Below are 72089 nucleotides of genomic sequence, written 5' to 3'. Positions count from 1 at the left end.
ACTCTTGACTTGACCACCAGCCTCTCTCTCTTAAGGCATTAACTGGGTTAATTAATCTAAATGTTATATTGTAACTGTCTAGTTATTGATTGATTGAAAACTTTATTAACAGATTGCAGAATGGGTACAGTACACAGTACAAGTTCAAGTTCAAGTTCAAGTTCTTTAATAGTTGTCATACAGAAGTACAGAATACTTTCATACAAAATGCTTCTTACTGTTACGCTCCAGAGACTGTGCTAGACAAGATAGTATCAAATAACATAATAACATAATATAGCATGAATTTAGAAGAAGAAAATGAGGTCACAGTGTTCGGTATAGACATATGTACAATGTTCTGAGTTACCATATAATATACAATACACAATACTATGCAGTGTACTAATGTACAGTACTATCTATGGGGGGGGGGGGGGGGGGGGGGGGGGGGAGGAAATGAATGAATGTCTATACTTTCCGTAGCCGCATTTCTGGCAGACGTTCTCTGATTGGCCGACGTCAGTTTCTACACTGGTTAGGCTTAGGCACTCTTCGAAGTTGGTTAAGGTTAGAGTTTGTCTTAGAGCATGGCGATAGAACGCCAGGTAGTTTGCAGGCTGTTCGACTCGGAAATGGGCAAAGACACAGCTCGTCACGCTATTGGGCAAACATGTCAGTGGCCAATCAGTGAGCGTCAGTCCTTTAGATTAGCCCCACCGTTCATTGTAAACAATGATGCATGTAGTCACTGTGTGTTGTTGTAGCCACCGGGTAAATCGCGATTTTTTTATTAGTTTGTCATGACAAACCAATTACATAATCCAACATATGTGTAAAGGCACAACATATTCCAGTTAACGGTATATTTTTTTAATGATACGTTACGGCGCAATCAATACTTCCATGCGTATAAATTGCGTTCGGGACCTCCATGTTTTGGGGGTATTCATCAGAAAAATCGGATCCGGGATTCGGCTCCCATCAGTCGGGCAAGAACTGCAGGTTTTCAGCCTCTCTCCTGGAGTTTAAGGGGGAGCTTAGTATTCCTGCCTCTGGCGAGCGCGTCGCGGCTCATGCGCATGCGCGCGCTCGGCCAATCAGAGCAATTCAGAGCAACGCGGAAGGGCATGTTGGTTGCCGAAAGTGTTCATGCGGGCGGGTGTGCGTGGCGTCAGCGCTATTTCTAAACCTAGCTGCATTTCTGGCAAGACGCTCTCTGATTGGCCGACGCCTGTTTCTACACTGGTTAAGCTTAGGCACTCTTTCGAAGTTGGTTAAGGTTAGAGTTTGTTTAAGAGCATGGCGATAGAACGGCAGGTAGTTTGCAGTCTGTTTGACGTGGAAATGGGCAAAGACACAGCTCGTCACGCAATTGGGCAAACGCGTCAGTGGCCAATCAGAGAGCGTCAGTCAGTGCCAATCAGAGAGCGTCTGCCAGAAATGCGGCTAGGTTTAGAAATAACGCGTGGGGTCACAATCCGTGGGCAATCTGCGCATGTGCATAGGGAATAGGTGCTTTAAAATGGGCTTTTTCTCTGCCGATTTAGTTCTGATCTATTAGGAATGGGTCGCGCCGTGTTAAGGAGATTCAGGCGCATACAAGTCTATTGGATCATGTCTCTAGCGCCCCCACAGCCGTAGCTGCAACCACTTACATCACGGCTCTCATCCACATTCATTCATATGCTCCCCTGCTCTCTCCTGCGTTATTTCTAAACCTAGCCGCATTTCTGGCAGACGCTCTCTGATTGGCACTGACTGACGCTCTCTGATTGGCCACTGACTGATTGATTGATTGATTGAAAAGTTTATTAACAGATTGCAGAATGGGTACAGTACAGTACAGCTCAATACATACAATTGTTAAGGGGATGCAGACCAGAGAAAGACTTTCATCTTGTTTACATCAGGGTCCCCCATTTTCAATTCATCATAACATATATGACACACACAACATACAGATAGACAGTACTGCTACATCTATACATTTATGACATACCAGATTTGCAAATACAGTACTGTTTGTGATACAAAAAGTGTCCAAAAAAAGAGTGTATATACATTTGACGTAGAAACTGTACATTGGAGGAGGTTGGGGGGGGGGGGGGTGTACATTGGAGGTGGGGGGGGGGGACACTGTACATTGGAATACTGACAAAGCCATACTTGGTCATTTACTGTACAACTGGGTTAGGACATTTGTAGGGGCCAGTTTCGAATTGCAGTCTCCCGTAGGTGTTCTTTGAGAGTGTTTTTGAAAGTGGGTAGTGATTCACATTCCTTTACAGCTTTGGGTAGGGCGTTCCACATTGATGTGGCATAATTGCGAAACGTGTTTAGTCCCTTGTTTAATCTGGGTTTAACAAGATTTGTGGAGCTCCCTCTGGTATTGTGATCGTGGTATTCACTGACCTTTGGGAAGTATTTTGACATGTACATGGGTACCTTGGTCGTGTAGTGTATCTTGTAGACCAGGCCCATTGCAAGTTGCTGTACTCTGTCATCTACTCTAAGCCATCCTAGGTTGTCAAAGTGGGCAGGGGTGAGGTGGGTTCTCAGAGTCAGGTCAAGCAGTAGTCTGACTAGTTTGTTTTGAGACGTTTGTAATTCGTTTTTTAGTGCCTTGGTACCATGAGGTGCAAGCATAGTCGTAGTACCCTTGAATGAGTGCTCCTGCCAGAGTCTTCAGGGTATTCTTGTTTACCAGAGAGGAGATCCGGTACAAGAATTGAGTTCGTTGGTTGACTTTTTTTTATTACATTGGATGCCATTTTGTCACAGGAAAGATTAGCCTCTAGGATGGAACCCAGGTAGGTAATTTCATCTTTCCTTGTGACAATATTGTTACCCACTTTAACTGAGAAGCCGTCTGTCTTGCTGAGTTTGTTATTTGAACCGAAGAGAATGGACTCTGTTTTGCCCATGTGTAATGATAGTTTGTTGTCGGCGAGCCATATGCAGATTTTGCCTAGTTCCGAGCTGAGGGTTTTTTCAACCTGTAACTTGTTCTTGTCAGAGACCAGCAGGGCTGAGTCATCCGCAAACAGGAACAAGTTGCAGTCACAAGCTTACGACATGTCATTTGCATAAATTAGGAACAGTAGCGGTCCTAGTATGCTTCCTTGTGGAACACCACAGCTCACTGGGAGGGGGGGGGGGATAGGGTACCGTTTACCTCCACCATCTGTTCTCTCCCCTCCAGGTAGGATTGTATCCAGCTCACTGATAGACTATCAAAACCAATTGCTTTTAGCTTGTCAATCAGAATGGTGTGATTGACAGTGTCGAAGGCCTTTTGTAGGTCCAGCATGACCATGCCGCAGTATTTGCCCACGTCCACCTCTTGTTTGATGTGGTCGTTCAAATAGAAAAGGCATGTGTCAGTGGAGTGGGATGTTCTGAAGCCAGATTGGAATTCGTAGATTCGATTTTCTTCCGCGAGGTACTTTTCGACCTGTTCGTATATAATTTTTTCCATGACTTTCGAGATGGATGTAAGGATAGAAACAGGGCGGTAGTTGCCTGGGTCTAATTTGCTGCCCTTTTTGTGTAGGGGTGTTACTCTCGCAATTTTGAAGTCCTTGGGGACGTGTCCCTGTTCTATGGAGAGGTTTGCCCAATCGCGTGACGAGCTGTGTCTTTGCCCATTTCCACGTCAAACAGCCTGCAAACTACCTGGCGTTCTATCGCCATGCTCTAAGACAAACTCTAACCGTAACCAACTTCGAAAGAGTGCCTAAGCTTAACCGTCGAAAGAACTTGCCGTCACGCTCTAAGACAAACTCTAACCTTAACCAACTTCGAAAGGGTGCCTAAGCTTAACCAGTGTAGAAACAGGCGTCGGCCAATCAGAGAGCGTCTTGCCAGAAATGCGGCTAGGTTTAGAAATAACGCCTCTCTCCTCCGCGATTTCAGAATCCCGGAAGTGTTGCGGTGAATGGCGGAAGGCATGGCTTTGTCCCTTAATTAATACATAAAAAAAATGTACACAATTCATACCCTTCTAATGTAATGGTGGCTACATTTACTGACTTGGATGAAACATTTACATTTTGTAATAGTGAACTTGAAACGATTACACATTTATTTGATAGTTCATATTATATTCAATTTTGGATAGATTTGGAAATATATATTTGAAGAAATACTGGTCACTCTATTAACCTCTTAACTCATCTTATCTTTCTTCCCGTAATACTCTTGAACTCATCTTATCTTTCTTCCTGTAATAGATTGTAGCTTCTTCCTGTAATAAATGGCTGCTTTGGTAAATGGCTGCTTTTTTATATAGCGATTTTATCCAAAGCGCTTTACAATTTGTTACTCACATTTTACCCATTCACTCACACATTCACACACAGACAGCGGAGGCGACCATACAAGGTGCCAACCTGCTCATCGGGAGCAATTAGGGGAAGTGTCTTGCTCAAGGACACATCGACACGCTGCCCGGGAGGAGCGGGAATCGAACCGGGAACCTCCGGATTGCCAGACGACTGCTGTATACCTCCCGAGTCACTGTAATACTTTTTAACTCATCTTATCTTTCTTCCTGTAATACTTTTAAACTTATTTTTCTTCCTGTAATACTTTTTAACTTATCTTATCTTTATTCCTGTAATACTGTGTGCCTGGGGTCCCCTCTTGTTCCAGTTGAAACTAACTAACTCCATCTTGAGAATAGTATAGAGGCAAGTGTATAATTAGCCTAATTCACACAATAGTAACCAAACCCACTGATGATGACCTGGAGTCAGACATAAGCAGTCAGGGAGTTCAAGTTGTGCACCTTCATCTTGTCACCACTAGGGGCCAGCAGCACTCCATTCTCTGCTCTGTCTATACATCTATACATACATAATACATACATAATACATACATACAATACATACATACATACAATACATACATACATACATACATACATACATACATACATACATACATACATACATAATAAATACATACATACATACATACATACATACATACATACATACATACACATACATACATACATACATACATACATACATACATACATACATACATACATACATACATACATACATACATACATACATACATACATACATACTTGCATACATACATACATACATACATACATACATACATACATAATAAATACATACATACATACATACATACATACATACATACATACATACATACATACATACATACATACATACATACATACATACATACATACATACATACATACATACATACATGCATACATATATACTGTACATCCATCCATCCTTACATCCATCCATACATCCATCCATCCATCCTTCCATACATCCATCCTTCCATCCATACATCCATCTATCTCTCCATCCACCAATCCATCCATCCATATATCTCTCCATCCATCAATCCATCCATCCATTCATCCATCCATCTCTCCATCCTTCCATCCATCTCTCCATCCATCCATCCTTCCATCCATCCATCCTTCCTTCCATACATCCATCTATCTCTCCATCCTTCCATCCATCCATCCTTCCATCCATCCATCTATCTCTCCATCCATCCATCCTTCCATCCATACATCCATATATCTCTCCATCCATCAATCCATTCAACCATTCATCCACCCATCTCTCCATGCTTCCATCCATACATCCATCTATCTCTCCATCCATCCATCATTCCATCCATCCATCCATCTCTCCATCCATCCATTCAACCATTCATCCATCCATCTCTCCATCCATCCATCCATCCATCCTTCAGAACACAGAGAGCAGACTGGTCTGTAGTTTATCACCAGAACACAGAGTGGACTCTGGTCTGTAGTTTATCACCAGAACACAGAGAGTGGACTCTGGTCTGTAGTTTATCACCAGAACACAGAGAGTGGACTCTGGTCTGTAGTTTATCACCAGAACACAGAGAGCAGACTGGTCTGTAGTTTATCACCAGAACACAGAGAGTGGACTCTGGTCTGTAGTTTATCACCAGAACACAGAGAGTGGACTCTGGTCTGTAGTTTATCACCAGAACACAGAGAGTGGACTCTGGTCTGTAGTTTATCACCAAAACACAGAGAGTGGACTCTGGTCTGTAGTTTATCACCAGAACACAGAGAGCAGACTGGTCTGTAGTTTATCACCAGAACACAGAGAGTGGACTCTGTCTGTAGTTTATCACCAGAACACAGAGAGTGGACTCTGGTCTGTAGTTTATCACCAGAACACTCTAGAGTGGACTCTGGTCTGTAGTTTATTACCAGAACACAGAGAGTGGACTCTGGTCTGTAGTTTATCACCAGAACACAGAGAGTGGACTCTGGTCTGTAGTTTATCACCAGAACACTCTAGAGTGGACTCTGGTCTGTAGTTTATCACCAGAACACTCTAGAGTGGACTCTGGTATACGACCACTGCTGTCCTTGTTGTGTGTTCTAAGGTTTCTCTCCTCCACATTGCCTGTGGTGTTTTTTCCTATTGCTAGGTTTTTAGTGAGTTTTTCCTTACCTTCGCGTGGGATGTCTGGGAGTGTTGCATTCATTTATTAATTAATTTATTTTACATTTTATTTTGGATTTCATGGTGTTTTTTGTTTTGTTCTTGATTTAGTGTGATGTTTCTTCTTGACTTGTCCGGCCCATGGGGACATTAACGTGTGTTGTCGGGCCTTACAAATACATTTGATTTGATTTGATTCTATTCACTTCCATTCATGTTGGGGACCTGGTCTAAATATTGTATTTCTGAAGTATAAAGAGAGACAGTCTATATCATAGGTGTCAAACTCACGGCCCGCGGGCCAAATCCGGCCCGCCACGTCATTTGATGTGGCCCCCCAAGAGCTCAGGTAAAAAATAAAATAAAATTTACATTAATATTGGGTTAAAAAATAGCAGTGTTAAAATAATTGTGGGTTAATGCGTTAATAAAGCTTTAACTTTGACAGCCTTAGTTATTACACATTCTTACACATACATGTATGTTGAACATCTGAGGTAACAAAGGAAAAAAGCCAAAAGCACTTACTCCTCAGACATTCTTTGACAATTTTACAGCCCAAAATACAAAAAAGATCCAGGCGGAATAGGTAACAAAGGGTTGAAGAAATATTGTCTGAACTGTCAGATGCAAACTGGCTGTGTGACATAACCGAGCATCTCGCTCAATTGAATAAGAAGCTGTAGGGACGCAAACAAGTCCCACCCAAAACTTGACCAATATAGTTGTGAACTGAGACAACCCTTATTTTGTTATTTTTGAGTACAGTTACAGTTGTGTGTTCATGCAGACACATAATAGCAATTTCATTACGAATTGAAAATGGGGGACCCTGATGTAAACAAGTCGAAAGTCTTTCTCTGGTCTGCATCCCCTTAACAATTGTGTGTATTGAGCTGTACTGTACTGTACCCATTCTGCAATCTGTTAATTAAAGTTAATTAAACTATCTTCCATTAGTTGGATGTATGGCCTCTGCAAGGTTGTGTGCAGCCATTTGTTTTTGTAACATCTGCTACATCTGTCCCACGTGTTCTTTGCAGCTCACAGTTGTTAGTTCTGCCCCTCTTGACTGTGACAAAAAGGTTTTGAACAAACTTAATGTCATAGCTTGTATTTGATGATATTCTTCTTTGTTATTTACTTGAATGGTTTGATCATTGATTGGTGGAGTAATATGGGGTTCTGATAAACTAAAATGATTTGTTAAAATAACATAAGCTAACATATATTTTTACATTTATGCAAATGAATATGCAATATGTATAACTTGAATAAGTAATAAATACAGAAACACCATGTTTAACAATATGTAAATGTGTAGCTACATTTATTTTACATTACATTAACATTTATACGGTCTTTGGCCCTTTGAGGGCAACCATAATGCTGATGTGGCCCTCTGTGAAAATTAGTTTGACACCCCTGCAGGTCTATATGAAGAGGAGATGGAGCATTGTGGTGAGTTTTGAATGGTGAAGTCCACAACAACTAAACACAAAAAGTTACAAAACTACTTACTACAAAATAAACATATTCAGAAAAAAATTATTAAAGGTCCCATTATTGTAGTCCTTTTCAACAAGTTAAATAAATGTCTTTGAGGTCAACATATTATAATTATTTTCACCACTCAGATTGTGCATTCTAGCAGCCTCTATACCTCTCTGTTTCAGTCGTTCTCAAATGGCTGTTCTGTATCATTAGGGGATCCGCTCGGCATCACTCATGCACTGTCCTCGCACACGTGCACGCGCACTGAATAAAGACCACAATGTACCTTTAATCTCAATATTTGTCTGACCACACCCTTATCAGCTCACCTACATAAGCAGGTGTGTGGTCACCTGCTCTCCTCCTTTCTCGCTTTCACCACAAGGAAGTGCCTCGGTAGATCCCCACTTGACGTGATGTAATGGTAGAGAAGAGTTGGAAAACAAGCGATACTGTACGTTGACATCATATCTTTATTTTCTCTCTCACTATATTCGAGAAAATACGGCAATATTGTCTTCGTACTGGAGTGTCTGGAAGATGATGATCATTCTAAAAATCCTCCACCGGTTTTCGTATTGGGAGTTCGCGCCGCTACATGCTTTCCAACTGCAGTCCTTGCTGTGTGCTGGTTGCGGTAAAGGCACAGCTGGACTGTAGGACGCGCCGCTGTTGTGAGAAGCGGTGGGTTCCAGGTTTGGTGAGTTATGTTTTTGCTGGCGAGCTCCACTTGTCTGTTAGTGCTATGGGGGCTAGTTGACAATGTTTATGAAAACCGGCCCCAGACTAGGGTCTTTTGTTCAGCCTCTTAGGCGACGGCGGAAGACCTTGGTCTGAAGCCCATTATAATTAACTAGTGGGCCACGACCAATAACACTGGTGATCCCTGTGTTTTCTGGACGAGTGGTTGTTTCTCTGTCACCGTGAGGCCCCTTCTTTCATAATACAAATGAGAGTATTCCCTCACGAGGAAATATGGGCATGGATGTTCGTTAGCGGAAGATCTGTGTTCAAGTCAGCTACAGGCCAGTTGGGTATTGTGCTGGCTCCGTCGGGTGTTGGTAAAATCACCGTTGTAAAACTGTGTTAACATCTTGTTTCTCTTCTCTCTTAAACAGTGAGGAGGGTTTCAGAACGGCGGCCTGTCTGAGTGATTGTTATATCATTGTGTACAAGTTCAGGTGATAGCTGCTTAGCTTACGTGCTAGTGGTGGCCTACTGTTAGCCAGTCAGCTGCTAGCCTGTTGTGATCACTAGGCTAGGAAACGTTAGCTTGCGTGCTAGTTATGGCCTACCTAGGCTAGGCTAGGAAACGTTAGCTTGCTGCTATCGGCCGAGTGCGGCCGTTAGCTTAATGCTACACTGTTGAACGTGCTTTGATTATAACATGTTTTAAACACTCTTGACTACGACGTCATCTTTGACAGAGGATGTTCGTCGAACCTGCCCTGAGCCAGGACGGCAAGGACTGCGTCAACAAGGGGGACCGTAGCGACGGGATGGAGCGGCGACGCTGCCCAGGTCGACAACACAGAACGGCTGTGTTTACTACGGTGCCTTGTTAGAGGCTGCAGTTTCGCTTGATCTGCGCTCAAGGTAGGCAAGGTCTGACCAGACCTTGAGCACTTCGTCTTGCTTTCCCTTCTAAATGTTTTGTAAATAACGATGTTTTCCAAAACGAGTGTTGCTGCACTACATTTAGGATATGATGCGAGTTATGTGTGAATTGTCTTGTCACTGGTATTTAGCTTCTCCATGCAAATCGGGTTGTTTGTTACAGATGTGAAAATGATCTGGTTCGTCCGTACTGTGTACTCACAACTAAGGGGGTTAAACTAACCTATAAAGCTATGCTTAGTGACATATGAGTAAAGAATGATTCTTTTCTCAGCCTGTAATGACAATGAACAGTGTGTTCACATATTAACAGGTTTACCTGTTCAACTGGCCGTATTAAGGGTAAAGTAGGAGGGTTGTGTTTTCACCCCGGTTCCCTGGGGACTTCTTCATCCTCCTCTCAGACATGTTGTTACACTACATTGTGTCACTGTGTGGTAGGGATACGATGTAACCCTTAGCTTGATTGCTGAGGTTGTGCTAAAACTGCTTGAGAAACTTTATTTTCCTAAAAGAAAAGATTGTTTGGTCGCTTTTCGTGTGTGCTTAGCAAGGCCTGTGGCCGATACTAATCGAGAATTATGTATTCTCTCATTATGAAAAACGGCGTTCCTCTGTAGAGTGTTTTTGCCATTTTTTGTAGGTGATGATGGGTTGTGTGTGTCATGTGACCTACAACTGGGTTGGGCTGGCCACAGAAGCACATGTGTAAGTTTGGTACCGGGGCTCTTGGAGAGCCCTCTCTATTCTGTGTTTTTTCCTTAGTAAAAATCAGATAGCAGGTTAGCACATGCGCTGTGTGAAGCTGTTAGACGCTTCATGGAGCTGACTATGACTGTGTCATACTCTCTTTTTGTCATTACATCGTATCATGGGTGTGGGGTCGTAAAGGGGTGAACTGGTAACCTTTCCTCCCCCTTTTTTCTGTTGGTCAGGGGTAAATCCACCTGGCCTTCAAGGTTCCTGTCACGTTGCGTTTCGGCACGTTACAGGGTAAGGGGGGGGGGGGGGGGGAGGGAGTTTCCTGGTCCCACGCCCTGGAATATTGGGCGTGTGCACTGCAGAAATTCCCCCGCCATAGAGTACGTCACCGTGCGCGTCTCTGTTGGTAGGACTTCCGTGTGCTGTTCAGGTCCATATGATGGATCTGTTTAAAACGGGGGGTGGTCAGGGCTCCTCCTCACCAAGCTCCTATTCGGGCCTTCTGTGAGTTGGGACTCTCCTTCCATGTGAGGGAGCCTCCTCAGAGTACAGAGCCTCCTCCTCAGATTGATAAGGTGAGTGGAACCTCAAGAAGGAGTCCTACTCTATTGTGTGTGTATTCGATTCAATTCGATTATTGAGTGTGTATGGGTTCAGTGCCTCCTCCCCGGAGAGCCCTAAAACCAAACTTTTACATGGCTCAAGGTGCAATATATTCTTTTCAATCTGTACAGCTCGCGTGGGAAGTCTCTCTGGGGATTTCCGTCTCCTCTCTATGGGAGGGTGGTGGAATGTAAAAATGTAAAAAAATGTACCCCCGGCCGTGTAGACTGGGATACATACTGTTGGTGCTTCCTTCTTTTCTTTTAAAAAGAGTTGGAGTTGGGAAGTATCACACCCCTCTTGTCGTTCCCCTGGGCGCCTTGGGGATTCAATGACGGGTCTAAATAGCCTGTTCATTGATGTGGTTGTGTCCCGACGCACGCATAGTGCTAGCTCGGGGTGTTCTGTAATCAGGCGACTGACTGGCACACCTTGGTTGCTTGGGGTTAAAACGGCGTTTTTATAACGCAACTGGGATGGAGGTTTTTCCTCTTCCGACGACCTGTTTTGGTTGTCGACGGATTCTCGTTCATATCTGGGGGATGATGACGGAATGGATCTGAACATATGTAGAGGGGTCTCACGCCCTGGGGGTCGGCCACCGGGCGCGGTTCGCCCCGAACGTCTGGGTGGCGCCTTTTTTTCATGTTTAAGATCAACACTCATATCTGCCCCTTCTCCTGGAGTAGGCATGTCGGCGTGGTTAGGGCACGGGACTGGTTCTGGTCACGCTGGTCCGGATCAGTTGAACCCGTTGTCCGCCGGGGATGCAGATCTGCTGTTCTGGTAACCTGAGGGACTTGGGCTTTTTTCAGGGGAAAAATGCCAGGTCGGTCCGGGTGTCACAGGGTTAAGCGCTATGGAGACCCTGGTTGGGTACATTTTTTACTCAGCACTGTCGTAATGGCTTACGGCCATGCCAACGTGTACACGCTCGATCTCGTCAGATCTCGGCCGCTACACAGGTTGGTCCTGGTTAGTACTTGGTTGGGAGACCGCCTGGGTACGGTGTGCTTGGGGCTGGTTCTCCATTCTTTTTCGCTCCTCTCTCACGCATGACGAAGAGGGGCCTGTTGGGGTGGTCTTTGACCTCCTCTGGTGACCCTGTACTTCCCGTATCGCCGGGCCCGGTCCGAAGTAATGTTTCGTCGACCCGTAGGCCTGGGTTAACCCTTTTTTGAAAACTGAAACACTTGTACTGCGGTATAGCCGGTGTATACCTGCAGGTGTGTTTTGGAGTTTTTTCTTGAGGGGTTATAGGAACAACCACCGCATTGGGTAACACCAAGGTGGTTGATTCCCTGGTGTGTTGGAGCAGTGTCAACTCCCGGGTTCACCGGTTGAGGGTGCCCCTGCACGTTCATGACGTCTGCCAATCGTGTCAGCCTTCTCTGCCTCAACCCCTCTGGGTGGGTTTTTTTTTTAAATGGAGGCTTGGTCATGCAACAACGCCAGCATACGCCCCTTCCGCCGGGGCGGCTGTGTTCAGCTGTCCCCTCTGGCGCCTGTCTCGTCCGCAGTCTCCAGGCTAGGGTTAACAGCCTGTTGCCTGGTTTTTTCCCGGTGCGCTGCCTGCTTCCGTTGGTTAACCTTTTTTGTGTGCTTACGGCCATGCTGACTGCCTGTTCTGCAGGGTCAGTGTGCCAGGCGGTGTACTATTGGGGGGACAGGGCCCGCTCGGCTGAGGGGCCTTTGTCCGAATACGCTGGCGATGTGGGGGGCGGGGTCATTAAGTGCCCACCTGGTGGAGTCTTGATGCTGGCATCATGGACTTCTCCGGGCCCCCATTCCAGGGGGTCCAGTCCTTTTGGTGGGTCTGGGCCTTCCTTCGCGCTCCGCTGCTACGGCCTTGCCACGGGGTTGGGTTTGCCCTTGACCCCGTGTTTCTGGGGGCAGTAACGAGGTTGTTCCCTCCGTTCGTTCCCGGGTGGCATGCGGGTTGTGCGTGTGTGTAGTCGTGGGGTCAGGCCACGGCTGCTCACCCTGTGCGTTGAGTTGCTTGAGTGCCTCTTCGCACGGTCGGGTCCGTCGCCCTTCCGGGAAACCTCTAATAGGGGGGGTGCCCTCCATTAGGGGGGGTCGGGGGGGCTCGGCCCTCCCTGTTCTGATGGTCGTGGGGGGCTTTCAGCGGGGTGTATTTGTCGGCCGGTGGCTCCGCTCGGCCTCCCTATGTGCATGAGTGATGCCGAGCGGATCCCCTAATGATACAGAACGTTAGGTTATGACTATAACCAAGTTCTGTTAATTAGGGGTGACGCTCGGCATCCGACGCCACTGCAGCCCTTGACCTCACCTTGTGGTGAAAGCTTGGGAAGGAGGAGAGCAGGTGACCACACACCTGCTTATGTAGGTGAGCTGATAGGGGTGTGGGCAGACAAATATTGGGATTAAAGGTACATTGTGGTCTTTATTCAGTGCGCGTGCACGTGTGCGAGGACAGTGCATGAGTGATGCCGAGCGTCACCCCTAATTAACAGAACTTGGTTATAGTCATAACCTAACGTTTCTGTGCCTGAACCAACGAGCGAGCTGCCTTGATCGTACAAATATGATAATTATCATACATCTAGCAATGCTGCATGAGCCTGAAATTCAGATCAAACTGTCAAACTAGGCATTGCAGATACAAATGTGTATCACTAACGTTTGTTCCACATGCACACATGAGTCAAGGAGATGCATTGCAATGAGCCTTTTCGTGTGACATCACCTAAAGATGGAAGTCCTTGTCCCTGTTTAAGGCACCGTTTCTGAATAATGGTGTAAAATCTGACTTGGCTTGTTTTCACAGTTTGAGTGTTAGTAAGCCCATCAGAGACACAACACAAGCACTGAAAAAGCTAGCTTTTCCACAATATGGGACATTTAAATATAATTTTCTGTTGAGTAAAATTATAATCGACTACATTTTTAGGGGAAATGTGTTTTTTTAAAGATATAAATTAATAATAATGTTGGGAATTGCTCATTGAGTGGTTACCATGGTAACTAAGGGCTCCGTAGCAGAAGCCACTGGATGGCGCATGCTTAGCAGCTGGTCTAAGTAGACAAAATAAATTTTTATATCACGCCCTTTTTTATTTTATTTATTAGCCAACCTGTATTGTCAATCATTTACCAATGACTTCAAATATGAAAGAAAAAGTGGTCAGGTCTTGTTTGTCCTGGTTAACAAGATGGCGGCAGAAGGAACCGACTTCTGTTCAGACAGACTTTGGTATAAACAAACTACTGCTGTGCAGATTTCGAGAGAGACAGGGATGAACAGGCTATAGGCTACTTTGCCCATCCTGAGCCTGCTATGATGCAGATGTTTTTACATCACCACCCAAAACAAGATTCAGCCAAGAGCGAGTGAGTACACTGGTCCACTTGTCCATGGCACTTACTACCCAGCTTTGTAGTGGGTTGGGGGAATAGTACAGTAGGTACGCATATTTAAGGGGACCGCAAGGATGGTGTACTGGTGGGTGGTGTCCGACCGATAATGGTGGGCCGGTCTAGGCCAAAAAAATAAATGGACCTCCCTAATTTCTAAACCCTGGCTACGGCCCTGCCCCTATCCAGCGACTACCCGGCGGTCTCCCACGGGTCTGCATCAGCCTCTGGGGTAGGAACTCCAGAGGACATCGTCTCCGTCCTCGTCTCTCTCCACCTGGCTATTCACAAAAAGGTATGTATCTGCTTGTCCAACTCCAGGGTAGATGGCAAATAAGCTCATTTCCCAAAATGTTGGAGTGTTCCTTTAAACATTAAATGTAATAATTACTCAACTTGGTACCCTGTCCCCTCCCAGTTAATAGCGTGTCCGCCATCTTGTGTGTATTTAGTATTGATTAAGTAATCGTTTAGCATTTGTCGGTCTTATTATTTAATACAGTCAGGGTCGTGTAGCCCCCTAGCTACAGCCTGCATGGGATGTTTTAGGGAGTGGTTACCATGGTTACCTGCTGCCTTGCTCGAAGGAAGATTCTAACCATTCTGTGAGAAGTTGACAGTTGGTCAAATTACACCTCAAGTGGGAAATAGTTCCTTTAGTGATCATTTGAAAAAGGCAACATTAGCTCAAACAAAACAAAAGTACCTTTGACACAGAAAAATATATTGCTCAGAATATTATTGCTGTATAGTTTGTTTACACTTCCACGGGGAGCCTGACAGGAGGTGCTGGGGCTGTGGCTCAGGAGGTATAGAGCGGTCGTCTGGTAATTGGAAGGTTCCCAGTTCGATTCCGACTCCTCCCGGGCGGTGTGTAGAAGTGTCCTTGAGCAAAGAGACTAACTGCTCCCGATGAGCAGGTTGGCACTGTGCCTCCACAGTCAGTGTGTGAATGTGTGAGTGAATGAGTGAATGTTACGTTGTAAAGCACTTTGGATAAAATAATAAATCATATAAATGCAGTCCAATGGTGGTGTTGACAGCAGACAGCAGGGGCAGCAGTGGCCACTAGCTTACTAGTAGATGACGTAGAAACACTGAGAACAGGTCTAACCTGGGGCAGGATCCTAGCCCATAGCCCAGGCCTAGAGCTGCACCCTGAGAGAGGGAACTGCGCCCTGAGAGGGAGGTTTGCCCTGAGTGGGAGGTTCGAAGGGTCAAAGTGGGTATCAAACAGGAGGGAAGACTGTCAAGTTTTAAACTGTGGATACCAAACAGAAAAGGTAAAGACGACTTTAAACTGACAGTAATCCAGAACTATTTTATTGCACTGTTAAAAGACAGATTTTTATATGTCTGCACTTTATGTGCTCATTTTATGTCTATTCTATTCTACTATTTTATTGCATTGCACTATTTTACTCTGTCTATTTTATCTTACTCTTTTTATTATTTTCTATTTAAAACTGAATCAAACCATAAACAAGGTGGCCTGTTGGGATGCTAGATCCTAATGTGAACAACTGTGATTGTATAATGTCTGCACTTTATGTGCTCATTTTATGTCTTTTTCTGTTGTGAAGCACTTTGAGCTGCAGTTTCTGTATGAAAGGTGCTATACAAATAAAGTTTATTATTATTATTATTATTATTATTATTATTATTATTATTATTATTATTATTATTATTATTATTATTATTATTATTATTATTATTATTATTATTATTATTATTATAGCCACTGCCTCTGGTAATACTGAACATTACTGAAGCTGAAACTGTCAGTCAAGAGGTTTTCTTTGACTGTTTTTACTGCTCTCCCCACGTGATGGTCACGCGGTCTGCTTCAGGATGACTGTCTCTTCTCCCTGTAGAGGAAGGTATTCATGTTCACAGCTCAGACAGATGCCCACTAGTACAGTACCTACAACTACAAGACATATACAGTACATATATACAACAACTCTGGCCCAAAGCTCTGAAACAGTCTCTCTGAACGACTCTTTGGGCAAACAGCACAAAGTGTTGACACAGTCTGTTTTTGTCAGAACACCACTAGGTAGCGCTCTTCTACGCCATCAGGAATTTGACAGACTCTCTCTCCTCTCTCTCCACCCTCTCTCTCCATCCTCTCTCTACCCGCTCTCCACCCTCTCTCTCCATCCTCTCTCTATCTTCTCTCCATCCTCTCTCTCTCCATCATCTCTACCTTCTCTCCACCCTCTCTCCATCCTCTCTCAATCCTCTATCTATCCTCTCTCTACCCCTCTCTCAATCCTCTATCTATCCTCTCTCAAGCCTCTCTCTCCATCCTTTCTCTCTATCCTCTCTCTACCCTCTCTCCACCTCTCTCTCTGCCCTCTCTCTCCATCCTTTCTCTCTACCCTCTCTCTCCATCCTCTCTCCACCTCTCTCTCTGCCCTCTCTCCATCCTCTCTCTCTCTATCCTCTCTCTATCTTCTCTCTCCATCTCTTACACTCCTTTATTTGCCCACATTGAGTAAATAATATTATATTAATTGTTCCCTGTGACCTTTAGAGATATGAAGATTATTTGAAAGAGATGAATCTCTCAGCAGCATCAGTTTAGTCACACGTCTCCATGGAAACCATGATGAACGCAGCCCAGAAGGATTGCCTTCCGCAGAAAGATCTTCTGATGACTACTGCATATCACCGCATAAGACATCAGTATTCAAACAAGCTTAATATCTGGTTATTTGTGCTACTATGTATGCATGCAATTCAAAATGATTGCCTCATTGTCTTTCAATCTAATTTGGTGGCAGAGGTCAGTAATAAATGTGTTCATATGAGTCTCTTAGGGCAGGGGTTCAGTAGACTACACCAGGGGTTCCCAATGTTTTCAGGCCGCAACCCCCGAAATAACGGTGTCAGAGAGCCGCGACCCCCACTATTATAGGAGGTAAAAAAAACAAAAATGTAATAAATGGAAATCTATGGTTGAAACATGCAAACGTTCAAACGCACACACACTAATAAGCATTGGAGGCTTTTAACCAGGGCCGGACTGGGGAAATCATTCAGGAAATATAGCCCCAGTCAGGCCACTTTTTAAGCGGGGGGTCTGGGGGTCCCCCACCAGGAAATGTTTTGTTACAAAGACTTAATTTCCTGCATTCTGGTGCAGGAATGTTTTTATTTGTACCCTTTAAATGCCAGTGTTTGTGATGGCATCACAAATTATTGTTAAAAAACAGGCTAGCATAATGTATGATAAGCAACAACACTGATTTTGATGGATTTCCAGTTTTTTTGTAATGTCAGATTGAAAAAAATACAACCTTTTATTCAACTTCAGCCCTGATCATAACACCACATATTAATTTTATAATAATTCTAACCCTTAAAATGCCAGTGTGTGTGATGGCATATATTTACAATATATCAAATGCAAAGTAGATTTTTCTGGGGGGGGGGGGGGGGGGTATTACAGGCTAGCATGTGTCAATGATTAGCAACAACACTGTTTTTGATGGATTTTTTGTTTTTTGTAAGGGTCCCGCGTCCACCAATCACATGCGGCTCCCTTTGTGTGTGTGTGAGCAAGAGAGAGAGAGAGAGAGAGAGAGAGGTATCTGTAAAGCATTCCCGGTAACTGGAGAAAGGTATTCCCGTAACCTATAGGTAACCGAGAATACCTTTAGGTACCAGGAATACCATGCCTAGGTATTCTTGGTTACCTAAATAGGTATTCCCGTAACCTGATAGGTATTCACGGTAACTTTAGATATTGATATGTATTCCGGTGACTTGTGAAAAGGAGAGGTTACCAGGAATACTATTACCATATAGGTATTCACGGTAACTTATATGTATTCCGGTAATTAATTAATTGAAGCTAACACATCATGGAGGCCCAGGCCGTTAGCTACAAGCTACAAGCTAACAACACATCATGGAGGCCCAGGCCGTTAGCTACAAGCTAACAACACAACATGGAGGCCCAGGCCGTTAGCTACAAGCTAACACATTAATTAAATGTATTAATATTATCAGGGGTAGGCTAGCATATATAATAGAATGGTGGCATGGTGGTGTAGACTGACTAGGGGCATGGTGGTGGTGTAGACTGACTAGGAGCATGGTGGTGGTGTAGACTGACTAGGGGCATGGTGGTGGTGTAGACTGACTAGGGGCATGGTGGTGGTGTAGACTGACTAGGGGCATGGTGGTGTAGACTGACTAGGGGCATGGTGGTGGTGTAGACTGACTAGGGGCATGGTGGTGGTGTAGACTGACTAGGGGCAGGTTGGTGTAGACTGACTAGGGGCATGGTGGTGTATACTGACTAGGGGCATGGTGGTGTAGACTGACTAGGGGCATGGTGGTGGTGTAGACTGACTAGGGCCATGGTGGTGTAGACTGACTAGGGGCATGGTGGTGTAGACTGACTAGGGGCAATTAAAAAAAAAAAAAAAAATATCTAACCCTAACTAACCATACTGTCATGCACTTGTCCTAATAAACTAACCTACACTGTAGCACTCAACACTTTGACAAACATTGTTACTCAGCTGATAGAGTTGTGCCCTTCCTGATGGCTTGTCGTACAGAACTTGTAAGTCGCTTTGGATAAAAGCGTCAGCTAAATGACTAAATGTAAATGTAAATGTAGGGGCAGGTTGGTGGTGTAGACTGACTAGGGGCATGGTGGTGTAGACTGACTAGGGGCATGGTGGTGTAGACTGACTAGGGGCATGGTGGTGTATACTGACTAGGGGCATGGTGGTGGTGTAGACTGACTAGGGGCATGGTGGTGGTGTAGACTGACTAGGCGCAGGTTGGTGTAGACTGACTAGGGGCATGGTGGTGTATACTGACTAGGGGCATGGTGGTGGTGTAGACTGACTAGGGGCATGGTGGTGGTGTAGACTGACTAGGCGCAGGTTGGTGTAGACTGACTAGGGGCATGGTGGTGGTGTAGACTGACTAGGGGCATGGTGGTGGTGTAGACTGACTAGGGGCATGGTGGTGTAGACTGACTAGGGGCATGGTGACCAGGAATACCTGTTTTTTCCAAAATTCAGTTCAAATGCCATCTTGGAATAACAAAACAACGATTGTGTGCAGACAATTGAAAATGTTAGGTTCCTTTCCACTTTCTTGAATATAGAAAAAATTAAAATACTTGTTCTAGAACTGTATTTTTTGCACTTGTTTGTTAAGTTACTGGGAATACCCTTTCCTTGTTTTTGCTCATTTAACAGACAAAACACAACACATTCTAGTAATTCTGGTTTACACCTAACCCTTATTATTGCTGTTATGATTTCCAAAAATAAAATCTCACCAATCTTTAGTAAAATAGGAGATTTAAGTGTTTATCTGGAATTGTGAGGATAGGTATTCGCGGTAACCTGGGATCAATATGTGAAACGTAATTATCTCCTAAAATAATTGGCCACAAAAGACTAAACTCAGTTTGGTTGTTCATTGGGGTGCCAAGATCATGCCCAAAACATATCATGCATCTGCCATGAAAATTAAGCCTTTTTTGTTTGTCATCAATTGAAGGCCATGAACTATGTTGACTCATATCCCTCTACCCGTATTTTTCCTTCAGATTCAGCTACATTTGAATTCTCTTGAGATAACTCGGAGAGAACTATGGTATTATGTTACATGATGATGATATCCCTACAAAACAACAAAAACATTTTAATTCTCTCATAAATTGGAGGAGATAGTGAATTGGTATTCCCGGTAACTTAGGTCAACTTTAGAGGTCCGCCATCCCTCATTACATGATTTTTTTATTTTTATTTTTTTGGCATCTATAACAATCATTCTTGACATGAGAAAAGATTTTAATGTTGTTCGTATAACGTCCTGGGTTATATGGCTTAGAAATGGGGCAGGTTACCGGGAATACATGCGTTACCCATATAGAGAGAGAGAGAGAGAGAGAGAGAGAGAGAGAGAGAGAGAGAGAGAGAGAGAGAGAGAGAGAGAGAGAGAGAGAGAGAGAGAGAGAGAGAGAGAGAGAGAGAGAGAGAGAGAGAGAGAGAGAGAGATAGTTCTCCAACTTGTGTGAGTTGCAGTGATCTCCTGGTTGTTCCCCACCTAGGTTATCTAACTATTGCGCCGCTGCAACTAGAAACACTGGCCTGGCCTGCTTCTAAGTTCAGTGGCCTGACTGCATAAAAAAAATCATCTGGCGACCCCCCCGCGGCGGCTCGCGACCCCCCTAGGGAACCACTGTCTTAGGGCAGGGATGTATGAGTCCATTACTCAGGAGATTGTATGTTTGTTTGCTTATTGTTTTGCTTATGTTTATAGTGCAGTTTTAACATTACAGACCCTGCATCCATTAGCCAACGTGTGTGAAGAAGGAGAGAGGGAGGGAGGGAGGGAGAGAGGAAGGGAGGGAGAGGAAGTGAGAAGGAGGGAGAGGGAGGTATAGAGAGAGGGAAAGAGAGGGAGAAAGGGAGAGGGAGGGAGAAGGAGAGAGAGGGAGAGAAATCACCAACGACCTCCTCCTTGCAGCTGACTCTGGCCACATTAGCATCCTCATCCTCCTGGACCTTTCTGCAGCCTTCGACACAGTCTCCCATTCTATCCTCCTCAGCCGCCTATCCGACAACCTCTGCATCACTGGCTCAGCACTCTCCTGGTTTCAATCCTACCTCACCACTCGGACACAGTTTATCACCATCAGCGATTCCAGTTCCACCCCGGCCCCAGTCAACCAAGGTGTCCCCCAAGGCTCTGTACTTGGCCCAATTCTGTTCACCATCTACATGCTCCCCCTCGATCAGATCATCCGCCGCCATGGCCTCAGCTTCCACTCCTACGCCGACGACACACAATTCTACCTCTCCACCAAACCATCCACCCAGCTCCCCCCACGCTCCCTTGTCAACTGCCTTCATGAAATAAAAACCTGGATGTCATCTAATCTTCTCAAACTCAACAACAATAAAACTGAGCTCATGCTTGTGGCTCCCAAGGCCCTGCTCGGGAAGGTTGGGGATCTCACCCTCAACATAGACGGCTGCTCCATCTGCCCTTCCCCTAAGGTCCGCAACCTGGGCGTTATCCTGGACTCCACCAGTTCTGTCACCAAATCCGCCTTCTTCCATCTCAGAAATATCTCCAGACTCCGACCATCACTTTCTGACTCCACAGCTGGGACCCTCATCCATGCCTTTGTCACCTCCCGCCTGGACTACTGCAACGGGGTCCTGTCCGGGGTGCGTGTATATTTTCCCTAACGGAGTTGCACTTCCGCGTTCGGTTTGCGTGATCTGATTGGCCACTGACGTTTTTTTCAGCGCCAATCGCGTTACTCCTAACAAACTGGTTAAGCTTGGCGACTCTTTCGAAGTCGCTCTCTTTCGAAGTTGGTTAGGGTTAGTTGGTTAAGGTTAGTTGGTTAAGCTTAGGGTGAGTTGGTTATGGTTAGGGTAACAGCCTGCTGGCGTGATTGTTAGGAGTAACACAATTGGCGCTGAAAAAAACGTCAGTGGTCAATCAGATTGCACAAAAAAAACGAACGCGGAAGTGCAACTCCGTTAGGGAAAATATACACGCGTCCGGGGTCCCAAGCAAAACCCTGGACAGGCTCCAATATGTTCAAAATTCAGCTGCCAGGGTTCTAACCCGGACCAAACCCTGGCAGCACATCACTCCGACTAGGCCTGCCACGATAACACATTTTGCTGGGCGATTAATTGCCCCCGAAAATATCGCGATAAGCGATATTATTGCGACCGGTTAGAGAATTTTTTTTGAGAAATTTATTTCCCAAAACTTTTATTTTGAAGCCCACCGCTCCGTCTTTTCCGGTGTTTGACTTTTATTTTGAAGCCCACCGACCGGACCGGAAGTATTGTTGTGATTATCCTAAGCAGAAACTATGAGCCGACAACATGTCTCGTCCGGTTGTTTTTGAGCTAATGATAAAACAAATGGTTGGTGAACAACTAACTTTCGGTTAGTTTTAACGTTAGCTACTAACGTTAGATGCAGCTACTACAGGCAATCAACGATGAGGAGGAAGCGCCAAAGCAGTAATAGAATAGCTGTGGTGCGTAAGCACTGCAGCACGACTCGAAACTACCGGAGTGTTATAATAAATTAATTCATGTTTAACTTGTCCCCGTGTCCAGTCCTTTGACTAGCCCCACCCGTTCATTGTAAACAATGATGCATGTAATTGTATTAACGTTATTCTGTGTTGTACTTGTAGCTATGCTATACGTTGTATTTCGTTTGTTAGATATTTAGCTAATGTTGTTAGCATGGAATGAGAATCAAAGCTTTCATCTTTATTTAGCAGTCCAGTTTCTCCAGGCAGTAGCGAGTAACTACTTGGGTCTAAAAATAGCTAACGTTACACTACAAATAATGCTACTTGGTTAAAAGGAGCAACACTATTGAGAAATGTCTATGTGGCGTTGCCCCACGGAGCTCCCGTGCTGTACTCTAGTAAAGCCAGCGGCCCGCCTCCCAACACGGACAGTGACTGAAGGGGCACTGGTTCCGCCTCATTAAAACAAACGCGCAAATAGCAATTAATCGCGCCCGTCAAAATCATTGCATTCATTTTAATTATCGCAGCAATTAATCGATTTATTGCTTATCGCGGCAGGCCTAACTCCGACCCTCATCCACCTCCACAGGCTCCCCATCAAATCCTGCATCACCTACAAAACCCTCCTGCTCACATACAAATCCCTTCACGCCCTGGCACCTCAGTACCTCACTGACCTCCTCCACCCCTACACTCAGTCACGGTCCCTGCGATCCACGGACACTGGTCAGCTCTCCATCCCCCGAACCAGACTGCGGACCTTCAGGGACAGAGCTTTCAGTGTGGCAGCTCCCACCCTCTGGAACTCCCTCCCCGCAGAACTCCGCACCGCCCCAACTCTGGACTCATTCAAAAAACTGCTCAAAACCCACCTCTTCAACTTGGCCTTTAACCCCTAATTTCTCACTTTATATTTATATGTTGTGTCTGTCCACTATGTTTGTTACTTTGTTATTTTTTCCCCCTATGTAAATCGACCTTGGGTCTCTTGAAAGGCGCTATATAAAATGAAGCTATTATTATTATTAAAGGGAGGGAGGGTCAAGGAGGGAGGGAGGTGGCCGCTCAGCAGAAATAACGTTCTAATTCCATTTTCCTGAAGTCATTTTGAAATTTCAGAAACCGTGCCAGATAAAACGGGTACTTTTAGGAAAAGTCATTGAGTGACAGAGCTGGAGCTCGACCGAGTGACGAGGATACATTTATTGAAAATGCCTAGGGGTCATGTGACCCCTTGTCGGCTGTGCTAGTGTTAAAAAAAACTTTTTTTTAATTGTGACTGAAGCTGTGACGTGTTTGTGGGGAATCTCTTCTTTTCTAAGATATTAAGCCCCTCTCTGATGTACCTGCAAAATAAATATTGGATGTGTTCAAGTTCTTTCTGTGACAATTATGTGATCAGTGGGGAAACAGCACCCTCTATACCTTTGGGTGGCTAGACTGTGTGGTTTGGCCTTTTCACGTTTCACTTCCCTGCAACAAAGAGTTTTGTATTGTATTGAGGGCCGCTCAAGAATGAAACAGAACCTGCAACAATGACGTAATCTGTCTCACAAGTAGGCACCTAGCCAGTCCACAACGCGTGAGATGCCCCGTTGCCATGCAACCAGTAGCCTAGCAAGCTTTCAACAAGCTGTCATTCCTAGCTTGAGAGCTTGGCCCACAGGGGGCGCAGTTTCACCTTCTTAAATGCAAAGTACAGTATGATGCTGCAGGTTGGTTTAAAACTGTGCGTTTACACCTTAACCTCAGCGCGGGACAGAAACGTGTCACACTGGTTTAGGCCAATAGTAGAACAAGCTCTCCCTCCATCCTGCTAAACTGTAGTCTGTCTGTCCCTCCATCCTGCTAAACTGTAGTCAGTCTGTCTCTCCATCCTGCTAAACTGTAGTCTGTCTGTCTCTCCATCCTGCTAAACTGTAGTCAGTCTGTCTCTCCATCCTGCTAAACTGTAGTCTGTCTGTCTCTCCATCCTGCTAAACTGTAGTCTGTCTGTCTCTCCATCCTGCTAAACTGTAGTCTGTCTGTCTCTCCATCCTGCTAAACTGTAGTCAGTCTGTCTCTCCATCCTGCTAAACTGTAGTCTGTCTGTCTCTCCATCCTGCTAAACTGCTAAAAAAAAAAAAAAAAAATTTATTGTGTAGTGACTGTACATAATTCACACGGAACTCGTTGGGAATGGTAGTTCCCCCCGGACGATTTATAGGGTGGCACTTCCTGCCACCGGCATTCTTATTTTACTGTCGATACGACTACGTCGATTTGTTGTTACGCTGATGAATAAAGGAATTAGGTTTAGCTTCGAGACACCGCCTCCGACTCCTTCTTCTCAGCGCTACAATTGCTAATTAAAATTAAATAAATGTATTTATTATTTAAATGCCTATATATCATATTCGACGCAGACGGTAGGCTATATTATATAGCTCATTTTGTTATTAATCTTATTAAACTCACCTCCGGTTTTGGGGATATTAGCCTCCGGATTCTATATTGCCCCCTCCCTAGTCTGGACAGTGTCCCGGCGATACTCCCCGTGTATTCTGTTATTATAACAAACCGACCCTCTGATTCAGTTCTCAATAATAGTCGGGCCAGACTTGCTGAAGAGACGCTCCTCTGAACAACTATGTGACGTCCCCCTCTCCTAGCCTATCAGTGAGCTGGATGCAATCCTACCTGGAGGGGAGAGAACAGATGGTAGAGGTAAACGGTACTCTATCCCCCCCCCCTCACAGTGAGCTGTGGTGTTCCACAAGGAAGCATACTAGGACCGCTACTCTTCCTAATTTATGCAAATGACATGTCGTCAGCCTGTGACTGCAACTTGTTCCTGTTTGCGGACGACTCAGCCCTGCTGGTCTCTGACAAGAACAAATTGCAGGTTGAAAAAACCCTCAGCACGGAACTAGGCAAAATCTGCATATGGCTCGCTGATAACAAACTATCATTACACATGGGCAAAACAGAGTCCATTCTCTTCGGTTCAAATAACAAACTCAGCAAGACCGACGGCTTCTCAGTTACAGTGGGTGACAATATTGTCACAAGGAAAGACGAAATTACCTACCTGGGTTCCATCCTAGAGGCAAATCTTTCCTGTGACAAAATGGCATCCAATGTAATAAAAAAAGTCAACCAACGAACTAGATTCTTGTACCGGATCTCCTCTCTGGTAAACAAGAATACCCTGAGGACTCTGGCAGGAGCACTCATTCAAGGGTACTATGACTATGCGTGCACCTCATGGTACCAAAGCACCTCAAAGGCGCTTAAAACAAAATTACAAACATCACAAAACAAACTGGTCAGACTACTACTTGACCTGAACCCCAGAACCCACCTCACCCCTGCCCACTTTGCCAACCTAGGATGGCTTAGAGTAGACGACAGAGTACAGCAACTTGCAATGGGCCTGGTCTACAAGATACACTATACGACCGGGGTGCCCATGTACATGTCAAAATACTTCCCAAAGGTCAGTGAATACCACAACCACTACACCAGAGGAAGCTCAACAAATCATGTTAAACCCAGATTCGGCTCAAACAAGGGACTAAACACGTTTCGCAATTATGCCACAACAATGTGGAACGCCCTACCCAAAGCTGTAAAGGAATGTGAATCCCTGCCCACATTCAAAACCGCCCTTAAAGAGCACCTACGGGAGGCTGCAATTCGAAACTGGCCACCGTAAATGCCCAAAACCCCCACCACCTCCTAATAGACAGTCTCCTCCCCACCGCATGTATATATTCCCTCCCCGCCGTATGTATATTCCCCTCCCACCCACCCACCCCCTCCTAATGCACAGTCCCCTCCCCATCATATGTATATACTCTGTCAGGATCTATGAGTAACAGTACTGTATATTTGAATACCGCCTATGTCACAAATGTATCAGTACTAAATACCTATATGTCCCTATGCCATAAATGTCATGTATGTTGTGTATGTCATAAATGTCTATATGAATTGAAAATGGGGGACCCTGATGGAAACAAGACAAACGTCTTTCTCAGGTCTGCATCCCCTTAACAATTGTATGTATTGAGCCGTACTGTATTGTACCCATTCTGCAATCTGTTAAATAAAGTTTTCATTCATTCATTCATTCATTCATTCATTCATTCATTCATTCATTCACTCCATGGGTGATGGTGAAGCGGTGGGGATGGGGATCATCTGAAACGGTGTTCTGCGAAATGCGCATGACCCACAATCGTTCACACTACAATAATATCCTGCCACCTTGCTGACGAACGTCTTGTTGAGTCTTGTTGTTGATATATCTTAAACAATATCTTAAACATATGTTTTTCATTGCACCTTTTGAACTGTATATGCATGTAAATATTTGCATGTAATTGGCTTTGCAGCCGAATGTATTTGTAGATGATAAAATGTCGGTACACCTGTTGGAATTCGGAGTGAACTATAGGGTGACGTCACCCAGCTGTCCAAACATATAGGCGATTCGCGCTACGGCAGCAGTTCTCAGCAGAGTAGTAGAATTTCGCAGAACACCGGCTCGGACAGGTGACAGGCAGCGCGACTCGAGTGAGCTGCTCAGCAGCCTCGGCTGGAGATGCATCCTGCTGCAGGACCACAGCATCGACACTCTCAGGACCGTGACACTTTGCGGACCCACACTCTCCAGTCCAGACCCTCGCTCCCATTGGCTGATTTGGGTCACGTGACCCAAATCAGCCAATGGGAGCGAGGGTCTGGAGAGTGTGGGTCCGCAAAGTGTCGCGGTCCTGAATCTGTCAGTGCTGTGGTCCTGCAGATGGATACTATTGCTCGGCTGCGAATGCATTGGTTTGTGACGTCGCCCGATTTTTTTTATTTTAAATATAAGAGGGTATTGGAACGAGGCATTAAATTAACAACATTTAAAACATTTTTTAAATAATAATCTTTGAAAGATACAAAATAAAAAATAAAAAATAAAAAATTAATATTTTTTTTTTATCTTTGAATTGCAGGACATTGTTTTGTTGTTGCGGGACGCGGGACAAACGGCCCAATATCAGGACTGTCCCGCGGGTCGCGGGACAGGTGGTCACCCTAAGTCTGTGTAGGAGGTAGAGCAGTCGTTTATGTAGTCGGAAGGTACGATTCCTGCTCCTTCCGGGCAGCGTGTCGAAGTGTCCTTGAGCAAGACACACGTAAGCCCTAATTGCTCCCGATGAGCAGGTCGGCTCCTTGCATGGTCGCCGTCACCGTTGGTGTGTGAATGTGTGAGTGAAAGGGTGAATGTGAGGAACACCCCTAAACATCAGAGAGCTGCGTTTGCAACTTTGCATCACCATGATGACCACACGGCCCTAAACACAAACACGTCCAGGAGATGGATCATGTGACAGGAGAAATGATGAATGTCATTCAGGCTCGTATAAAATCATATTATGAACATTACTGTGTCGGTGGAGAGAGCGTTTACCCTGTAGGGGGCGACACTGATGTTTTCTCTGTCAGCTGACAACATGCATGCTGCCGCTGGCTGACAGAACACACTGACTCCAGGACACAGCATCTGTTTGAATATTCTGCAGTACAAATGGAGTACTGTCACTGAAAGGCTGGGGTGTAAGAAGTACCCAGAAATTATACTTAAGTGAAAGTATGGGTACCGTCTCAAAATCGTACTCAAGTAAAAGTCAGAGTCTCTGGCTAAAAACCCACTTGAGTAAAAAGTCAAAAGGTTTCTACTTTTAAATGTACTTAAGTGCTAAAAAGTTAAAGTAAAAACTTTTTTTATTCCGGCGCAATGAAATGTTCCGTTTCGTCCTCTTCATCACTCATACTATCATTTGTGGCCATCTTCTGTAGCCTGTCACTCTGACTGTCTATTCTTCTGATAGCAGGTGTTTAATCAAAGATCCCCGCTTTCTAGTCTTACACAAGGACCAATCAGCATGGGTATGGTGGGCGGGATAATTTTCCGTTGATGGGGATTTGATTGGCTGTTTTTAAATAAAGTGTGTCCGCAGGATTAATAACGTCTCGGCACCACGTGGAAGTGTCCTCGAGCGAGACACTTATTAACCCCTAACTCAACGAACAGGTCGGCACCTTGCATGGTCGCCTCCGCCGTGAATGTGAGGCATAAATTGTAAAGCGCTTTGGATAACAGCTCCATATAAATGCCATTAAAGGGATTAAAGGATATTAAAAATATATAAAATATATAAAAAATAACAAATGGAACCGGCCAAGAAGAAACAGCAGACGTTCTTTTCCTCCCTTAAAGAACCTTAATTTCCTTGTGAAGTCTAATTTCCGTCCACAGTAAATACCAACTCAACCTTTATTTTGCATCGCTGAACACAGAGTAGATTCCAGTATATTTACACGTCAGACCCACTCCCTGCTCCGCTAGGAGGATTCCATTCAAAAACTTGGGTTTTTTATTTTTGAAGTTTTTTTTGCTTTTGTCTGATTTCATCTCATCCTCCCTAAGACTCACTATGTCACCTCATGCTAGGCTTAGAATGAGCTTATCTTCATCATCATCATCATCATCATCATCATCATCATCATCATCATCATCATCATATTCATCATCATCAGTGTCTTCATCATTACATCATTATCACCATCGTCATTATCATTATTATTATCATTATTATTATTATATCAATATAACTCTTTTCAATAAATTCCTCTTACACAACAGCTGTACAGTGTTTGACTTTCATATATATTTTTGGGAATATATTACTTGAACCGAAAGAAAAACAGGAAAACAAAAGAAAATCCAAAAAAGAAAATATCGTATCCCAAAAGTAACAAAACCATGCACGTTTATTTTTATTATTATTTTTGCTGATAACCCCCCCCCCCCCCCCCCCCCCCCCAAATAAAAAGGTTTGATAATCAACGGGATCTTGTTTTTCTTTTTTTCTTTTTTCCTTTATTTGTTATTATTTACACTGGTCTTGGCACTGGCTTCCTGGTGTTTTAATCAGCTGGGAAGAAGAGGAATAATGGGAGAAAAACACGACGGAGGGGAAGTCCCGCCCCCTGAACGGCTGTTCAGACAAACTCCTTCAAAACACAGACGCAAAAACACCAACCGCAGAGAGAACTGGACGGAGCTGTGAGAGTCATTCAGAGGAAAGCTGTGGCAGTCGTCTCACAGTGATGACATCAGAGTCCATGTTCTCTCCCTATACGCCAAAGGCGGGTGGATATGAACAAAGATAGTGGACTCAAACTGACGCTTCCTGTCTGTCGTTACACCCTCTCATCCTGGTCTGGTACAGACTTCCACAACAAAAACGATTTATTACAAAAACGTTAGTTTTTGCTTTGAATGCTGAAAACACCTTTTTTTTTTAAGCTGGTGAGCAATGTGGACAAAAACTGGCCTCCGATGTTGCGAGCGGAGAGTATCTGGAGCGGCAGACCAAGTCTCTCCCAATGTTCCCATGGACACCACGACACTGAGACACAAGAGTCCAGTATCTTTACATATATCCACTCTCTCTCTACAGACACAGTGGACTTCCTGTCGCCCGCCGCTGGGGGTAAAAAAACTAAGAAAAACAATAGTATTGATTTTGTGAAAATTCTCGTGGTAAAGCAGCATTGGGTTCACAAGGACAGAAGAGGGAACTGGTCGATTTACTGGTTAATCCCACGGTTTGGCGGGCAGGGTGGTGGTGGTGGTGGTGGGGGAGGGGGGGGGGGGTTAGCAGAAGGATCTGTGGACGTGTGTTTGTGTTTCTACATATTCATATATTCAGTGCAAAACCCATCGTCACCTTATAGACCATTCTGCCACTCTAAGACCAAACAGTTGAACCTCTACAGTAATGTTCCTCTCTCTCTCTCTCTCTCTCTCTCTCTCTCTCTCTCTCTCTCTCTCTCCTCCTCCTCTCTTCCTCTAGTGGTTCTCTTGTCTCTGCAGAGAGAGACAGAGTGGACGGACGAGCGGGCGGGTGGGTGGGTGGGCATGGCGTGGACGGCGCTCGGGTCCCTAGCAGAGCCCTATGTATTTCAGATTGTTCTGGATGATCACGTCCGTCACGGCGTCGAACACAAACTGGATGTTGCTGGTGTCCGTGGCGCAGGTGAAGTGGGAGTAGATCTCCTTGGTCTCCTTGTTGCGGTTCAGGTCCTCGAACTGCCGCTGGACGTAGACCGCCGCCTCCTCGTAGGTGTTCTGGCCGCGGTAGTCGGCGAAGCACACCGTCAGCGGGATGCGCTTGATCTTCTCCGCCAGGAGGTCCTTCTTGTTGAGGAACAGGATGAGGGACGTGTTGGTGAACCAGTTGTTGTTGCAGATGGAGTCGAACAGACGGAGGCTCTCCGCCATGCGACTCTGTGGAGAGAGGGGAGGAGTCGGAGAGAGAGAGGGGGGAGGGGTCAGATAGAGGGGAGGAGTCAGAGAGAGAGGAGGAGGAGTCAGAGAGAGAGGCGGAGGAGTCAGAGAGAGAGAGAGGGGGGATGAGTCAGATAGAGAGAGGGGAGGGGTCAGATAGAGGGGAGGAGTCAGAGAGAGAGGAGGAGGAGTCAGAGAGAGGGGAGGAGTCAGAGAGAGAGGAGGAGGAGTCAGAGAGAGAGAGGGGGGAGGGGTCAGAGAGAGAGGGGGGAGGGGTCAGAGAGAGAGGGGGGATGGGTCAGAGAGAGAGGGGGGAGTGGTCAGAGAGAGATGGGGGAGGGGTCAGATAGAGGGGAGGAGTCAGAGAGAGAGGAGGAGGAGTCATAGAGAGAGAGGGGGGAGGGGTCAGAGAGAGAGGGGGGAGGGGTCAGAGAGAGAGGGGGGAGGGGTCAGATAGAGGGGAGGAGTCATAGAGAGAGGAGGAGGAGTCAGAGAGAGAGGCGGAGGAGTCAGAGAGAGAGAGAGGGGGGATGAGTCAGAGAGAGAGAGGGGAGGAGGCAGAGAGAGAGGAGGAGGAGTCAGAGAGAGAGAGGGGGGATGAGTCAGAGAGAGAGAGGGGAGGAGTCAGATAGAGGGGATGAGTCAGAGAGAGAGGGGAGGAGTCAGAGAGAGGGGGGAGGGGTCAGAGAGAGAGAGAGAGGAGTCAGATATATGGGAGGGGTCAGAGATAGAGGGGATGAGTCAGAGAGAGAGGGGGGGGGGTCAGAGATAAAGGGGAGGGGTCAGAGAGATGGGGAGGAGTCAGAGAGAGATGGGGAGGGGTCAGGGATAGAGGGGGTCAGGGAGAGAGGGGGGAGTCAGAGAGATAATGGGATGAGTCAGATATAGAGAGGGGAGGAGTCAGATATAGAGATGGGAGGAGTCAGAGAGAGATGGGATGAGTCAGAGATAGCAGGGAGTAGTCAGATAGAGAGAGGGGAGGAGTCAGATAGAGAGATGGGAGGAGTCAGAGAGAGAGGGAGGGGGAGTCATAGAGAGAGGGGAGGAGTCAGAGAGAGAGAGAGGGGGGTCAGAGAGAGAGAGGGGGGGGGGAGAGAAATTAATGCATGTATATGATACTAGCTAATATTAAGGTCTTATTCAGGATAAGGTGTGTATATGTACATTGATATTACAGATACTAGCTAATATCCTGGTTAAGCTTTCCAGTAAAAAGTCTTTTGAAAAACTGCAGGGAAGTCTAGTTGCGTAAATGTCATCATAAATCTAAGTGTATCATCATAAATCTAAGTGCATCATCGTAAATGTAATGTATCATCATAAATCTAAGTGTATCATCATAAATCTAGTTGTATCATCGTAAAAAATTATTCTCTGTTTGCGTGTACAATTTAGGCGTGAGGTCTCCTGTTGGTTTAAAGTTGGGGTTAAAGGAACACGCCAAATTTTTGGGAAATTTGCTTATTTGCCATCTACCCTGGAGTTAGACAAGCAGATACCCTTTTCTTCTCTGTGCATGCATTAGGCTTAGGGAACAGCTGCACTGTTAGCCTAGCTTAGCGTCATTCACTGGAAGTAGGTGTGCCAGTGTAGCCTAGTTCCCAACAGTCACACAATACACTCCAAATACAACTCCAAAACTTTCCTGTAAACATGTTGTGACCTGTGTATTTACCACGTGGAGATTCTTTTTTTGACATTTTCATTTTCTAAGCAGATATATACTCAGAATTATTTTTTGCCGAACCACTGCTGCCTTTTTTTTTTTTTAAACAGGGCTTTTGAGGTGATGAAATTACTGCGCCCAGGCAGCAGTGGTTTGGCAATGATTTGATTTCTCCACGTGGTAAATACAATCAAATCATTGATTATGAGTCTCTGCACAGTTGGCACCAAGACAAATTCCACATGGGTTTGATCTGGAGAATAAAATATTTCTGATTCTATAAGGATGTTCTGTAATGTTCTCTCCTCTAACACAGTGTGTGCTCTCTTTCTCTCTTACTGTCTCTCTCTCTCTCTCTGGCAGGGGGACTACCAATGGAAATTAGCCTTCTTGGCTAAAATTGGGTGCATTTACGTTTTTAAAATGTTTATTAATGTACAGTACACTGTCCCCCTTGAACAAATAAAGTAAACCTAAACCTAAACCTATAGACATTTGATTGGAAAGGAATGTGCTTTCCAGGCCCATACGAGATAATGGATGATGTGACAGATTTCTCTCACTCTCTCTCTCTCTCTCTCTCTCTCTCTCTCTCTCTCTCTCTCTCTCTCTCCCTCTCTCTCTCTCTCTCTTTCTCTCTTTCTTTCTTTCTCTCTTTCTTTCTTTCTCTCTCTCTCTCTCTCTCTCTCTCTCTCTCTCTCTCTCTCTCTCTATCTCTGTCTGTCTGTCTGTCTGTCTGTCTGTCTGTCTGTCTGTCTGTCTGTCTGTCTGTCTGTCTGTCTGTCTGTCTGTCTGTCTGTCTGTGTGTGTCTTTCTCCATATTTCTATGTTGTGTCAACATTAACTGGAGACACAGATCTGTCTTTAGCTTCTCTCTCCTCCAGAGCTGGTTGAAACTAGAGTTCATTGTATTGTGTATTGATAAGCTACTCAATTTACATGTTGCGGTTTGCAGGAAGGATATTTTGAATGATAGTATTATTTTTCCGGATCACACACATGTCCAATTATTACAGTAGCCTACTGTGTTATACCAGCTGCAAGCTAACTAGCAAACACCTAAAGGTAGGCTACAGTGACCTAGCTCTCAGCTCAAAACAACACCTCTAACACACACCGATAATACACACCACTACCACGACTGCTCTGCTGACCTAGAATATATCATGGCTAAATAGAGTCACTGCTCTAACATAGATAATCAATTTTTATTTATTTTTTTATAAACTTTTTCTCCCATTTTCTATTTTTCTCCCATCCCAATTTCGCATTGTCCAATTCTACCCTCCCCATGTCTCGAACGTTGTTAGACCATGCCTCCCACAGGCCGGCTGCAATGTGGACGAAGCCTTGCATCATGTGTCCCCTCCGGTACACGAGGAGGCAGCCGTCGCATCTTTTCACCTGCACAGCGCGATCTCTCAGCGGCGAGGGTCTGTGTGGGAGGGACACGCCGCCCCCGTCGCTTCCTGATTCTACTGCGCAGGCGCACCAACCGACCTGTAGGAGTCGCTGTCCACAACGTCCGATCCCCACCCACCAGCTTTTTCCACCCCTAACACTGCCAATTGTGTTAGTATGAACGACCAGCCAAGCTGGTAGCAATGTCGATAACTGGGCTCGAACCCAGCATCTCCTGCATTAGTGGCGAGCGCCTTGCCCACTGCGCCACTTAGCCGCCCCCCTAACATAGATAATCTCATAGATATAGTTACTGCTCTGCTCATCTAGAATACCTCATGGCTAAATAGAGTCACTGCTCTAATCTAGAATATCTCATTGTTAATTAAATAAAGTTACAGTTCTGCTAACCTCAACTTCAACACATGCACTGGTCTAGAGTAAGGTTACCACCCAGTCTACCCTGGACTCCCACACAGGCATTGATTCCTACACCTCCTTCATTTTGGACTACATCATCACCATTGTGTCAAACAAATGGTAACCAATCCGCATTAGAGGAAAAAGCTGTTACATCAACGAGCTGATTCGAAATTAAAAATATATTTACCAAATTTTTACACTTTCCCAGCTCATTAATATCTAGAGATGCATGTGTGTAGCTACAAGGAGAGCGGTTGACAGTCTCTCCTGCGTAAGAACAGCAGGCCAGACGCACATACGTGTTTGGATGACGGCTCATTCTGCTGGTCAATGCAGGCAAAATGTACACAATGTTAGCTTAGCTGTTTTATTTCAGACTGCAGAAAAAAGCTCCACTGAACTTGAGCTTCAGAAATGCTTGGTAAAGTGTAGCTAACCAACACACACTACTGAGAAACACACACCACTAACACACACAGCTAGCAGAGCTACAGTAACACACATAGCTAACACACACAGAGCTACAGTAACACACATAGCTAACACACACAGAGCTAACACACATAGCTAACACACACAGCTAGCAGAGCTAACACAGAGAGCTAACACACACAGAGTTGGCACAGCTAACACACACAGCTAGCAGAGCTAACACAAAAGTAACACACTAGTGAGAAACACAAACCGCTAACACACACAGCTAGCAGAGCGAACACAGAGAGCTAACACACACACAGAGTTGGCACAGCTAACACACACAGCTAACACACATCTAACAAAAACAGCTCTAGGGAGTGCAGAGTGCCCTGGTGTTTAGAAAGACCGTCCAGAAGGTCAGAGGTTCCTTGCTATCAAACTGCTCTGCTACAGGCGCACCAAACATGTCTGACCCTGATGTCTGACCCCTGTGGGGAAATGTCTACATGTATGTGTGTCTCAGAGAGAGATGGTGTAATGTCTACATGTATGTGTGTCTCAGAGAGAGATGGTGAATGTCTACATGTATGTGTGTCTCAGAGAGAGATGGTGTAATGTCTACATGTATGTGTGTCTCAGAGAGAGATGATGTAATGTCTACATGTATGTGTCTCTCAGAGAGAGATATTAATGTCTACATGTATGTGTGTCTCAGAGAGAGATGATGTAATGTCTACATGTATGTGTCTCTCAGAGAGAGATATTAATGTCTACATGTATGTGTGTCTCAGAGAGATATGGTGTAATGTCTACATGTGTGTGTCTCAGAGAGAGATGATGTAATGTCTACATGTATGTGTGTCTCAGAGATATTAATGTCTAGATGTAGTGTATGTCTCATAGGGAGATATGAATGTCTACATATACTGTATGTGTGTCTCATATGGAGATATTAATGTATACATGTATGTGTGTCTCAGAGGGAGATATTAATCAGATGGTGAAATGTCTACATGTATGTGTGTCTCAGAGGGAGATATTTTAAATGTTACTTGTCCTTTTCGGACAAGTTATGTTTTTGTAGGTTTTTATTGATTTTTGCTACCGGGCAGTCCGGTAGAGAGAGAGAGAGAGAGAGAGAGAGAGAGAGAGAGAGAGAGGAGGAATGTGAGATAGACCGGGGAAGACATTCTGCAAAGATCACTGGGTCCGGGAGTCGAACCCGGGTCGGCCGTGTTGCACCATAGTGCTGTATTCAAGATTCAATATTCAAGATTGTTTATTATCATGTGCACAGTTAAACAGACAGTTTGCCATACAATAAAAATCGTACTTTGCTAGTCCGCCCTTCACATAAAATCACACGATACTTAACTTGCAAGCGAGTGCTAGAAAATAAGGTAAAAATAGATAAATATAATATATACAAGGCACAGTGAGTAACATTGCGGTATGCGGTGCGCCCCTCAGAGGGAGATATTAATGTCTACATGTACTGTATGTGTATCTCAGAGAGAGATATTCAGGTCTACATGTATGTGTGTCTCATTTCATTTTTTTTCATTTCAAACCTTTATTTTAACTCGAAAGGCAACTGAGGTTTCCCTCATATACAGTCACGTCGAGTGTACACACAGAAATTAGGTGTGGACTCGAGTCACATGACTTGGACTCGAGTCAGACTCGAGTCACGAATTTGATGACTTTGGACTTGACCTGACCAAAACAAAAAAGACTTGCAACTCGACTTTGACTTTAACACCAATGACTCGTGACTTCACTTGGACTGAGCCTTTTGACTTGAGAAGACTTGATACCTTCCCCCATGCCCAAAGATTATGTTATTAAATGTGCCGTGAATTAATAAATTTCCAGCAAATACACTTCATTCACGCAGCCGGCTCCAGTGTCACCTGCGGAGATAGTGGGCGTGTTTTGTTTACTTGTTAAGACTGTCATGGCGGCGCCCAGTAATCAAGTTTTTACACATGATATCCTCACTATTTCTCTTTTGGACCGGTGGTCGTCTGTTTATTAAGATCGAATGGACCATGGGTCAACTTCCAGACATCGGATAATTGTGGATTCGGGTATCGAACCGTTTTTCTAAAGTTTTGAGAGTACAGTTTTGTGCGTGAATGTGGACCCGGGAACACGTTGTTTGGGTAAGTCAGTTATGTTACTGTTAAGCGTATGGAAGAGGAACGTATGAGGGTCCGGATATCTTTTCTTCGAATGCGGGACGTTAATAATAATATAATTGTCCGAGTTATGAATGCCGGGAGTGTATGTTTGGTAAACCTTTCCAGTTCGACTGTGTGTGCGTATTGGCTTCGGTGATTCGGTACAGGGGTTTAACGGCTTAAACTGGGTTTTGATTATCAGTTAATCGATGCAGATAAAATTTTGTGCGTCTGTATGTGTAGTTGTGTACTACTGTCGTGAGTTTGTGAGTCACATTGGTCTAATTTAAGCCTCCGTTATACGTTCCGTATGACTTGTTTCATATCTGTGTATCTCTAATGTGCGCGCTGTGCAGTCTGTTTACGTTGGCAACATGGGTCGCTAAGGAATTTAACTTGCTTACGTAGAAACAATGCAAGATAACGAGACCTTTCATTATAACGTCTTGTTATGACTAAGATATCAAGTATTTACTCCCGGAAAATCTTTATGTATGGTGATAACGAGTATATTGTTAACTTAGCTCCTGTCCGTCTACTCTAAGCCATCCTAGGTTGTCAAAATGGGCAGGGGTGAGGTGGTTTCTAGGAGTAAGGTCAAGTAGTCTGATCAGTTTGTTTTGTGATGTTTGTGTAGCCTTGTTTTTAGGGCCTTTGAGGTGCTTTGGTACCATGAGGTGCAAGCATGAATGAATGAATGAATGAATGAATGAACGAATGAATGAATGAATGAATGAATGAATGAATGAATGAATGAATGAATGAATGAATGAATGAAAACTTTATTTAACAGATTGCAGAATGGGTACAATACAGTACGGCTCAATACATACCATTGTTAAGGGGATGCAGACCAGAGAAAGACGTTTGTCTTGTTTACATCAGGGTCCCCCATTTTCAATTCATAGTGACATTTATGACATACACAACATACATGACATTTATGGCATAGGGACATATAGGTATTTAGTACTGATACATTTGTGACATAAGCGGTATTCAAATATACAGTACTGTTACCCATAGATCCTGACAGAGTATATACATACAGTATGATGGGGAGGGGACTGTACATTAGGAGGGGGTGGGTGGGTGGGAGAGAAATATACATACGGTGGGGAGAGAATATATGTAACGGATGGTATCGTGAAGCGCAGTCAAGAAGGGCTGGGGTGAGTAGCGGTGCTATGGGTTAAACTCACTCTCACATCCTCAAAAAGACACATAGACCCAGTACTTAGAAGTGGATTCACCTCTTAGTATAGCGGTCTGCGTTGCTGCCTGCGGTGTGGGAGACCGGGGTTCGACTCCCACTCGGGGCATCGAAGTTTGAGGTGACGTTGTCACAACCGTTACATATATACATACGGTGGGGAGGAGACTGTACATTTGGAGGGGGTGGGTGGGTGGGTGGGAGAGAAATATACATACGGCGGGGAGAGAATATATACATGCGGTGGGGAGGAGACTGTCTATTAGGAGGGGGTGGGGGTGGGGGGGTTTGGACATTTACGGTGGCCAGTTTCTAATTGCAGCCTCCCGTAGGTGCTCTTTAAGAGCGGTTTTGAATGTGGGTAGGGGTTTGATTGATTGATTGAAAAGTTTATTAACAGATTGCAGAATGGGTACAGTACAGCTCAATACATACAATTGTTAAGGGGATGCAGACCAGAGAAAGACTTTCGTCTTGTTTACATCAGGGTCCCCCATTTTCAATTCATCATAACATATATGACATACATGACATACAGATAGACAGTACTGCTACATCTATACATTTATGACATATCAGATTTGCAAATACAGTACTGTTTGTGATACAAAAGTGTCCAGAAAAGGAGTGTATATACATTTGGCATAGAAACTGTACATTGGAGGAGGTTGGTTGGGTGGGGTGGGGTTGGGTGGGTTGGGTGAGGGCTGTACATTGGAGGTGGGGGGGGGGGTTGGGAAGGGGACACACACACATTTTACACTGTACATTGGAATATTGACAAAGCCTTACTTGGTCATTTACTGTACAACTAGGTTAGGACATTTGTAGGGGCCAGTTTCGAATTGCAGTCTCACGTAGGTGTTTTTTGAGAGTGTTTTTGAAGGTGGGTAGTTCACATTCCTTTACAGCTTTGGGTAGGGCATAGTCGTAGTGCCCTTGAATGAGTGCTCCTGTTAGAGTCTTCAAGGTATTCTTGTTTACCAGTGAGGAGATCCGGTACAAGAATCTTGTTCGTTGGTTGACTTTTTTTATTACATTGGATGCCATTTTGTCACAGGAAAGATTTGCCTCTAGGATGGAACCCAGGTAGGTAATTTCATCTTTCCTTGTGACAATATTGTCACCCACTGTAACAGAGAAGCCGTTGGCCTTGCTGAGTTTGTTATTTGATCCAAGAGAGAGAGAGAGAACTCACACACGAATTAGGCCCTACCTAATTCTAATACCTAATAAACTACCTAATATACGAAATGCAGAGATGCCTTGTCATTTCAGTACAGATTTGTTATACCCCAAAATTGATAAAGGGTTAAGGTAGACTAGTTAGTTGAACCGAGGTCTGCTATTATGGATCATGTGCCATAGACTCATTAGACTGTATATACAGGGCAGGCAGACGTTAAATAAATGATTGGTTAAAGTGGGAAGACAATATCTTGGTTATTGTTATCCTACCTTTAAAATGGATATGGTGATCCTTATTCTTTTTTTTCTCAATATACTCCTGAACTGGTTTTCTCAAGCAGCTTTTGCCCAAATGTATCTAGTTGTAAGACTAACCCTGATTCTGAATATTATTACATTTATAGTAATTAGATTATGTTTTGCCAACAAGTTGATAATGATTTTTTTTGGTGAAGCGCGTATTATGACTTGTTTAGGACTCGAAACTCAAAGGTTAGGACTTGGGACTCGACTTGGGACTTGTCAGTCTTGACTTGGGACTTGACTCGAGACTTGCCTGTCTTGACATGGGACTTGACTCTGGACTTGAGTACCAAGACGTGAAACTGACTTGTGACTTGCAAAACAATGACTTGGTCCCAAATGAGCCACAAAAAAAAGCATATAAAATCACAACAAAGAGACAACAAGATGAGGCAAAAAGCAAAGATAACAAATCAATTAAAACACGTAGCTACAACTTGATTGACAATTGCAACATAGGAGAGAATCCCAGCTCTCAGAGAGATATTAATGTCTACATGTATGTGTGTCTCAGAGATATTACTGTCTACAAGTATGTGTGTCTCAGAGAGAGATATTAATGTCTACATGTATGTGTGTCTCAGAGATATTACTGTCTACAAGTATGTGTGTCTCAGAGAGATATTAATGTCTACATGTATGTGTGTCTCAGAGAGAGATATTAATGTCTACATGTATGTGTGTCTCAGAGAGAGATATTAATGTCTACATGTATGTGTGTCACAGAGAGAGATATTAATGTCTACATGTATGTGTGTCTCAGATATATTAATGTCTACATGTATGTGTGTCTCAGAGAGAGAGCGATTAATGTCTACATGTATGTGTGTCTCAGAGAGAGAGATTAATGTCTACATGTATGTGTGTCTCAGAGAGAGATATTAATGTCTACATGTATGTGTGTCTCAGAGAGATATATTAATGTCTACATGTATGTGTCTCAGAGAGAGATATTAATGTCTACATATATGTGTCTCAGAGAGATATTAATGTCTACATATATGTGTGTCTCAGAGAGATATTAATGTCTACATGTATTTGTGTCTCAGAGAGATATATTAATGTCTACATGTAAGTGTCTCAGAGAGAGATATGAATGTCTACATGGATGTGTGTCTCAGAGAGATATGAATGTTTACATGTATATGTGTCTCAGAGGGATATTAATGTCTACATGTATGTGTGTCTTAGATATAGATATTAATGTCTACATGTATGTGTGTCTCAGAGAGAGATATTAATGTCCACATGTATGTGTGTCTCAAATATATATTAATGTCTACATGTATGTGTGTCTCAGAGAGATATTAATGTCTACATGTATGTGTGTCTCAGAGGGAGATATTAATGTCTACATGTATGTGTGTCTCAGATATATATTAATGTCTACATGTATGTGTGTCTCAAATATATATTAATGTCTACATGCATGTGTGTCTCAAATATATATTAATGTCTACATGTATGTGTGTCTCAGAGAGAGATATTAATGTCTACATGTATGTGTGTCTCAGAGATATTAATGTCTACATGTATGTGTGTCTCAGAGAGAGATATTAATGTCTACATGTATGTGTGTCACAGAGATAGATATTAATGTCTACATGTATGTGTGTCTCATAGGGAGATATTAATGTCTACATGTATGTGTGTCTCTGAGAGATATTAATGTCTACATGTATGTGTGTCTCAGAGAGATATTAATGTCTACATGTATATGTGTCTTAGAGAGAGATATTAATGTCTACATGTATGTGTGTCTCAGAGGGAGATATTAATGTCTACATGTATGTGTGTCTCAGAGATAGATATTAATGTCTACATGTATGTGTGTCTCATAGGGAGATATTAATGTCTACATGTATGTGTGTCTCAGATAGATATTAATGTCTACATGTATGTGTGTCTTAGATAGAGATATTAATGTCTACATGTATGTGTGTCTCAAATATATATTAATGTCTACATGTATGTGTGTCTCGAGAGGGAGATATTAATGTCTACATGTATGTGTGTCTCAGAGAGAGATATTAATGTCTACATGTATGTGTGTCTCAAATATATATTAATGTCTACATGCATGTGTGTCTCAAATATATATTAATGTCTACATGTATGTGTGTCTCAGAGAGAGATATTAATGTCTACATGTATGTGTGTCTCAGAGAGAGATATTAATGTCTACATGTATGTGTGTCTCAGAGAGAGATATTAATGTCTACATGTATGTGTGTCTCAGAGATAGATATTAATGTCTACATGTATGTGTGTTCTCATAGGGAGATATTAATGTCTACATGTATGTGTGTCTCCAGATAGATATTAATGTCGACATGTATGTGTTCTCAAATATATATTAATGTCTACATGCATGTGTGTCTCAAATATATATTAATGTCTACATGTATGTGTGTCTCAGAGAGAGATATTAATGTCTACATGTATGTGTGTCTCAGAGAGATATTAATGTCCACATGTATGTGTGTGTCAGAGATAGATATTAATGTCTACATGTATGTGTGTCTCATAGGTGAGATATTCATGTCTACATGTATGTGTGTCTCAGATAGATATTAATGTCGACATGTATGTGTGTCTCAAATATATATTAATGTCTACATGCATGTGTGTCCTCAAATATATATTAATGTCTACATGTATGTGTGTCTCAGAGAGAGATATTAATGTCTACATGTATGTGTGTCTCTGAGAGATATTAATATCCACATGTATGTGTGTCTCAGAGAGAGATTAATGTCTACATGTATGTGTGTCTCATAGGGAGATATTAATGTCTACATGTATGTGTGTCTCAGAGAGAGATATTATGTCTACATGTATGTGTGTCTCAGAGAGAGATATTAATGTCTACATGTATGTGTGTCTCAGATAGATATTAATGTCTACATGTATGTGTGTCTCAGAGGGAGATATTAATGTCTACATGTATGTGTGTCCTTAGAGGGAGATATTAATGTCCACATGTATGTGTGTCTCAGAGAGATATTAATGTCCACATGTATGTGTGTCTCAGAGAGATATTAATGTCTACATGTATGTGTGTCTTAGATAGATATTAATGTCTACATGTATGTGTGTCTCAGAGGGAGATATTAATGTCTACATGTATGTGTGTCTCAGAGAGAGATATTAATGTCTACATGTATGTGTGTCTCAGAGAGATATTAATGTCCACGTGTATGTGTGTCTCAGAGAGATATTGATGTCTACATGTACTCTATGTGTATCTGATAGGGAGATATTAACTACATGTTCCAAATCTAAAATGTAAATACAGTACCAGCACAGCACTGAAGACACTGATTTACACTGCTGAAGACACTGAGACATCATAAGACACTAATCTACACTGCTGAAGACACTGAGACATCATAAGACACTAATCTACACTGCTGAGACACTGAGACATCATAAGACACTAATCTACACTGCTGAAGACACTGAGACATCATAAGACATTAATCTACAGAAGATTTGTCAAACCAACCAGCCAGCCAACCGATCATGTCAGTCCCTGATGTAGTTTACCCTGTCCCATCCCTGTCTTTATAATGAATTGGTTGCCGTGGTTACAGTTGCCTAGCAACAGACCAGTCAGATGCTCCTAATCCCAGCCTGTTGACAGGGAGCTGTGACTGGGTGGGGGGTGGGGGCTTACAATGAACAGCAGCACTGGAGAGAAAAGATATGGGACATGTTTGTGTGCATGAGTGCGTGCGTGTGTGTGTGTGTGTGTGTGTGTGTGTGTGTGTGTGTGTGTGTGTGTGTGTGTGTGTGTGTGTGTGTGTGCATGCGTGTGTGTGTGTTTGGCTGTGTGTATGTCTGCATGCATTTGTGTTTGTATTGCAGTATTTCTGTGTGTGTGTACTGTATGTGTGCATGCATTTGTGTGTATATTTGTGTATATGTGTGCATGCATCTGTGTATTTTTGTGTTTGTATTGCAGTATTTCTGTGTGTGTGTGTTTCTTTATGTTGTGAACAGCAGGTGAGCATCTGCAGAGAGAGAGAGAGAGAGAGAGAGAGAGAGAGAGAGAGAGAGAGAGAGAGAGAGAGAGAGGAGAGAGAGAGAGAGAGAGAGAGAGAGAGAGAGAGAGAGAGAGAGAGAGAGAGAGAGAGAGAGAGCTGTAGTAGAACTGAACCACCTCACCAGGCGGCAGACTGAGGCTCTGAGCCACAGCTGCTTCTGACCACACCCACATCAGACCACACCCACATCAGACCACACCCACAATCAGACCATGTAACTCTGACCACACCCACATCAGACCATGCAACTCTGACCACACCCACATCAGACCATGCAACTCTGACCACACCCACATCAGACCATGCAACTCTGACCACACCCACATCAGACCATGCAACTCTGACCACACCCACATCAGACCACACCCATCATCAGACCACACCCACATCAGACCATGCAACTCTGACCACACCCACATCAGACCACACCCACACCAGACCACACCCACATCAGACCATGCAACTCTGACCACACCCGACACCAGACCACACCCACATCAGACCATGTAACTCTGACCACACCACATCAGACCACACCCACATCAGACCATGCAACTCTGACCACACCCACATCAGACCACACCCACATCAGACCATGCAACTCTGACCACACCCACATCAGACCACACCCACATCAGACCATGTAACTCCGACCACACCCACATCAGACCACACCCCACATCAGACCATGTAACTCCGACCACACCCACATCAGACCACACCACATCAGACCATGTAACTCCGACCACACCCACATCAGACCATATAACTCTGACCACACCCACATCAGACCACACCCACATCAGACCATATAACTCTGTATGATAGCATGCACAATAATGCTGTGTATACAACATATATATTTATTTATATATTTATATTTATCGTATATTTATCCATATCTGTCCCCTAATATACCTGCATATAAGAGGTATATGGTATGGTGTATATATATATATATATATATAGTAAGGCTGTCAAAGTTAACGCTGTATTAACGCGTTAACGCCCGATTCTATTAACGCCATTATTTTTTTTAACTCACGATTAACTTTTTAAGAAAAAAAAAAATATTTTTTTTTTACTTAAAAAAAACAATTACTAGACTTCACTCAGGTGTATTATTGGATACTCTCATTGATACTATGTTTGTTTCTGACTCAAAGTGTGTGTGTGAGATATATAGAGAGATAGGGGGGGTGAGAGACATGAGGAAGGGGCAAGAGAGAAAGAGAGCTGGGAGAGTGTGTGTGAGAGAGAGAGAGAGAGAGAGAGAGAGAGAGAGAGAGAGAGAGAGAGAGAGAGAGCGAGAGAGAGAGAGAGAGAGAGAGAGAGAGAGAGGGGGGGGGTGAGTACTCAGCCTTTGTGTGGGTGAATGTAACAAGTTCCTAACGTTTTCTTTCCCCCATTATTTCATGCACACTTTATGACATTGTTTTAAATTATTATTTTCTTTTAAGTTATTTTGTGCATGGCGGCTAGGTGGTGCAGTGGCAAGGCACTCACCACCAATGCTGAGACGCTGGGTTCGAGCCCAGCTCTCCACATTGTTTTCAGTTTGGCTGGTCGTCCGTACTAGTATTAGGCGGAGGGGAAAACTGAGGGGTGGGGATCGGATGTTGTGGACAGCGACTCCTACAGGTCGGTTGGTGCGCCTGCGCAGTAGAATCAAGAAGCGATGGGGGCGGCGCCCCTCCAAAGCGCAGACCCCTGACACTGAAAGATCGCGCCGCGCAGGTGAAAAGATGCGACGGCTGCTACCCCTCGAGTATCGGAGGGGACTCGTACTATGTATGACTTAGTCCACATTGCAGCCGGCTTGTGGGAGGCAAGAAACAGCGTTCGAGACAGGGGAGGGTTGAATTGGACGAGAAAAAGTGGATAAAAAAAAAGTTATTTTGTGCATCACTCTGTTTTGAATTTGATGCAAATTTGCAATGCATGAGGGTCATCCTTTTGTGTAAAATGGCTGCATAAAGTAAGTATTTGTTGACTCTCATGTTGATAAGAGTATTAAAACTTGGAACTTGAAAAAGATCCATTTAAGGTAGATCATTTTTTTTTTTATGCGATTAATTTGCGATTAATCGTGAGTTAACTATGGACAATCATGCGATTTATCCGAAAATATTTTAATTGATTGACAGCACTAATATATATATATATATTATATTATACCATATATATATATGGTATAATCCTTTTTATATACTGTACTTATTTATATACCTGCAAATAACCCATATACATTTGTATGATAGCATGTACAATGATGCTGTATATACTGTATATATATATTTATTTACTGTATATGTATATTTATCTGTCTGAATATACCTGCATATAATTATTTTTACATACCTGTAGATACTATATTAATATCTGAACATATCCCTTACCTACTCTTACTAGTTATACCCCTGGCGAGTATGACTTACTACCATAGTGTCCTTATACCTGTATCACTGTACATAACAATACTGTACATACATCTGATTAGCATTATTATTACTTATTAGTACTCATGTATATATACTCCAGTTTAATCAACCGTGTATTGTATATTGTTATTGCACTTTACTGGTACATTTGCACTCTGGTTATATGCCATCTTCTTTTCGCTGTACTGTACTTGTGCTGTATGATGACAATACATTTGAATCTAATTGAATCGGCTGCTTCTAGAATCTGACCACGCCCACATCTGCTGCTTCTAGAATCTGACCACGCCCACATCGGACCAGATCGGCTGCTTCTAGAATCTGACCACGCCCACATGGGACCAGATCGGCTGCTTCTAGAATCTGACCACGCCCACATGGGACCAGCTCGCCTATTGCTTAATAACAGCGGAGCAGTGCTGCCGTTGCTTCCGCGTTTTCCCTGATTGGCTGCGACACGCCCCGCGGCAGGCGCGGCAACCGCAGAGCGGAGCGGCAGAGCTCGGAGCGGAGCGGCAGAGCTTGCGGAATTATGTAACCGCCCTAATCCGCCATGATTTTCATTCGGCGCTCAGCTCACCTGGCAGCGCAGCGTTCCTGCGGTCCGTTGTTGACGAGTTCGAATCCCATGACATTTTTTTTTTTAGCGTGATTTTTTTTTTTTACGCGTATTCTTTCGCCGGTTAAGGTTAGGCATGGTTAAGGTTAAGGTTAAGGTTAGGCATTGTTTCGGAGTTGGTTAAGGTTAGAACGGTTAAGTTTAGGCGCTGTTAAGGAGCTGGTTAAGGTTAGAGTTTGTCTTAGAGACAGCCTATTTCCGCACTGCCGCTCTCCCGCGTTGCCGCGGTCACATGGTCAAATTGTCACATTCTTGCACTGCTCCGCTGTTAAAAAGCAACACGCGACCAGATCGGCTGCTTCTAGAATCTGACCACGCCCACATGGGACCAGATCGGCTGCTTCTAGAATCTGACCACGCCCACATGGGACCAGATCGACTGCTTCTAGAATCTGACCACGCCCACATTGTCAACAGAGGGAGCTTCCTGTTTCTACTTCCTGTTTTCCTCTGCCAAGGATTTCCAAACCAACAACTGGACAACTATACTAGATTAATTGAGGCTGTTCTGACCATAAAAAACATACATCATAATAAATTCTGGGATGGAACCATATGGCAGACATCTTACCTGGTAAACCTGCGTGAAACCTACATAAACCACTAACCAAATAATTGTATTATTTGTAAACACCTACAGTGTCTATCATAGTTGGAAATATCTTATTGTCATACATTTTCTATGGATGAACTAACAGGAGCAACATATAAACTAGAGCAGTGGTTCTCAAACTTTTTACACCAAGTACTGAGAACGTAGCTGGCTCTCCAAGTACCACCATATGACCGGCGTTAAAATACAGTCTATTCAGCTATGCACAGTTCACGCAGGAGGCAAATGTATTCCTAATACCATTATTTATTGTTAACTTTTGTCAGACACAGCCACAATGTACAAAGGGATAGCACTAGAACTAGCAAACGCTTCCACACAACTCATACAATGCAAGGGGCATTGAGAACATAATAACTAACATTCTCACATAGCAAGTGAGAAAATTAAGAACTGTATTTCAGCAAATGTACTTAATTCTCTCTCTATCTCTCACACACACACACACACACACACACACACACACACACACACACACACACACACACACACACACACACACACACACACACACACACACAATTATTTTGTTACAAAAACTTAATTTCCTGCATTCTGGTGCAGGAATATTTGAAAATGTACCCTTTAAATTCCAGTGTTTGTGATGGGCATCACACATTATTGTAAAAAAGAAAAGAAAACACATTCAATACATTTTTGAATTTTTACCCTTTAAATGCCAGTTTGTGTGATGGCATCACAAATTATTGTTAAAAAAAACACAAAAAGTTAAATATTTTCAATATATCAAATGCAAAGTAAATTTTTCTGGGGGGGATTATTACAGGCTAGGCATGTGTCAATGATTAGCAACAACACAGATTTTGATGGATTTTTTGTAATGTCAGATTTAACACCAACTCTTTTCAGAAAAGTGGGAGTATTTCATTTTTTATCTGACATTACAAAAAATCTAAAAAAATAAATGGTTATGATCAGGGCTGAAGTTGAATTTAAGATTTATGACTGTTTAGACTGCATTACTCTCTGTCACAGTGATCTCCTGGTTGTTCCCCACTTAGGTTATCTAACTATCGCGCCGCCGCAACCAGAAACACTGGCCTGGCCTGCTTCTAAGCAGTGGCGTCGCGTGGGTAAAATAACAGGGGAAGCCAAAAAATGTGTATTAAAAAAATATATATATATTTTTATTAATATTATTATTATTATTATTTATTTTTTTAAGTCAAGCAGTCACCATGTACACTACAGTATGGCTCGGCGGCCAGTCAACCTTTCTTTTTATTTATTTAACAGATTGCAGAATGGGTACAATACAGTACGGCTCAATACACACAATTGTATAAGGGGATGCAGACCAGAGAAAGACGTTTGTCTTGTTTACATCAGGGTCATTAATACTGCTGGAGCATTGGTTCATTTTTGGTCCAATTTTTCCTTGCACAATTTTGCGCGCTGCGTGGGAGCAAATTCGAGACACATATTCGGAATCACGGCGCGCCGGTGGGACACTTTTCCGGTTTTGGCGAGTTTATTCCACGCTTTCGGCTTTCCTTTTCTAAGCATTTTCGGGGCTACATGTAAATGAGTAAAAGTAGCGGGACGCCAAGATGTTTCCACGATAGAAAGCTCGTGTGGATCCCATAATAGGCTCATGTAATACAGCGTTTTTAAAATCACGTGACATTTTCAGGGTCGCGAGCCGACCTTTTCCCCTCGTTTTCGATGATGGAAGTGATTTAGGAAAAGCTTCGGCACGCTGAGAGGTACCCGTGGATTTAATCTCGCGAGGATCGGGGCAATATTCGGCCCGTGGGAGCAGTCACGGGTTAATACAATTTTCAGAGTGTAGAGGGGAGGTGTGCAGAGGGGATGCCAGACTAATTATTCTGCTCACAGCCCCGTTTTAAACTTTTAAGGTGTGGCAGTCAGCTCGAATCTGATTGGCTAGTATCGGTTTTGGACTCTACATACATGAATCACATGGTTGAGGCTGGAGAAAGACACCTACCCCCTGCCTCTCCTCTAGCTGCAGTGAGCACAGTGAGTCTGACAGTGTGTTAGAGGGAGTGAAAAGGAGAAGAGGGAGACATTAAAAAAAAATTAAAAAAATATAACAGATGCACAGATGAAAAAGAATGTAAACTATATTAAAAAAAAATATATATATATATATATTTTTTTTTTCTTCATATTTCATATTTGATATTAATTCATATTTTGATAGGGAGGCCTGGCTTCCGTTGGCTTCCATAAGGATTCGCCACTGCTTCTAAGTTCAGTGGCCTGACTGCGTGTTGCTCTTTAACAGGCCAGTAGTGCAAGAATGTGACAATTTGACCATGTGACCGCGGCAACGCGGGAGAGCGGCAGTGCGGAAATAGGCTGTCTCTAAGACAAACTCTAACCTTAACCAGCTCCTTAACAGCGCCTAAACTTAACCGTTCTAACCTTAACCAACTCCGAAACAATGCCTAACCTTAACCTTAACCATGCCTAACCTTAACCATAGAAAGAATATTGCCATTCTCTAAGACAAACTCTAACCTTAACCAGCTCCTTAACAGCGCCTAAACTTAACCGTTCTAACCTTAACCAACTCCGAAACAATGCCTAACCTTAACCTTAACCATGCCTAACCTTAACCGGCGAAAGAATACACGTTAAAAAAAAAATCACGTTAAAAAAAAAAATTTGATGGGATTCGAACTCGTCAACAACGGACCGCAGGACCGCAGGACCGCTGCTCTGCCAGGTGAGCTGAAGCGCCGAATGAAAATCATGGCGGATTACTAGGGCGGTTACATAATTCCGCTCGCGCTCTGCCGCTCTGCTCGCTCTGCCGCTCCGCTCGCTCTGCTCTGCGGTTGCCGCGCCTGCCGCGGGGCATGGCGCAGCCAATCAGGGAAAACGCGGAAGCAAAAGCAGCACTACTGGCCTGTTATTAAGCAATAGGCGGCCTGACTGCAAAAAAATAAAAAAAAATGTGCTTTTTTGTAAAAGTTTTCAAGTACCACCAGCAGTACCACCAAGTACCACTAGTGGTACGCGTACCACAGTTTGAGAACCACTGAACTAGAGGATTTTCTGAAAGGTTCAAGCCTGTGTGAGCCACAGATGAAGCTAGTTTAATAAAGACCTTGTTCAATGTAAAAAGTCTGTGTGAGCCAGTGGAAATTGCACTGCCTTATTTGGCCCGAAAAAAAAGTTGACCCAAACCTTGGTTTCAAAACTCACATCAAAAAAGTCTGCAATAAGGTTATGTTCAGTTTATCAAACTTCAGAAACCTCCTTTCAACTGAGGCAGCAAAGCTATACTTTCAGTCAATGGTTCTTTCCCACATCACATACTGTTTGATAACCTGGTCCAATTCACAAACCTGATTCTCTATTAAAAAACGTCTGGCTAGTTTTCAAGATCATGTGTGTGTGTGTGCAGTGTGTGGATATGATGCGTTTGTCTATGCCTGGGTCTTCTAATATGTCATGATGTGCTCTGTCCTTGTGTCCATGACTCTATTGTGCCCTGAATCCCTATCTTATGTCCTACTATATGCGCTTTTGTTTTTGTTTTTATTGTAATGTTATTTATCTCGCTTGTATTCTGTTTGTATTTGTATTGCTAACTCTTTTTTTACATAGATTTTAGCATGTACCTTCTCCTGGCAGGGGGACTACCAATGAAAATTGGGTGCATTTACGTTTTTTTAAATGTTTATTAATGTACACTGTCCCCCTTGAACAAATAAAGTAAACCTATAGACATTTGATTGGAAAGGAATGTGCTTTCCAGGGCCCATACGAGATAATGGATGAAGTGACAGATTTCTCTCTCTCTCTCTCTCTCTCTCTCTCTCTCTCTCCCTCCCTCCCTCCCTCCTCCCTCTCTCTCTCCCTCCCTCCCTCCCTCCCTCCCTCCCTCCCTCCCTCCCTCCCTCCCTCCCTCTCTCTCTCTCTCTCTCCCTCCCTCCCTCCCTCCCTCCCTCCCTCTCTCTCTCTCTCTCTCTCTCTCTCTCTCTCTCTCTCTCTCTCTCTCTCTCTCTCTCTCTCTCTCTCTCTCTCTCCCAACCACAACATGCTAATGGATTAATGACTTCACACAAACCCCATACTGTACTCTACATGAATTAGCTGATATTAGACTTGGGGTTCCCAGCAGACTGCCTGAGTTCTGAGACAAGGCCTCCCTCTGTTTTTCTTTGTCCAATCGAACATGCTAGTGTTGTCACACAACATGGCCCCTACTCCACAGCTGTCCAATCACATCGTTGCATCGCTGTAAATGGTCAGAGCACCTAGCAACTAGCAGCCAGGAAGGGTTCAAACTGTCACTGCTATCTTGCATGGGCAGTGCTCTGTGTGGTTTCCATAGCAACCTGAGGGTCAGGGAGACACACAGAACAGGATTACAATAATCTGATTACAAATATAGTAACTGTATGTAGTTACCATAAAAAACAGTAGTCTAATCAGATTACACATACTTTTGAAAAATAAAAAATATATACAGACTTTTCCTGATTTTGAGTTAAATAATGGCCGTGGATGAAATCAGTCTAGGTTTTGGAGGGAAAGTAACCAAATATATTTTCTAGTGGATTCTTACTGAATACAAATAAATTAATAAAATATGTACCCTCACAACCCTGATGGTATCCATGACGACAGCGGAAGGTTACTAAGGTAACCTCTAAGGTGCGGCCCTCTGACTCCGGTCTCCTCTCCATCCCCACCACCACCAACAGGCTTCTCTGTTGCTGCACCCACCCTCTGGAACTCACTCCTTCAAATCCCAACTCAGAACCCACCTCTCCACAACATTTGTAAAATGACTCTCCCTGATTTCCATCGTTTCTTTTTCTTTCTTTCTTTCTTTCTTTCTTTCCTTTTGATTTTGTTGTTACGTTGTTCCCTGATCCCCTTCCCTTAGATGCCCCTTCCTGTTAAGCGCCTTGGGTCTCCTGAAAGGTGCTATATAAATCTAAGATATTATTATTATTATTATTATTATTATTATTATTATTATTATTATTATTATTATTATTATTATTATTATTATTATTATTATTATTATTATTTAACACACCTTTCAGGTTAAACAGAACCCTAGCAGACCCAACTTACTGTAGCATGGCAGCCCTAGCCCAGGATGAAGCCTAGTAAGCCTAACACCTAGCCCTGTCTGAAGCCTAGTAAGCCTAACACCTAGCCCTGTCTGAAGCCTAGTAAGCCTAACACCTAGCCCTGTCTGAAGCCTAGTAAGCCTAACATCTAGCCCTGCCTGAAGCCTAGTAAGCCTAACACCTAGCCCTACCTGAAGCCTAGTAAGCCTAACACCTAGCCCTACCTGAAGCCTAGTAAGCCTAACACCTAGCCCTGCCTGAAGCCTAGTAAGCCTAACACCTAGCCCTGTCTGAAGCCTAGTCAGGGTATCTGCAGGTTTAGCCCAGTCAGATTTAAGGCTTTTTAAGACTTTTTAATGCCACTCAGAATTAAATTTAATACCAATTTCACAATAACAAAATGGCAAAAATCATGCAACGACACCAATTAGTTTAAGTTTAGGGACACGTTGGTCCAAAGATGTTTATTAAAAAATAACTTGGAAACTTAAAAATCTTGAACTTAAAGGAGTAACTGGATTGGATGAATTTCAACAAAGGGGTGACCAAACATAAATAGCAAATATAGCTATACAAAATATACCAGGGCCAAGCAGCAAGTGCAACAGCCACATTTCCGTCAGAACACATACTACCATAGGACTGATACCTGTAAGAACACATGATTATCACCATAGGACTGATACCTGTCAGAACACATAACTATTACCACCCTCCCCAGGGTATCAAAAAAGTCAACCAACAAACTAGATTCTTGTACCGGATCTGCTCTCTGGTAAACAAGAATACCCTGAAGACTCTGGCAGGAGCACTCATTCAGGGGTACTACGACTATGCTTGCACCTCATGGTACCAAAGCACCTCAAAGGCACAAAAAACAAGATTACAAACATCACAAAACAAACTGGTCAGACTACTGCTTAACCTCACTCCTAAAACCCACTTTACCCCTGCCCACATTCAAAACCGCTCTTAAAGAGCACCTACGGGAGGCTGCAATTAGAAACTGGGCACCGTAAATGTCCAACGCCCCCCCCCCCCCCCTCCTAATGTACAGTCTCCTCCCCATCATATGTATATATTTTCTGTTAGGATCTCTGGGTAACAGTACTGTATATTTGCATATGTCACAAATGTAACAGTACAGTTACTATGAATTGAAAATGGGGGACCCTGATGTAAACAAGACGAAAGTCTCTCTGGTCTGCATCCCCTTAACAATTGTGTGTATTGATCTGTTATCTGTTAATACAGTTTTTCATTTATTCATCCAGTCGTTTTGTTTTTGTGGTTTGGTTGAATGAATGAAAACTTTGTTTAACAGATTGCAGAATGGGTACAATACAGTACGGCTCAATACACACAATTGTTAAGGGGATGCAGACCAGAGAAAGACGTTTGTCTTGTTTCCATCAGGGTCCCCCATTTTCAATTCATAGTGACATTTATGACACTCAACATACATGACATTTATGGCATAGGGACATACAGGTATATAGTACTGTTACATTTGTGACATATAAGATATGCAAATATACAGTACTGTTACCCATAGATCCTAACATACATATGATGGGAGGATACTGTACATTAGGAGGGGGTGGGTGGGAGGAAAAAATACATAGTGGGTGACTCTCATCGAACATAAACACAAACGTGTCCTTGTTTACATCCGTGAATAGATTATTTTCAAGTTAAGACCTCAGCTTCAAGTGTTGGCGTGGAGCCGCATGTTATCCAGACTTCTGTTGGTGCAGATGTTATAGTCCTACCTGAGATGGCGGGGCCGAAAAGAAATTCGAAATAGTAGTTTGCAGGCGCCGTTTTTGCAGAGGTACGCTTAGCGCTGCTCAGCATGTGCGACTCGACTGCTCTTTTTTTGTTGTTGCAGCGGGCCTCGTAATGGTCTTTGACTTTGACTGGGACCAACCATCGCGCAAACAGTGGATTGTCGAGCCAGTTCTCGTTAAATTGGCACTTTCCCATATTAACGAGTGCAAATGCTAAACTAAACGTAACGTTATCGCTTCCGCTTCGCCTTGCTAACGTTAGCTAGACTCCACTGAAATTGTTCCCGGCCAACATAAGGACCCGTGTTGGTTCCGCCCCATTCCGGTCTGCGTGATGCTACAACGCGGTCAATAAAAACTCCCGACTTTATCTCCCGTTAACCGTACTTCCCCAGATTTCATAATAAAACATGACATGGCATTTTATCTTTCCTTTCTATGGCATTTTTAAGACCTCTGAAAATGGATTTAAGACATTTTAAGACAAACTAAGGCCTTAATTATTGATAAACCAATTTAAGACTTTTTAAGACTTTTTAAGGATCCGCGGACACCCTGCTAGTAAGCCTAACACCTAGCCCTGCCTGAAGCCTAGTAAGCCTAACACCTAGCCCTGCCTGAAGCCTAGTAAGCCTAACATCTAGCCCTGCCTGAAGCCTAGTAAATCATGGCAAGAAGGGACTGTTAAACCTGGATTAGGTTTGTACTGACTGAGTACTTTTTCTAGGACACTTCAAGAGGGATGGATATATTGGCTGTTCTAGGTATCAGACCTGCAGCCTTCTGGACTGTCTCTCTGCCCCACCTCATGTTCCAGTTAGGGCCATGAACTGTCTCTGTGCCCCACCTCATGTTCCAGTTAGGGCCATGGGAGTAGAATTACTGCTGATCAGCACGCCTTTCAGGTTAACTGGTGAAAAAAAAAGTTGAATTGGTAACGTTAGCAAGCTATAATCTCCAGACATGTTTTGGCCATTCGAGACTGTTTTCAAATGTCCAATCTAAGAAATTAAATGTTCTCATAAAATGCTTAAAATGTTAAATGTGATTATAACAGACGGCTGTTAATGTATAGCGACGTGCACGGGGCCGGCTGCCTGCAGACTGGCCGTCGGAATGTTCATTTTGGATAAATAAATAATAATGGGTTAGATGCCAAACTTATTTTCGTTGTATTGTGCTTGTGCAGCATGATGACATACATAATGACATTTCCAATCTAATTGTTCTATTCATGCAAGTATTTGAATATTTTTTAGTTAGGTAAATAACCTCTCAAGCACTCATTGCTTTCTTCACGCACACTCATTTGTCATGTTATTCAATAGGCAGTGTTCTGAAATAACTTCATTCATCAGTAGTGCCGGATTTCTCAGTTCTCTGCTTGATATAATTAATCAAAATGTCCAATCTAATGAATTTCTAATTCAGTTTTAATTCAGGTTGAATTTTCTATTTATTTTTGTAGCCCAGGCTTACAGATCTATTCATCTTACATAACAGTATTTTTCACCATTTGTATTTAGTTTATTTCGTATTGTATTTAGTTTAGGAGTGTTTTTGCGTTGAGCTCATTTGCATAGAAAGGGGCACATGTTCCACCCATATTACCTAATTTAAATACCCACAAATACCACGAGACGCAATGCTGATGGCAACGCAATTTCACCCTTTGCGATTCCTTTGTGAATAGCAAACTATGTGTTTCTGTGAGGTTTTGTCCGCTGCTCACCTACTCTCTCTGTTCCTTTAAGCCTACTGTTAAGGAATTCCCTTCTCAATCACATCACTAGCCCCCACCCTCGCGTTCGTTACTCTCGTTTGCTCTCAGCAGACACACCCTTGTACTACCTGTCATTATGTGTTTGATTGGTCTGGTGCCGAACTCTCACTTCTAGTTCGATTATCAATTACCTCCCGCACCTGATGTGTATTCTAATTAGCACCCCTTTGGGCTTTAAGTACCTGGCTCTTCCCCTCTGTTCCTCGTCGGGTCGTGCCGTAACATGCCGTTTCATTCGGTATCATATTCTCTATCACCAGGACTCCTTCGGGAGGTCCTCTGTCTGTTTATGCTGTTTTCATCTCCGGCGTGACATGCGCTCCAGCCTTCGCCTCCTGTCGCCGTTGCCTGAGGTAGACACTGGACTGCGCTCTCTAGACTTCCACGGAGGCTTCCCAGTGTTCCACTTCAGACCCCCGCGCAGCAGACGTCCTGACGCTCATCCAGACCTCCGCGCAGCTTCCAACCAGGCGCGCATCCAGACCTCCACGCAGCAGATGCGCTCGTCACTCCAGGCGCGCATCCAGACCTCGACGCAGCTGATGCGCTCTTCACTCCAGGCGCGCATCCAGACCTCCACGGAGCAGACGCGCACCATCCAGACCTCCGAGCCTGGCACGCTCTTCCGCGCAGACGCACTCCAGATGCGTCCTCTGTACCGGCGCGCACTCCAAGCAGTCGCGCACCACTCTGACCTCCGCTTGGACAACCGGTTCCCCGGTGGCGACGCTCTCGCCCCGTTCTGTTCCAACGCTCTTTACGCACAACGCCTGGGTGAGTTTTTTATGACTGTCTTTGATCCAATTCCGTTTTTCGTGTGTTTATAAAACACTGAAGATTTCCAGCTTTTTATTAGACAGTCACTCACCCAGCGTTTTAGCCTTTTTTGGATTGTTTTCATTGGGATAATATTTTGGCCTTTACATCGCCTCACTGTGTGTTTTCACACCGAAGATATTTATCACGTGGTTTTGTGTTTGGGACGTTGACTCACTGTGTGTTTACACACCGAAGATATTCATCACGTGGATTTGTGTTTGGGACGTTTACTCACAGTGTGTATATACACCGAAGATTCTCTCACTTGGATAACTCTGTTTTTGGTTACAAGTCACCTCTCCTGTCACCTGCTCTGTTCCAACTGCACTGAGTTAACCCTCTCCCTCTCTCCCTCTCGGTTCCGTTTACCCACCTCGGAGATCTGCCGAGAGAAGTCTGCAGAGCGGCTCTGATGTTCCCACCTGCTTCCCCAGACTACCATCCCGGGAGAGGCTGCAGAGCAGCAACTTCATTAATGCTTTTTTCCTAGGCCTTACCCTGTTTTCTCTGTCCCAGTATGCAGCTCCAGCCCTGGCCCTGTTCCAAGGCCTTACCCTGGTTTTCCCTAGTCCTCCTAGTCCTCCCTATCTTGTCCTCCCAGTCCTCCCTGTCCCCAGCCCGCCTCCGCGGGCCTCTGTCCCTGTCTCCCCTCTCTAGTCCTCCTAGTCCTCCCTGTCCAGTTCCTCCTAGTTCCTCCCTGTTCCTGCCTTGTCCCTTGCCCCGGCCCTGTTTTCCTTTAGCCTTCCCTTTGCCTTCCCCTTAGCCAGCTCGCCTCTTAAAGGCACTGGGCCTTTCCCTTTTCTTGTTTATCCAGTATTGGTGTTCTCCCTTAAAGGGACAGTGCCCTTTTTCTGTTTGTTTTCAATAAATGCCCGTTCTTGGCTTACTCTCATACCTGTCTTGTGTTGTGCGATTGGGGTCGGTTACAAACCATAACAGTTTCATAGCTATTTACGCCGGCATAGCATCAAAAAAAGCTGCGCAATCCCTTTGTGAATTCGCCCCTAAGTGCTTATTATTCGTTGTCTCTAGTCTCTAGTGTCTAGTCCTCCTCCTCCTCCAGATAATAAACAGGGTATCCGTCTGGTGCATATCTCAAGTCGTGTGCATAGCGAACAAAAGAAGGTTTCCAGTCTTTTAAAAACAGCAAAAATCCACCCCAAACCAGAAGACAAACCCCACATGCCTGATATTTTCTTTCTTACTTGCTCCAGGCAATCGGGCAACCGTCACCATCAATTCCATTTCTTCATATTAGGGCTGTCCCCGACTAAGGATTTGGATAGTTGACTATGATTGACCAAAAAAAAAAAGTATAGGCCTTATATTATTATTATTATTATTATTATTATTATTATTATTATTATTATTATTATTATTATTATTATTATTATTTTATTGTTGTTGTTGTTGTTGTTGTTGTTATTGTTATTATTTTATTATTGTTGTTGTTGTTGTTGTTATTGTTATTATTTTATTATTGTTGTTGTTGTTATTGTTATTGTTATTGTTTTTTTTTTTTTTTTTTTTTTTTTATCATTCCATTTGGGCTGTGGGGGTGCTTAATGTCTGAAGGAGTCGACTGACTCATTAGATGGGTGAAATCCTCTTTCAGTGCCTCTGTGCCTGTTTTCTTAGGCAGTTAGCCTCTGGTATGTGTGCCATTAGCGCTAGCCACGCTTCTAGGCCTCTTTTCTTTTGGAAAGAATGATTAATTTTTTTTTATAAAAAACAAAACAAAAAAAAATTATTATAATTTTTTTTTACTAAGAGGTTGGCAGTCGACTACGGCTCCTTTCGATCGATTAGTCGACTATTCGACTAATAGGGGTCAGCCCTACTTCATATTAAATAAAAATGTTTAAGTTTAATTTGAAATTGCCTACCTCTTATCTAAAGTCATCTAAATCTGTTAGACATGCTCCTCTAAATGAATACAAGTGAATGAGGAGCCTGACACCTGGGAGGACGGTGGTGTTGACGGCAGAGGACAGGGACAGCAGTGGTCACTAGCTCACTAGTAGATGACTTTAGATAAGAGGTAAGACTGACAACTCTTTACAAGTTCTACTAAAATGAAATATCCCTTTTGGTTCCTTACAGGGAATTTGTTCTACACGTGAAAATATTACTCCATCAATCCATCATAAATCCATCTTCATCTCAGAGACATTTTTCCACGACACCAAAAGGTTGTGTACCCCCCCCCCCCCTCTCTCTCTCTCTCTCTCTCTCTCTCTCTCTCTCTCTCTCTCTCTCTCTCTCTCTCTCTCTCTCTCTCTCTCTCTCTCTCTCTCTCTCTCTCTCTCTCTCTCTCTCTCTCTCTCTCTCTCTCTCTCTCTCTCTCTCTCTCTCTCAGTCTGAGTGGATCTTGTGATTAGCAGTGAGCTTGTTGTTGTTTGTTGGACACTTGAACCAGGCTGTAGCAGCAGTCACATACTACCCTGGATGCGCATCGCACAGCAAAACCAACCAATCGATCTATACTAGACACACACACACACGTGCGCACGCACGCACACACACACACACACACACACACACAGACACACACGCACACACACACACAACGTAAGGCACCAGTGTTGAGGGCATCACTGCGGTGTGTTTTATCTGACGGGGTCAGGAGATGCTTCTGTGTTGGAGATTATATTGGATTGGATTGGATTTTGTGTCTGAGATTATTGGATTGTAGGTGAAGCAAGGCAGCATGTAACCATGGCAACCCCTCCACCAGCCAGATACACGTGCACTCAAACCTACTACACATTTAACCCTTTCACTACCACACTACAGAAGGTTAGCCCTTTGTTAACCTTCTGTAGTGTGGTAGTGAAAAGGTTAACCTGCTGTAGTTTCGCAGTGAAAGGGTTAACCATTTGGTAGTGCGGTAGTGAAAGGGTTAACAGGGTCTGCTTTTATTGATTTATTTTGGTGATAAAGGTTATGAAAGTGTAAAGTGTCAACTCGATCGTCACCTCACTTCCTTCTCCTCGCTGGTTATTTTTTTAATAGATTTCATATCTACTATTATAGGAACTATCAGACCAGTATTCTGATCATTTAAGTAGCCCATTAGAGCAGCCAGTGAAGCAGATACGGCCAACATCACACCAGAGAAGATCAATAAACATAAATGACATCACAGCAAGCTTCATGAACAAGCCTCACACATGTACACACACGGCCTATTTATGTGTGAGCCAAGAGGCTCGTCTAGTGGGGCGGAGCTGGTCTTTTTTCAAATGTTACTTGAATGACATTGTCAGGAATTCATTGCATGGTAAGACAAGACCAACACACCACCATGGTAAGACAACACACCATCATGGTAAGACAACACACCATCATGGTAAGACAACACACCATCATGGTAAGCAGGGCCACCTCAGGGGTGTGCGAGCAGTGCGGTCGCGAAAATTTTTTTTTAATAAAAAAAATACTTATTTTTATTATTATTATTATACATTTTTGTATTTATTCTTTTTTTTTTATAAAAAATAAAAAAAATTGAATGTTAACAATCACTTTCCATCACAGACCTAAAATCTAGTTTTGCTTACATGCTTATATATTTCACATTAGACACGTTTGTAGAATGTGTCTGACTTGTTCCAGGCTCTGCGGCTCTGCAGATATACTATTGGAGCGCTGCGGCTCTGCAGATACACTATTGGAGCTCTGCGGCTCTGCAGATATACTATTGGTTTCAACAAGGGGAGGGGTTACATAACTTACAGGTACGGGGTCTGACTATTCGGCACTATCCACGGGAGCGCTGTGCAGCATCGCAGCAGAAGAAATAACGCTGCGTGCCGTAAGCTTATCAATACCAAGTATAGTAATTAGGTTATGCCAAGACGAAGAGGACGTTCGGCAGATGAACTGAAGATGAAAGTTGTTGCGTGTTAGAAAGTCCAGTCAGGCTAGCCATGTCGGCTTAGCTAAAGGCAGGGACAGCTAACTAGCGTTAGCTACGTTATCGAGTGCTAACGTGTGGCAGATAAACTAGGAACAGACTCCCAAGTTCATCCCAACGGGGGGGGACAATATGGACTGGTGAACTTTATCATCTCCACGGTTGTTTCCTTCCTCTTGGACGTTTGTTGAGTTTTTAATGCAATCTATTCTGTTACCGCCATGGATGTCTCTCTCTCTCTCTCTCTCTCTCTCTCTCTCTCTCTCTCTCACTCTGTCTCTCTCTCTCTCTTTCTCTCTCTCTCTCTTGCTCTCTCTCTCTCTGTCTCTCTCTCGTGCTCTCTCTCTTGCTCTCTCTCTCGCTCTCTCTCTCTCTCTTACTCTCTTGCTCTCTCTCTCTTGCGCTCTCTCTCTCACTCAGTGTGTTGCATCATGCAAGGGTCTGCTCACACTGTGCTCGTGCAGTTTGTGACGTGTGTACTAAGCTTATAGAGTTCGATTCAAATAAGGCAAATCGCGTTTAAATCTCGCACAGGGCCTCGCATTTCTCCCAGACGGCACTGATGGTAAGACAAGACCAACACACCACCATGGTAAGACAAGACACCACCATGGTAAGACAAGACACCACCATGGTAAGACAAGACACCACCATGGTAAGACAAGACACCACCATGGTAAGACAAGACACCATCATGGTAAGACAAGACACCACCATGGTAAGACAAGACACCACCATGGTAAGACAAGACACCATCATGGTAAGACAAGACACCACCATGGTAAGACAAGACACCACCATGGTAAGACAAGACCAAGACACCTGCCTGATGTGATACAGAGTCCTGTTGTCACATAAAACAAACCCTAACCTTAAAATTAGGGATGCCCCGATCGATCGGCCACCGATCGTTATCGGCCAATAATCAGTATAAATATGCAATCGGTGATCGGTGATAATGCTTTATTTTCGCCGATCGTCAAAACCGATCTCACTCGCTGTCTCAGTTCTGTCTCAGACAACGGGTGGTGCGGCGTCTGCTCATCCCTCCAGCCCCTCCCGCACGCATGTAAACACGGGTCTAGTCTAGTCTAGTGGGACGGGAGGACGGCGTCTCCCTGAGATAACGTTACAAAATGATCCAGTCAACTATTCACTTTTAGTTTAATACATGATGAGGCATTGTCTAACCGAACGGTATCTAGCCGGCTAGCTACCGATAGCTCCTGATATCAACAAATGCTCCAGCAATAGTAGTAGAGACGTGTATGATACCTGTTAGCTCTCGTTAGCGCAAGTTAGTTCACTGTTCAAAACGAAATGTCCCCCCACAGTCTGTAGTCAACTGCCTCCACGCTATAAAAACCTGGATGGCAACCAAATTACTTAAACTCAACAGCAAAAAGACAGAGCTCATGGTTGTGGCCCCCAAGGCACTGCTCGGGAAGGTTGGAGATCTCCTCCTCCACGTTGACGGCTGTTCCATCTCCCCGTCTCTCGAAGTCCGTAACCTGGGCGTCACCCTTGACTCCACACTTTCATTTCACTCCCACATCAAATCTGTCACCAAGTCTGCCTTCTACCACCTCAGGAACATCTCCCGTCTCCGACCCTCACTCTCAGACTCTGTGGCGGAGACCCTGATCCACTCATTTGTCACCTCCCGGTTGGACTATTGTAATGGAGTCCTGTTCGGGGTACCCAGCAAAGCCCTGGACAGGCTCCAGTATGTCCAGAACTCAGCTGCCAGGGTTCTCACTCACACCAAGCCCTGGCAGCACATCACCCCCACCCTCATCCATCTCCACTGGCTTCCAGTCAGGTTCCGCATCACCTTCAAACTCCTGCTCCTCACCTACAAATCCCTCCATGCCCTCGCCCCCCGGTACCTGTCTGATCTCCTCCACCAGTACACTCCATCCCGGAACCTACGATCCTCTGATCTAGGTCTCCTCTCCATCCCTCGCACCAGGTTACGGACTTTTGGGGACAGAGCCTTCAGCGTGGCGTCCCCTACCCTCTGGAACTCTCTCCCCCCCGAAATCCGCAACGCCCCAACCCTGGACACCTTCAAATCCGCTCTAAAAACACACCTCTTCACCAAGGCTTTCCCCATCAGTTAGTTTTAGATTAAATTAGGTCCATTATCCCCTACTTTCCCTCATCCCCTCTTCCCCCTCCCCCCCTACTTTCCTTGCCCTATTTTTTGTCCTGATTGTAAAGCGACCTTGGGTTCTATGAAAGGCGCTATATAAATTTGATTTATTATTATTATTATTATTTATTGAACTAAAATATACTAAATATTAACGTTATATATCCGGCTAGCAGTAGCTACAGATAGCTCCTGATATCAACGTCTTATAACACTGATTAGACGCGTATTCGAGCTGAGGGCATGTTGAATGTGATATGACCAAAGCACAGTAACGTTATATCAATAGGGTCCATCTGCAGCGCAGGAGAATCCTTGCCGTAGCTCGAGGCTACTCGAGTATAGGGTCCAGGTGCAGCTCCGGAGAATCCTGGCAGTAGCTGGAGGCTACTCGAGTACACACAGACAGTGGAGCTTGTTGCGTGGTGGCGATGTCTCGCAGATAATACAAGTACAAGTCTAATTATATAATATATATATTTTATAAAAAAATAATAATAATAATAATTATATAAAATAATTTTTAATTTAATTTGTATCAAAAACGATCGGTATCGGATCGGTATCGGCCGATATGGCTCACAACGATCTGTGATTGGTATCGGTGGCAAAAAACGCGATCGGGGCATCCCTACTTAAAATATGATTTGATTTGATTAAATTCGATTCGATTCGAGTCAAATGTATTGTCATTATACAGCACAAGTACGATGAAAACAAGTTTGTAACTTCTGTGTAACTGTAAATTAGCAATGATTCAACTGGATATAAAATATATAAATTAGTACTACTGAGTAATAGTGCTAAGATGAATATTCCAGATACTTGTATTAAGTGTAGTGAGGCAAGGGGGACACTGTTCCACTGCATATGGGAATGTGTGAAAGTGAAAACCTTCTGGCAAGATGTTATTGATCTGATCGATCAAATTTTATCAAAGAAGTTGCCATTGAATCCCAAGCTTTTTATTCTTGGTTTATATCCTACCACCCCACATCTACAACGCAAAGAGTTTAGATTTATAGATATGTGCATATTACAAGCAAAACGTGTAATAGCTCTTAATTGGAAAAATTGATGGACCAAGAATTGGTATGTGGATTAAAGAAATGGCTTCAAACATGTCAATGGAAAAGATGGTGTATATTGTTAGACGTAAACAAAAAAAATTTGATAATGCCTGGGGACCGTTTGTGTACTTCTTAAAGCATAATACGAATGTTGGGAACTTGCTTCAACAAGAACAGGATTAGGGGGAGGACTGTGGGACAACTCTTATTATTGTGTAAAAACCACAAGAAACACCCTTTACTTAATGTGTAAAACATTTTGGTTGTATTATTATTTATTTATGTTTATTTTCTATTTTTTATTATTTAAATCTGTATCCTTCCTATGTGAACCTGTTTTTGAAGTTAATTATTATTTTGTGGGGTGGGGTTAGGGGAGGGAGAACGGGGTGAAAATGTTTGCTGAATACTGCTCTGCTGATATACATGTTGTAATTTGCAAACTAAAACCCAATAAATATATTGTTAAAAAATAGTGCTAAGATGTATTTACAGAGTTGTAATATGAATATATAGCCTACAGGTATAAAGACACTATGGTACTAAATCATACTGGCCAGCAGCATAACTAGTAAGAGTAGGTAAATGATATGTACATATATAGATAATAGTATAGATAAAAGGATTATATGCAGGTATGTACAGACAGAAGTGGATGAATATATATGATAAGTATAAATATGTATGTGTATATATATATATATTAAGGCTGTCAAATATATCGCGTTAATATCGCGTTAACTCCCGATTCTATTAATGCCACTAATTTTTTTAACTCAAGATTAACAAAAAAAAAAAAAAAAAAAATTTTTTTTTTTACTAGACTTCACTCAGGTGTATTATTGATGCTCTCATTGATACTATGTTTGTTTCTGAAGTGTGTGTGTGTGTGTGTGTGTGTGTGTGTGTGTGTGTGTGTGTGTGTGTGTGTGTGTGTGTGTGTGTGTGTGTGTGTGTGTGTGTGTGTGTGTGTGAGTGAGATATAGAGAGAGAGGGGGGTGAGAGAGATGAGGAAGGGGCAAAAGAGAAAAAGAGCTGGGATAGTGTGTGTGTGAGGGAGAGAGGGGGGTGTGTGATTAATCAGCCCTTGTGTGTGTGAATGTAACAAGTTCCTAACGTTTTCTTTCCCCTATTATTTCATGCACACTTTATTCATTGTTTTAAATTATTCTTTTCTTTTAAGTTATTTTGTGCATCACTCTGTTTTGAATTTGATGCAAATTTGCAATGCATGAGGGTCATCCTTTTGTGTTAAATGGCTGCACAAAGCAAGCATTTGTTGACTCGCATGTTGATAAGAGTATTAAAACTTGGAACTTGAAAAAGATCTGTTTAAGGTATAAAAAAAAATTAAAAATAAAAATGCGATTAATTTGCGATTAATCGCGAGTTAACTATGGACAATCATGCGATTAATCGAGTTAAATATTTTAATCGTTTGACAGCACTAATATATATATATACATACATACATACATACATACATACATACATACATACATACATACATACATACATACATACATACATACATACATACATACATACATACATACAGTATATACACCATTATTGTACATTCTATCATACATATTGTTTTATTATCAACCCATATTACATGGGTTATATGGAGTGTATAATATATATGTATATATATGTGTTAAATATAAATATATATGGTATGTGCAGCATTATTGTACATGCTATCATACATGGGTAGACTCTAGTTTGAGGTAGGTAGTTATGATGATTTTGGTTACAGTGTAGTATAGTAGTACAGTAGTGTAGGGCAGTAGTAGGCAGTGAAAGCAGTAGGCGGGTATACATTGTATGAAGGCAACAGAACAAAAGAAAAATCACAAAACATAAAAAAAGAACTAACGCTAAGATTCACTGCCGGGGGTTATGTGTCTGACATCATCTGTGTCTTTACATACACAGAAACACACAACCATATTCCAACAGTAATACCTAAATTACTTATTAATATTCATATGTAAACAACATATCCTGTTTATAATAGCTTGGATATACCTGAATATGAATATCTGATTCAAAATGTGTGTGTGTGTGTGTTTGTTTGTGTGTGTGTGAGTGTGTGTATGTGTGTGTGTATGTCTGTATATGTATGAGGGGCCGTTCAGGTCGTATCCTATTGAGATGAAAAGCCGTCACGTATACTATGTGTTTGTATGTAGTATGTACTGTATATATGTATGTGTGTGTGTGTGTGTGTGTGTGTGTGTGTGTGTACGTATGTATGTGTGTGTACGTGCGCACGCGTGCGTGCCTCTCCTCACCGTCTGGTTGTCCTCGTACAGCTTCAGGTCGTACCCGCTCAGCTCCACGCAGAAGATGATGGCCGTCACGCCCTCGAAGCAGTGGATCCACTTCTTCCTCTCGGACCGCTGCCCGCCCACGTCCACCATCTTGAAGGTGAGCTCCTTGAAGGTGAACTTGTTCTCCACGATGCCTGTGGTCATGTCCCGGGACCGCAGGATGTCCTCCACCGTGGGGATGAAGTCCAGCGCAGAGATGCGGTCCAGGTCGTTCAGGTAGTAGGCGGTGTTGTCCTCCAGGTGGTACTCGTTGCTCCGCTGGAAGCACTCCTGGACCCCCGGGTCGCCCCACAGCCGCTTCATCACGCCCTGCAGCTCCAAGGTGATCTCAAGAGGCAAGAGGCAAGAGTCACTTTATTGTCCCATCAGCTGGGAAATGTGTCTTGGGCTTACACCCACACTGCAGCCACAGGCACATACCGGTACATACAGACATGACGCAACACGACTGGCTCCAAACAGAGGAGATAAACAATATAAAAGATACAGTAGAGTATCTCTGCACAGCAGGATGTCTGGCAACACCACATTAGAATAGTATACACCAAATATCGGTTATCGAATATCGATAATATAACAACCAAATATCGGTTATTCGATAATTGCCATTTATCTGGCACTATTTAAAAGTTTAACTGAGATCGTAATAGAGGAGTTTTTAAACCCGTTTAGTCTAGCGTGTGGAACTCTAAACCTCCTCCCAGAGAGGGCGGTAGCTCCTACTCGGCATGTAAAACATGGGACAATTCTATTGGCTTGCCTTAGGAGTTGCCTGTTCAAAAATAGACCGCAGGGAGATGGGTGACTTTTCACCCCTACGATCTTCCATGCAGGTTTACCATACCTCCCCCTTGCTCTCCGCCGGCCCCGTCAGGGCGAACAGCTGCACGGCGTCGTACGCGCGGTCGGCGTTGTGGAAGTCGATCTTGAGGGTGGCGAGGGCGCGGATGATGCGCGTCAGCGAGTCGATGGCGTTGTAGAGGATGAGCGGCTTGTACTCCTTGCAGGCGTCCAGGTTGAACCCGCCGCTGTGGATGATCTTCATCTGCTTGACGATGGTGCTCTTCCCCGAGTTGCTGGTGCCCAGCAGGAGCAGCTTGATCTCCCGCCGCTGCCGCTGGCTCTCCGAGCGCAGGTGGCGGTCGATGCGCCGGGAGCGCCGGGCCGCCTCCTTCTCCTCCGAGCTCTGCCGGCAGCCCATGATCCTCTGACAGCGGGAGGCCACCGAGGAGAACAGGTCTGCTGGGTGCGGAGACGCTCTCTGTTACTCTGACACCTGGAGGCCACCGAGGAGAACAGGTCTGCTGGGTGCGGAGACGCTCTCTGCTGTTACTCTGACACCTGGAGGCCACCGAGGAGAACAGGTCTGCTGGGTGCGGAGACGCTCTCTGCTGTTACTCTGACACCTGGAGGCCACCGAGGAGAACAGGTCTGCTGGGTGCGGAGACGCTCTCTGCTGTTACTCTGACACCTGGAGGCCACAGAGGAGAACAGGTCTGCTGGGTGCGGAGACGCTCTCTGCTGTTACTCTGACACCTGGAGGCCACCGAGGAGAACAGGTCTGCTGGGTGCGGAGACGCTCTCTGCTGTTACTCTGACACCTGGAGGCCACCGAGGAGAACAGGTCTGCTGGGTGCGGAGACACTCTCTGTTACTCTGACACCTGGAGGCCACCGAGGAGAACTGGTCTGCTGGGTGCGGAGACACTCTCTGTTACTCTGACACCTGGAGGCCACCGAGGAGAACAGGTCTGCTGGGTGCGGAGACGCTCTCTGCTGATACTCTTGACAAACGATGCAGACTCAAGACACCAGCGGTAGGAAGAGAGAAAGTGTCAACCGGCGAGGCGGGCTGGGGGGGGGGGGCGGTCACGTCTGGACACACTGAGACTCCACACAAGCTGCAGTGACTCAGGAGTCGGTCATAGTCCCGGTCCAGGGTCAGACCTCTACCAGGACATTGTGGAATGCTGAGCTGGGGGCTGGGGGTGGGGGGTGGGGGAAGCAGGGGACTCCCCCTGAGGACGGCTGCGGAAGGGTCTGGGGTTTTCCTGACCAGTCCCTGTCAGTGGAGACAGTGTTGGGGGTTAAGAAACAACACTGCTCCTTGGCTCTCCTCCCACATGATTCTCTCAGCTGCTCCTCCTCCTCCTCCTCCTCCTCCTCCTCCTCCTCCTCCTCCTCGTCCTCCTCCTCTCCCCGGCCGGGCCTCTGTAAACATCCACCTCCGCCCCGCCGAGTCGGCCTGACGGGTTCTCACCTCACTGACCGCGGAAGAGCTCTCCGACGACTGAGGGCCTCGGTGTCTGGAGACAGGAGACAGACGGGAGGGAGGGAGAGAGAGAGAGAGAGAATGAATGAATGAAAACTTTATTTAACAGATTGCAGAATGGGTACAATACAGTATGGCTCAATACACACAATTGTTAAGGGGATGCAGACCAGAGAAAGACGTTTGTCTTGTTTCCATCAGGGTCCCCCATTTTCATTTCATATTGACATTTATGACATACTCAACATACATTTATGTTTATGGCATAGGGACATATGTATTTAGTACTGATACATTTGTGACATATACGGTATTCAAATATACAGTACTGTTACTCATAGATCCTGACAGAGTATATACATATGATGGGGAGGGGACTGTACATTTGGAGGGGGTGGGTGGGTGGGAGAGAAATATACATATACGGCGGGGAGAGAATATATACATGCGGTGGGGAGGAGACTGTCTATTAGGAGGGGGTGGGGGTGGGGGGTTTGGACATTTACGGTGGCCAGTTTCGAATTGCAGCCTCCCGTAGGTGCTCTTTAAGAGCGGTTTTGAATGTGGGTACATTCCTATACAGCTGTGGGTAGGGCGTTCCACATTGATGTGGCATAATTGTGAAACGTGTTTAGTCCCTTGTTTGAGCCGAATCTGGGTTTAACATGATTTGTTGAGCTTCCTCTGGTGTGGTCGTGGTATTCACTGACCTTTGGGAAGTATTTTGACATGTACATGGGTACCTTAGTCGTATAGTGTATCTTGTAGACCAGGCCCATTGCAAGTTGCTGTCTGTCGTCTACTCTAAGCCATCCTAGGTTGTCAAAGTGTGCAGGGGTGAGGTGGGTTCTAGGGGTAAGGTCAAGTAGTAGTCTGACTAGTTTGTTTTGTGATGTTTGTAATCTTGTTTTTAGCGCCTTTGAGGTGCTTTGGTACCATGAGGTGCAAGCATAGTCGTAGTACCCTTGAATGAGTGCTCCTGCCAGAGTCTTCAGGGTATTCTTGTTTACCAGAGAGGAGATCCGGTACAAGAATCGAGTTCGTTGGTTGACTTTTTTTATTACATTGGATGCCATTTTGTCACAGGAAAGATTTGCCTCTAGGATGGAACCCAAGTAGGTAATTTCATCTTTCCTTGTGACAATATTGTCACCCACTGTAACTGAGAAGCCGTCGGTCTTGCTGAGTTTGTTATTTGAACCGAAGAGAATGGACTCTGTTTTGCCCATGTGTAATGATAGTTTGTTATCAGCAAGCCATATGCAGATTTTGCCTAGTTCCGAGCTGAGGGTTTTTTCAACATGCAACTTGTTCTTGTCAGAGACCAGCAGAGCTGAGTCGTCCACAAACAGGAACAAGTTGCAGTCACAAGCTGACGACATGTCATTTGCATAAATTAGGAACAGTAGCGGTCCTAGTATGCTTCCTTGTGGAACACCACAGCTCACTGTGAGGGGGGGGATATAGTACCGTTTACCTCCACCATCTGTTCTCTCCCCTCCAGGTAGGATTGCATCCAGCTCACTGATAAACTATCAAAACCAATTGCTTTTAGCTTGTCAATCAGAATGGAGTGATTGACAGTGTCGAAGGCCTTTTGTAGGTCCAGCATGACCATGCCGCAGTATTTGCCAGCGTCCACCTCTTGTTTGATGTGGTCGTTCAAATAGAGAAGGCATGTGTCAGTGGAGTGGGATGTTCTGAAGCCAGATTGGAATTCGTAGATTAGATTTTTTTCCGCCAGGTACTTTTCGACCTGTTCGTAGACTATTTTCTCCATAGTCTCCAGAGAGAGAGAGAGAGAGAGAGAGAGAGAGAGAGAGAGAGAGAGAGAGAGAGAGAGAGATGTGATCTGAGGGTCAGATGAATCAGCATGTCTCAGCATAAACACAACCTCACAAGCCCTCCATGGTGACAGAAAAAAACATGTCAGTTTAGTCTGATAGCCCTGACCCTAACTAGCCCTGACCCTAACTTACCCTGACCCTAACTAACCCTGATCCTAACCTCGTTCCCAGTTATATTTCATTTAAGCATTACATCACGCGGAGTGGTTTGTGAAAAATAAACCATGCCTAGGGGTGGTCGTTAGACCCCCCTAGGCATGGTTTATTTTTCACAAACCACGACTACAAGTGGTGTAATGCTTTTATACAACTGGCACATTCATCCAACCTTATTGCTATACAATAAACACACATTAATCGAAGATTTATTGAAAAAACCATCCGCCAGAAAAAGTTGTTCCCACAACAACAAAAAAGAGAAGTTGCCTCCATGTGGAAGCAGCTCAGAAGTGCATCCAACTGTTCTCAGTAAGACATCTAGCAACATCCAGCAAACTAACACATCCAACTGTCTCTCAACTAAGACATCCAACCAACTAACACATCCAACTGTCTTTCAACTAAGACATCCAACCAACTAACACATCCAACTGTCTTTCAACTAAGACATCCAACCAACTAACACATCCAACTGTCTTTCAACTAAGACATCCAACCAACTAACACATCCAACTGTCTTTCAACTAAGACATCCAACCAACTAACACATCCAACTGTCTTTCAACTAAGACATCCAACCAACTAACACATCCAACTGTCTTTCACCTAGACATCCAACCAACTAACACATCCAACTGTCTTTCAACTAAGACATCCAACTAACTAACACATCCAACTGTCTTTCAACTAAGACATCCAACCAACTAACACATCCAACTGTCTTTCAACTAAGACATCCAACCAACTAACACATCCAACTGTCTTTCACCTAGACATCCAACCAACTAACACATCCAACTTTTCTTTAGTTTTTAACCTACTTTCTATAGAACTTCATTCTTAGATGCTTCTATAGAAAGTAGGTAAAACAAATAAAAAAAAAGTTTTCTTTGCCCTATAGGAAATTCTTTATTTTTTTAAACCTACTTTCTATAGAAGCAGCTGGGACGTGCGCTGTTTTAAGTGGGCGTGGGTTATTGAATTGATTGATTGCTAATTTTATTACTGTCCGCCTTGTTTCCAACTGGTTAAGTTTAGATTTCCGTTACTGTGTTCACACCAACTCCAATGAGCGGCAGCACAGGGGTAACCGCTCGAGACTAATAAACCAGGCAGGTGAGAAGACCACACTCTGTGATGTGCAGCGGTGTTCTGGGCAGTAACCGGTTAGTTTGGCCTCCGCTCGCTGCCTAGAGCCACAGAACAAAGCTCCGCCCACCAGGCTCCGCCCACCAGGCTCCCACCACCCGGCTCCCACCACCAGGCTCCGCCCACCAGGCTCCGCCCACCCGGCTCCCACCACCAGGCTCCGCCCACCAGGCTCCCACCACCCGGCTCCCACCACCCGGCTCCCACCACCAGGCTCCGCCCACCAGGCTCCGCCCACCTGGCTCCCACCACCAGGCTCCGCCCACCAGGCTCCCACCACCAGGCTCCGCCCACCACCAGGCTACACCCTCTATTTGTGTTCCTCTGCTTTGTTATGACTTTGTTCTGCTCTGATTGGCTTCCCAGTCTGACAGCATGACTGACTGACTGACTGACTGACTGACTGGCTGCTGGGCATGACCCCCCCCCCCTTCTCTCTCACTCTCCCTCTCTCTCACTCTTTCTCTCCCCCTCTATCTCTCTTTCTCTTCTCTCTCTCTCCCTCTCTCTCTCTCTCTTTCTCT

At 44.0% G+C, this 72089-nt stretch overlaps 1 protein-coding gene across 1 annotated transcript; it reads right to left on the bottom strand.

Moving 5' to 3' along the window:
* Nucleotides 1-29180: 29180 nt before the first annotated feature.
* On the bottom strand, nt 29181-68293 carry gnaz (guanine nucleotide binding protein (G protein), alpha z polypeptide). Its single transcript, XM_084325213.1, has 3 exons — nt 66984-68293; nt 66101-66466; nt 29181-30664 (listed from the first exon to the last, which is right to left on the bottom strand). The coding sequence occupies exons 1-3, from the start codon at nt 67338-67340 to the stop codon at nt 30320-30322; spliced, it is 1068 nt and encodes a 355-aa protein (XP_084181339.1). The 5' UTR covers nt 67341-68293; the 3' UTR covers nt 29181-30319.
* Between the last annotated feature and the right edge of the window lie 3796 nt (nt 68294-72089).

Source organism: Notolepis coatsorum, assembly GCF_963971535.1.
Source record: "Notolepis coatsorum genome assembly, chromosome: 11".
NCBI classification, from domain to species: domain Eukaryota; kingdom Metazoa; phylum Chordata; class Actinopteri; order Aulopiformes; family Paralepididae; genus Notolepis; species Notolepis coatsorum.
Note: the sequence above shows the minus strand (reverse complement) of the source record. Positions and strands in the feature narration are given on the sequence as shown.

What these genes read in the sequence shown, in the direction of transcription:
- gnaz (XM_084325213.1), bottom strand. Translation starts at nt 67,340, where the DNA reads ATGGGCTGCCGGCAGAGCTCGGAGGAGAAGGAGGCGGCCCGGCGCTCC. An exon ending in CGGCGGAGAGCAAGGGGGAG is followed by an intron (nt 66,467 to 66,983) that starts GTATGGTAAACC and finishes TTGCCTCTTGAG; the next exon opens with ATCACCTTGGAGCTGCAGGG. An exon ending in TGTACGAGGACAACCAGACG is followed by an intron (nt 30,665 to 66,100) that starts GTGAGGAGAGGC and finishes CTCTCTCCACAG; the next exon opens with AGTCGCATGGCGGAGAGCCT.